A 52349-nucleotide genomic window follows, 5' to 3' on the forward strand; every position below is an offset into this window, starting at 1 on the left:
GATCTTCTTTTGGAGTTTGTACTTGTTTAACCTGCATTTGAGGTTGTAAAGTTACAGGCATCTGAGCTGCTGTAAGAGGAGTTGGCCATCGTGGTTTAGACTCTGATGGCTTTGCTAATTCTGGACCTTTTTCTTCTCATTTTAACGTTTCAGGATATATCACCTCCTGTAATTGATTATCGCCAACATTTTGCATTGACCGAGCCATTACCGGCTCTGCTACACGTTTACAATGTGAACTTTCCGTTCCTTTCCGGGATTCTATCCCTGCCTCTTTTTCACAATCTACTGCACAGCTTTCAGGGACATCAGAAACTGAAACACTACCTTCTTCTGTTTGAAACGGTTCTAAAGCTATTTTAATAATGACCCAATCATTCCGTACTGTAAGTGGGATGATTTCACCTTCCCTACTTGCTTGTTGTAATTCTTTGCCAATTTTTTTCCCATCTTTTAGATTTAAAGTTCCCTGTTCTGGAAATGATGGGCAAATTTGTTCTATTGTTTGGAATAGCATAATTAGATTTTTGGTAGAGACTTTAACTCCCCCCCCTCTTTTTTTTTTTTTTTTTTTTGAGACGGAGTCTCGCTCTGTCGCCCAGGCTGGGGTGCAGTGGCCGGATCTCAGCTCACTGCAAGCTCCACCTCCCAGGTTCCCGCCATTCTCCTGCCTCAGCCTCCCGAGTAGCTGGGACTACAGGCGCCCGCCACCTCGCCTGGCTAGTTTTTTGTATTTTTAGTAGAGACGGGGTTTCAATGTGTTAGCCAGGATGGTCTCAATCTCCTGACCTTGTGATCCGCCCGTCTCGGCCTCCCAAAGTGCTGGGATTACAGGCTTGAGCCACCGCGCCCGGCCAACTCCCCCTCTTTTTAAGAGAATTTTAATAAAGCTGCGATAAGAAGCATATTTACTTTTAGTTTGCCCCATTGTTACCCTAGATTCTTCCGAGCACACAAGCTTACCGCAAGGCTGACTGCAGACATACTCGGGAGTCTCTTGTCGACTTGTCCTCAATGACCAAGCTCGAGCGTACCTTCACCTTAGAGAAAAGCACCCACGTTGGGCACCAGATGAAGGGGTGGCCTGCCCCTCCAGTCCTGTGGGTGTTTCTTGTTAGGTGGAACGAGAGACTTGAGACCAGAAATGAGACACAGAGACAAAGTATAGAGAAAGAAAAAGTGAGCCCAGGGGACCGGCGCTCAGCATACAGAAGACCCACGCCGGCACCAGTCTCTGAGTTCCCTCAGTATTTATTGACATTATCTTTACCATCTTAGAAAAAGGGAAGTGGGAGGATAATAGGATCATCGTAGGGAGAAGGTCAGCAGCAAGACATGTGAATAAAGATCTCTCTGACATGAATAAGTTTAAGGAAAAGTGCTGTGCCTTGATATGCATATGCAAACATCGCTATAAACCTTTTTAGTGCATAAGGAGCAGCATTGCCGCTAGCATATCCCACCTTCAGCCGTAAGGCGGTTTTCTCCTTTCTCAGTAAACAGAACATACAGTTGGGTTTTACACCAAGATGTTCCATTGCCCAGGGACGGACAGGAGACAGGTGCTTTTCTCTATCTCAACTGCCAAGAGGCCTTCTTTCCTCTTATACTAGTCCTCCTCAGCACAGACCCTTCACGGGGTCAGGCTGGGGGACCATCAGGTCTTTCCCTTCCCACGAGGCCGTATTTCAGACTGTCACACGGGGAGAAACCTTGGACAATACCTAGCTTTCCTAGGCAGAGGTCCCTGTGACCTTTGGCAGTGTGTGTGTCCCTGGGTACTTGAGATTAAGAGAATGGTGATGACTTTTCACAAGCATACTGCCTTCAGGCACTTGTTTAACAAAGCACACCCTGCACAGCCCAAAATCCATTAAACCTTGAGTCACCACAGCACATGTCTCTTGCAAGGACAAGGTTGGGGGTGGGGTCACAGATTAACAGCATCTCAAATACAGAACAAAATCAAACCTCTTATGTCTACTTCTTTCTATATAGACACAGTAAGTCTGATCTCTCTTTTCCCCACAGCATCCACTTCTGGTCTCGTGAATTGTGGAAGGCAGTTTTAGATAAAGGAGTCATGAATAACATGAATAGCAGTTGGCTATGTTTTTCCAGTTCTCTGCTGATGTCGGAAAGACCCAGAAATAAAAAGGAGGAAAAGCCATCTTTTTATTTATTAAAAAAGGGATCTAAGGAGGCCCTATGTGACAAGGTACTACCTTAGACATTTGAAGATGGCTTACTGTTTAGTGCATACACCGTAAACAACTATCTCATTTTAAATGAGAACTTTCTCATAAATATTTTACAAATGAGGTGAAATTAGCATAAAGCCATTTAAAGAGATTATCAGTCCAATATGAACCAGTTAAGTCTTTGGACTATCCCTTTCCTCCTTGACTACTGCTTTGAGGTACATAAATCATTCATCTTACATGTCAGAGGAAATTAGTTTTGGATAGTTATACTTTCTCCTGTACCTCATGGGGGAGTGAGAGAGCAACAATAGAGAACACAATGAAAAAAATGGAATACTGGGTAAACACCAATAATATTTCCATTAGCCTCCTAAAGGTGTTCATGCTGTACTTCCTATGCATTGCATTGGGCTTTTGTAAACAGCAATATAAAATCTACTCTGATATTAGGAAATCAGATCGTCTCTGAAGTTGACCTGATATTGGACAAATTCTACTCCCAGCAGCACTTTGCCTGACATGTATATGTATACACCAGTTAACAGGCCACAGTCAAACTGATGAAAGAGCACCAGAGTTAGGACATCTGGGTTCTGGCTCTGGCCTTTATAATTCTGGTCACCTCCCTGGGCCTCAGTGCCTTTGTCATTAATAACACTGGTATTCTCTAAAGTCCCTTCTAGAACTCAAGAATTCTGCATTTCATAACCCGTTGATCAAGGTCACCAGAGCTACTTCTGTGCCCACCATATTCCTCCAGACACTTCCTGCAAAGCAACTGAAGTGAAGAAGCACCTAAGAACAGACACATAAAGGGCAAGGTGGGATAATCTTGTCCATCTGAAGAAGTTCCCAGAAGACGTCAATTGCAAATGGAGGTGGGACCTGAGAAAACAAATGATTACATCAGACCCTATATTGGCAAAGGAGGAGAACATCTTAAATTTATATATCCACATACATATAAATTTTAATGTTAATCTCTTAATTTAGATTTTAATCTCAAGATCAAGGGTATTCCCAACTTGTACATAGTAACCTTGATAGCTGAAGAATATGAAGGGAGAGCTAAATTATGAGAGAACTTAAAACTACTCTGGCGATTTTTATCACATGAAATATTGATCAGGCAAATGTTTAGTTATTACCAGCTATTACCAAACGACCATATACTTGATGAAGGTACTCTTCTATGTGTGGGGCTATCAGGCATGGTTGCTTTTCTCAATAAGCCTATATACAGTCCGGTAAAGGACGGAAGGAAGATGTGGTACATGAAAATCAACCTATGCTAGTGGTATGAGATGTGCTATACAGGTGGAACTGCTTGAGCTGGATAAGATAGCCACAGAAGGCCTTGTGTAGAAGATTGGATACATGGCTTCATTTTGAAGTATCAGCAGACTGAGCAGAAGACTTTTTAGATAGAAAGTCAAGAAAATAATGACAGAACTGAGCCACAGCAGCATCCTGGAAAGGACATTCTGAGGAGTGAGCAAACATTCAGTGGAAATGAAAAAACAGGATAGGAAGTTGAGAGACTGCCTTGGAGGAAAATACATATAGGCTGCCAGGAAAGGAACCTTGGAGGAAAATACGTATAGGTTGTAGGGAAAGGAACCTGAACTTGATGTCCAGTTTGAATCTTGGTTTTATTCCTCCTCTGTATGACCTTACAAGCAAATTACTTAACCTCTGGGAGCCTCTGGTTTCTCTCCCATAAAATGGAAATAGATCTTGCTCGTAGAGATTTTTATAAGACTAAGATGAAATCGTGTTTTTGCAAAACAACCTGTTGTATAAGTCTCAGGTATTATTTTTCATTTTTATTTCTATTTCCCCCTCCTGCCCAGGACAATTCTTGCTTTCTTTTATTTTTAAAGATAATTTTGTAGACTAATTTCTTATACTGGTGTTCCTCCAATCTTCACAAGTCAAAGCTGAACTGTTTAGGGAGGCTTGTAACTACCTTAGACCTGCTATCAGTCTCTTGGATTCTAATGTCCCATGTAAGTTTCTCTTGCATGAAAATACCTGGGGATTTGTGACTCACTAAAGCTAGTGCTGTGTTAGGCTCTGTTAACAGGATGGACATTCCAGACCCCGGATAATAATTATCTCATTGTATGTAGAGTCATTAAGACCAAATCTAAAGTCTTGGGTTCCATTTTCCTCATTCATGTGAGGCTCTGGAAACCATGCCATGTGAGGAACAACTGACAGAACTCAAGGGTGTTTAGACAAGAGATCAGCTGGAATGTAGAAAGTTAAAAAGCTTTGAAGCTTTTCCTGTAGGCACAGGGGTCTCTTCTGAGTTTTTGAGTGGGAAAATGACATGACAGAGTAAATCTTTATGAAATTTGGCTCCATGATTGGTCAGTAGGATGAGTCTGTTAGTAAGAGGCAGAGAAACCAATGAAAACGTTACCTTATTAATACAAAGTGGCCCCAACCCATGTCCATCAATACTGAGAAATATAGGGAAAAATGAATGATCAGAATAAGAAGTTACCACAGGAATATTCAAGACAAACTCAAATTAGTGTTTAATAGGTAAGGAAAGACATTGGATTGGCTGACAGGGGAATATTTCAAGATGGCAGAATGGAAACATGGCAAAAGAAGAGGTTGCATTAAGCAAATTGTATATGGGCAGAAAGGAGAGGGATGCCAGCCATCTTATAACTGTACAGCTTAATCCAAAATGGATTTTTGGAAAGGTGAGGTAGTAGGTAAAACAGCTTAAATTTACTACTAAGAGTAAGAACACTGCATCGTGATCCCCACGATCCATGTGTCCCCACATTGATGACAGAGGCTACCTTCAGATCTTTTCAGCCCCTTGCTTCTGCCGATATGGTTATATAGGGCGTACACTTTCCCTTCTCAATGTCTCATTCCTTCTTCGCTCTCTGCATCTTGGGGCAAAACCTTGGAGTCAAGAACAAACAATAAAAATGATAAGTGAGTTTCCCTTGAATTGTGCCCTATATTAATATTTACTTTAGCAAGGCTTCAGACTGACTTAGAACTGGAGCAGTGGTTCTTACATCAGGGGTGATTTACAACCTACCTCTTCACCTCTTTGTCAAGGGGACATTTGGCAATGCTTGGGGATATTTTTGGTTGTCACAACGGGCAAGGAGTGCTACTGGCATGTAGTGATTAGAGGCTAAGGAAGCTGCTAAACATCCTACAGTGCACAGAACAGCACTCCAAAACAAACAATTATCTTGCCCCAAATGCCAATAATGTTGAGGATGAGAACCCCTGAATTAAAGGGGTAACACTGGATAGTTGGTATTAGAAACATCCTTGAGCCCACCAGACCTCTTTATCCTACCCTTGGGATAAGTTGTTAACAGCACATACTCTCTAAGGAATTCACTGAGCTTTGGGTTTTTTTGGTGCTAAAGCCTGGGAAAATCAGCAGATGTTGATCTTCCAATTTTATTTGATCAGCGTACATGATTTCTACTCAAAGAAGAATTGGTACCCCTTCATAGTGATTATGGCCTTATTTCAGACCATAGAACTAGCAGTTCCTCTTCATTTAATCATAGAGATTGAGGGCAGCATATGTCTAACACCCAAAGTGTAAATTCTTAGGGTAAAATATCTTAGAAATCTCTTCTTTCATCAGCCACTCCTGATCTTTCATCCAAAAATGTATTCTAAAGAACTGAGAAAACTGACATTTTTCCAGACACCTATGTGTGTGGCACTCTACTAGGCACTGGAATTACAAAGACAAGAAGTCCTAGCACTTTGGGAAGCCAAGGCGGGCGGATAACGAGGTCAGGAGATCAAGACCATCCTGTCCAACATGGTGAAACCCCATCTCTACTAAAAATACAAAAAAAAAAAAAAAAAAAAAAAAACTAGCCGGGTGTGGCAGCATGTACCTGTAATCCCAGCTAGTCAGGAGGCTGAGGAAGGAGAATTGCTTGAACCTGGGAGGTGGAGGCTGCAGTGAGCAGAGATCGGGCCACTACACTCCTGCCTGGGTGACAGAGTGAGACTCCATCTCAAAAAAAAAAAAGAAGAAGAAGAACTGAAAATGTGTTTGTTTGTTTTTTGAGATGGAGTCTCACTCTGTCGCCCAGGCCAGAGTGCAATGGCGTGATCTTGGCTCACTGCGGTCTCCGCCTCCTGGGTTCTTAGGTTCAAGCGATTCTTCTGCTTCAGCCTCCTAAGTAGCTGGGGCTACAAGTGCACACCACCATGCCTGGCTAATTTTTGAATTTTTAGTAGAGACGGGGGTTTCACCATGTTGGCCAGGCTGGTCTCGAACTGCTGACCTTAAGTGATCCACCTACCTTGGCCTCCCTAAGTTCTGGGGTTACAGGCGTGAGCCACCTTGCCCGGCCCAAGAACTGAGAATTGGTGGGATCACCTGTAGCCATGTAGTTTCTCAACTGTATCAGTGCATCTTGCCCTCCTCCAAGAAAATGATTCTTGGCCCTAAAATTTGTCAATTTGCCTTTTCTCTAACTCCAAATCAAAATTAGAATATCAGCAGGATGGTGGCCATGGAAGTTGGAATTCACTAAGGAGTGTTTAACAACTCACCTGCCAAATTCACTAGCCCTTAAAAAAATTAGAATATCATTTAGCATCAGAAACATTTTCAAATTTGTTAGCAAACCCCAGTCTCCAAAAATATATGAAGTTAGGGAAAAGATAGATGGACTAAACTAGAATGTGTCTTGAGGGCAGCGACTTCTTGTCTCTGTAATTCCAATGCCTAGTAGAGTGCCACACGTGTAGGAGGTGTCCGGAAAATGTCCAGTGAATGAACAGAACTTGCTGAGACAAGTAAGGAGATGCTAATGTTTCCATAGACTTTCTGTAAATATGAAAGAGAATAGGCTAAAACCTCAGAGAGCTGCTGAACCATGCTAATAAAGTTTGATCTTCCAGAATTGACATCAGGATGATAGTATGATAGTACTTACAGTAGGTCAGGCAGCATATCACAAAAATTCCATTTACTGAGATTAGGGTAATGGCCCAGGGTGGGAGCAGGTTATCAGGAAAATGCTCTTGCTTGGCTGTGGAGGGAAAAGAATAATGTCAGCTGTAATGTGTTTCCTACTGCCCCATATTCATTCTGTGCCTTTTCTATTGATGCAACTGTGGAGTATTCTTTGTCTGGTCAGCTCTCCAGTATGCAGCTGCTAGCATTTTTCTTGCATAATTCTTCAATCAGGCACATACTTGTGGGCAACTAATATTCAGATGTCATGTACTAAAAGTGAAAAAGGCACTTTGAATGTCTGCATTTACTGAGTTAAGTTGACATAAGGAAGATTCTAAGGAAATCTTTTACAAGCCATCTTGTAATATCTCACTTTTATAGCTGATTATAACTATGTATTACTACTAACTGGTTGATGTTGTGTTCTAGGTATACTTTATTTTTCCTTCTCTAGCTCTGTCATGCCTTCTCCCTTTCTCCTACCATATTGTCTCTCAACACATACACATCACACACATCCTTACCTCACAGTAGCTGCCCTAAAGCTGCAGGAGCCACTTTGCATTCACTTTCGGATACAGGTTTTTCATCCTCTAGCCTAGAGCTACTGGAAATACAGAACAAGTCCGGCAAAGAACTAAGTGTGGATATGGCTTGATATTAGGTGGGACCATCCTAGAAGAGAGCTCTGAAGGTTATCAGCTGTAGTTTCAGTCCCACAGAGCACAAGAAGTACACAGGAAGGATGAGGGTGGGGAGGAGAAAGGTGTTGGTGGATATGGTGCTGCTGGTCCATGCCTCCAGATCAGGAGCAGCAGCTACACTGTTTATTCTTCAGCTGCTTTGAAGAATAGTTAGCGACATCTGGAAAAAGGGCAGGGACACAAATTGTAGCAGCTCATCTTCTGGTTTCTCTGAAATGGCTTACAAATAAATGAATATTTACTAACTTATTGTTTTTCCTTTTTTTTTTTTTTTCATGCTGAAGTTTTATTTAAAATGTAAAAGAAATGTTCCCCAAAAATGCTGGTGAATAAAGCAAAATGATACGATACAGTGCTCTCTCCCTATGAGTTAGCCAGCCTATCCAAGTACAGGGTAATATATAGTACTCAATGCTGGTAGAATTTCACAGTAGTTTAGTGTTAAAGATTATCTGTGCCTAGATTACAAAGAGATTATCAGCGTGTGATGCTTAGTTCTGGGTTTACACCTTACTGGGCATGAGCAAGAGCCCCTGCTGCTTGGCCATAGCCAAATCCCTTGGGCCCGGAGTTCTTCGCATAGCATCCTTTACAATAGATTTCACCTTTTTCAGTCGGAGTTGTTGATTCAAGACTCTTCCCATACTTTGCACATCAGAAACAGTTTTTGTGCCAGGGCTTTCCAGCTCCAATTATCTTCTCGGCAGCATATACCGAGTCCCCACATCTGGAACAGTTCTCAGCACCTCCATATTTCTGAGCAAATTTAGAAGTGTTTGGATTTGTTGTAGGCCTGTGAGGCTGAACACTCTCTGGCTTGATGCCCAGCCTCTCGCCATGTTAAGCATGCCAGTGCCCTGGCCATAACCATAGCCTTTTGGCCCATATTTCTTTCCATAGCAGGATTTGCAGTAGATCTCTTCATCGTGAATTGCCACTGTTGTGCTCTCTAAATTTTTCCTGCAAACCATTGAGTCAGAGGCAGGAGCATGCACCAGATGCGGAGCTAGCAAGGCTGGGCTGGAGACAGGGTCCAGGGAGTCCGAGATCCCTGTTTTTACTTTTCTGATTACCAAACCTAGTGGTACGTTTTATTTATTTATTTATTTATTTATTTATTTATTTATTTATTTATTTATTTGAGATGGAGTTTCACTCTGTTCCCCAGGCCAGGCGTGCAGTAACGCGACCTCAGCTCACTGCAGTCTCTGCCTCCCAAGTTCAAGCAATTCTTCTGCCTCAGCCTCCCAAGTAGCTAGGATTACAGGGGCATGCCACCATACCCAGCTAATTTTTGTATTTTCAGTAGAGTCAGGGTTTCCCCATGTTGGCCAGGCTGCTTTCAAACTCCTGACCTCAGGTGATCCTTCCGTCTCGGCCTCCCAAAGTGCTGGGATTACAGGCGTGAGCCACTGCGCCCGGCCTAGTTTTATTATTTCTCTTATTGGACTTCTCATCAGCATTTGGCCAGTTGAAATCTTCTCCTTCTTGGACTTCTGTGACACCACATCCTTCTGTTTCTGTTTGTTGCACTCAGTTTTCTCTGAAGGCTTTGCTTCGAAGACTTTTCTTCCTGTTCTTGTCCTCTAATTATTGTTGTTCCCATGGTTCTGTTTGTGGTCCGATTTTGCCCTTACTGGCCCCAGTCTTCCTGGTTTATATCCTCCACACTCGAGATTTGAAATGCCATTTGAGGCTGGGCGCAGTGGCTCACAACTGTAATTCCGGCACTTTGGTAGGCCAAGGTGGGCAGATCACCTGAGGTCAGGAGTTCGAGACTAGCTTGGCCAACATAGTGAAACCCTGTCCCTACTAAAAATACAAAAACTTATCGGGGCATGGAGGTGCATGCCTACAATCCCAGGTACTCGGGAGGCTGAAGCAAGAGAATTGCTTGAGGCCGGGCGTGGTGGCTCACGCCTGTAATGCCAGCACTTTGGGAGGCCGAGGCAGGCGGATCACGAGGTCAGGAGATCGAGACCATCCTGGCTAACATGGTGAAACCCCGTCTCTACTAAAAATACAAAAAATTAGCTGGGTGTGATGGCAGACGCCTGTAGTCCCAGCCACTCGGGAGGCTGAGGCAGGAGAATGGTGTGAACCTGGGAAGTGGAGTTTGCAGTGAGCTGAGATTGTGCCACTGCACTCCAGCCTGGGCCACAGAGCAAAACTCCGTCTCAGAAAAAAGAAAAAAGAGAGAGAATTGCTGGAACCAGGGAGGCAGAGGTTGCAATGAGTTGAGATCAAACCACTGCACTCCAGTCTGGGTGACAGAGTAAGACTCCATCTCAGAAACAGACAAAGAAAAGAAAATGTCATCTGATTTTTAAATTTATATATTGGATGGATGCCAGCATCTCCACTTGATTAAAACTGAATTTACTACATGCTTTCCAGATCACATCTACCACCTGTATTCTCCCATTTCAGTGAATAACAATACCATTTAGTTACCCAAATAAGAGTGTGGTATTTTCTTTGTGCTCACTTCCCAGTAGGCTCCCATGTATTTTCTCTTCTATATTCAGAATATCTCTGGAACTTACTGCTTTTTCCCAAATCTCTTGCAGCAACTGCCTTAGCTGAGTTTTTTCTCATCTCCCACTTAGTAGCCTGCAAACCGGTCTCTTTGCCTCAGGTTTCCTAGGCTCTAATAATTCCTGCACATTGCTGTCACAGTAATCATTCTAAAACACCTGTTTAATCATAGTGTATCCACCACTTAAAGATAGGAGATACAAAGATAGGTTTTTCTTTTTTCTTTAAAATACCAGATTGCATGGAGACATCAAGTGATTACCAGAGTTGACCTCTACAGATTAGAATGACACAAAAAATAGCAAGCCATTGCTGTTATCTTGGGAGTCTAGAAGTTTCACAGGCTTCAGCTCATTCCTGGCTTCCACTCCACACCCATCCACAAGCCTCATTCAACCTAGAGAGAGTATGTGTGTGAGGGAAAGAGGGAGGCCTCGGTAGCAGCAAGCCAGGTCTGTCATGACACCTGTTAGAAACCTGGTAACAACCCACAGGGGCAGACCCAGAATCCAAGGTGCACAGCTGTGTGAGGGCATCTGCACATGTAGCTTATTAGATACCATGAGTATGACTCTCCCAGATTTATCTCCTTCCAGTTTATCAAGGGAAAACAAATTTGGTGGGACTACACTAAAAAGAATCATATGCCCAATCTGCTTAATTAATACATTTGGGCTTTTTTTTTTTTTTTTTTTCCAGATCAGTTTTTTACTGATATGGTTTGGCTGTGTCTCCACCCAAATCTCATCTTGAATTATAACTCCCACAGTTTCCACATGTCATGGGAGGAACCCAGTGGGAGGTGACTGAATTATGGGGGCAAGTCTTTCCTGCCCTGTCCTTGTGATAGTTAATGAGTCTCACGAGATCTGATAGTTTTAAAAACAGGAGTTTCCTTATAACAAGCTCTCTTTTTAGCTGCTGCCATCCGTGTAAGACATGACTTGCTCCTCCTTGCCTGCTGCCATGATTGTGAGGCCTCCCCAGCCATGTGAAACTGTGAGTCTAATTAAACCTCTTTATTTTGTAAGTTGCCCAGTGTTGGGTATGTCTTTATCAGCAGCATGAAAACGGACTAATACATTTTCACGTCAAAACTTTACTCACATTGACCTGTAACATTTCTATGAACTATACATCTAATGTATATTTGTTAGTGCAGTCAGCTCTTGACCTCCCATAAATGCATTATTTGCTTTTGAATCTTATTCTAAAGAATCCACACACAGTCCAATTAATGAGATTTAAGACATTTATACACCAAAGCTCTCCAACCACAAAATCTTTAAGTTAGCAAATTATAGCACATGGGCCAAACCTGTCCTGCCACCTGTTCTTAAAAATGAAATTATGTGGCTGGGCGTGGTGGCTCACGCCTGTAATCACAGCACTTTGAGAGGCTGAGGCAGATGGATCACCTGAGGTCAGGAGTTTGAGACCAACCAAGTCAGGAGTTCGAGACCAGCCTGGCCAACATGGTGAAACCCCATCTCCACTAAGATAATACATAAATTAGCCAATTGTGGTGGTAGGCACCTGTAATCCCAGCTACTTGGGAGGCTGAGGCAGAAGAATCGTTTGAACCTAGGAGGCAGAGGTTGCAGTGAGCCGAGATCATACCATTGCACTCCAGCCTGGGCAACGAGAGTGAAATTCTGTCTCCAAAAAAAAAAAAAAAAGCAAAGAACGAAATTTTTTTGAAACATTTATGTCTTGTCTGTGGCTGCTTTCATGCCACAACCAGCAGAATTGAGTTGTTACAACAGAGACTGTGACTGCAAAGCTTAAAATATTTACTATCTGGCTCTATTCAGAAAAAATTTGCCAACCCCTGTCCTAGAATGTCACATATATCCATATTCCAATATAAATAATGTCCAAATCAAAATGCAGTTAAAGCTAGTATTACTGATTTAATAATCAGGACTCTACTGTTTTCTACCTTCAATCAGAATAATGTAAAATTTGTTAAATAATGCTATAACAAGAAGGTAAAAATAGAGACTTAATAAACTATCTTTATGATTGAAGCCTCATTTTAATAAAATTTTTACAACACATAAAAGATGACTGAGACTGGTAAGTTTGGAGTATCAATAGTCATGTCAAAGTTTGGTTTATAGTTGAACTAATTTTCCCATGAAATTTTATCTCATTGAGGAAAATAAAGAATCTGCTATAGCTGGGCGCGGTGGCTCACGCCTGTAATCCAAGCACTTTGGGGGGCTGAGGTGGGTGGATCACCTAAGGTCGGGAGTTTGAGACCAGCCTGACCAACATGGTGAAGCCCCATCTCTAAAAATTAGCCATGTGTGGTGGCCGGCACCTATAGTCCCAGCTACACAGGAGGCTGAGGCAGGAGAATTGCTTGAACCTGGGAGGCAGAGGTCGCAGTGAGCCAAGATCATGCCACTGCACTCCAGCCTGGGCGACAGAGCAAGACTCCGTGCCCCCCCAAAAAAAGAATCTGCTGTAACACTGAAAGATCTAGAGTAAATCATATACTAGCCTGAATTACTAGACCATCTAAAATAAATTATCTACTTCACAACTATAAGTAAAGACATACTATATAATATATATTGTGCCATATACTTACGTGCAACTGTATATCAAACTCAGTGTTTTGTTTCTTACTATAGTCACAAAACCTATCCTTGGGAGTGGGGCTAGGGGTAGGAAGAGAGACCTGTGGTCTTCTGTATGATCAGCCATACAATTTAAACAACTATTAATATTTTGAGCATCTGAGTTCACCTTGTAAGCCATCTTAAGCCATTATAGGCCTAAGATGCATATATTCATGTAAACCCAACATTTTCATTTTATATTTTCAAGTGATTTCACCTCTTGGGGAAAGAGAATTCTCTTGAGTTTACTACCAGTAGGGTAAAATATTTGCTCCAAAATGACTTCTTTTCAGGCATTGTCTTCAAGGAGTTTGTCACTCACCTTCCCAGACTTGGTTCAGAAGGAACCAATAGTTCTTAAAAAGCACATTCACCCACAAAAAAAAAAATTGTTTGGCACCATGGAACCATGTGGGTGGCATGCCCTAAAAGAAAGTACCAAATCCCTAAGGGCAATTCCAAAGGGCACATTTTAATACTTTCAATAACAATATTGTTACAATAACTTTTTAAGATGATGGATAGTGGTTATTAGTATATATAAATTTTAGAATATTTATTACAAGAAAATAAGGCCAGGCACAGTGGCTCATGCCTATAATCCCAGCACTTTGGGAGGCTGAGGTGGGTGGGTCACGAGGTCAGGAGTTCAAGACCAGCCTGGCCAACATGGTGAAACCCATCTCTACCAAAGATAGAAAAAATTAGCCAAGGGTGGTGGCTGGCGCCTGTAATCCCAGCTATTGGGGAGGTTGAGGCAGGAGAATTGCTTGAACCCGGAAGGCGGAGGTTGCAGTGAGCCGAGATTATGCCACTGCACTCCCGCCTGGGCAACAGGGTGAGATGGTCTCAAAAAAATAAAATAAAAAGAAAATTAGTAACATTATCACACCTTGCACAGTGACTTTATTTTTTAAATTTATTTTTTAAATTATTTTATTTATTTATTTTAGAGACAGGGTCTCGCTCTGTTGCCCAGGCTGGAGTTCAGTGGCATGATCATAGATCACTGCAACTTTGAACACCTGGGCTCAAGTAAGCCACCCACCTTACCCTCTCGAGTACCTGGGACTACACGTATGTGCCACCAAGCCTGACTAATTTTTTAAATGTTTCATAGAGTCAGGGTCTCATCATGCTTCCCAGGCTGGTTTTGAACTCCTGGGCTCAAGTGATCCTCCCACTTCAGCCTCCCAAAGTGCTGGGATTACAGGCGTGAGCCACTGTGCCCGGCCCTCACAGTGACTTTAATAAGTCATAATAGCACATGGTCATTTGTGTATCTAAAAATACTATAAAATACTATCAAAGTAAATATGACAATTCTAAAATGTATCTGGCTGAGTTACAGTAATGTGCCACATAACAATGTTTTCAATGACCTACCGCATATATGATGGTAGTCCCATAAAATTATAATACTGTATTTTTACTGTACCTTTCCTGTGTTTACATATGCTTAGATACACAAATACTTATTGTATTACAACTGCCTATGTATTCAGTATAGTAACATGCTGTACAGGTGTGTAGCCTCAAGCACTAGGCTGTACCATGTAGCCTAGGTGTGCAGTAGGCTATACCATCTAGGTTTATGTAAGTCCACTCTGATGTTCAGACAGTGGCAGAATTGCCTAATGATGTGTTTCTCAAAATGTATCCACATCATTAAATGACACATGACTATATTGTCTTTTTAGATTGGATATAGTAGAAACTCCCCAGAACAATGTCACTTACGTGTATTCCAGTTGAAGGTCTGATTCACTCTTAAATGTCCATACTTGATGAGACACATGAAACTGTGATTGGTTGTCATATTGAAATCCAGTTTGCTGCTAACAGTATAGAGCTCAGTTTCAGGATCTTGGGAAACTGTTGTGTTGATGGCATTTAATTCTTCTCCATTTTCCAACCAGGAGAGGTGAGGCTCTGGAAAACCTCCAGAGGTTGAGCAAATTATCCTTCTAATGTTAGAAGGTGGAATTTCAAAGTCAGATATACTAGGTGTAGGGAAGTCAGCTAAAGAAAGAACAAGAATATATAATTACATATAGTTACAAATCTATGTGTGTAGAGGTTTATTTTTAAGTAATTTTCTAGCTTTAATAAGAGTTGATAAAGGCCAGGTGCGGTGCCTCATGCCTGTAATCCCAGCACTTTGGGAGGCCAAGGCAGGTGGATCACCTGAGGTCAGGAGTTTGAGACCAGCCTGGCCAATATGGCAAAACCCCATCTCTACTAAAAATACAAAAATTAACCAGTCATGGTGGCAGGCACCTATAATCCCAGCTACTCGGGAGGCTGAGGCAGGCGAATTGCTTGAACTTGGAGGGTGGAAGTTGCAGTGAGCCGAGATCGTACCACTTCACTCCAGCCTGCACAAAAGAGCAAGACTTCATCTCAAAAACAACAAAACAAAACAAGAATGATAAAATGAGATATAACTTGCAACTTCTCATTAATCATTAATAGTTATGTATAATCCAAAGACTAACTCTGATTTGAATTGGTTATATCAATTATTTACCACTTTTGATGGAGATAGGAGGGCACTTACTAGAGAAAGGAGAAGTAGGTTCGTGTGAATAAATGTTGCCAGAGTACTTGCAATTGTAAGAGATGAACAGAAGAATAATAGACAACATTTACTGAGCTCTTGTTTGTTAGGTCTGGACCTTATCTCATTTTGTCTTCACGGAATCCCTAGAGAGGTAAGTTGTAAATCTAAAAAGGTCAAAGATCAGTAATTTCATATGATTTAACCTAATATAATTTCCATTTTATAAGTAATCAAACAGGTTTAGAGAAATTATAACCAACCAGTAGTGGCAAAATTCAAATGTGTCTGACCCCAGAGCCTGTCTTTTCTTGACCTTGCTTTTCTTTCGTTCCTTTCCTTTTCTTGTCTTCTCTTTGTTTCTTCCTGGTGCTTGAGGTACACAAGTGACTTTCTTCTATGTTATCTATTTATTTACTGAACTAAAGCGAACACCTGAAAACCCACCATTCAACTTGGGACCCAAAACACTGACAGTAACTGAGGTAAATCTGCTACTATGATGTCACCTATCCTGTCCCTCTCTTTCCCTTACCTAAGGTAATCGCTATCGTAAATTTATGGTTAGTATTTCCTTGCTTTTTAAAAGGTCGTCTTTTACATGAGGGGCCTATCCCTTTGCTCTTAAGAATGGTTTCTCATGTCCTCCTTTCTGGTCTTATCCTTTGAACATTGACTCTTAAGTCTGATACAGGTAAGGCTCCATGAAGTTGTGTTTCCTCTTCTCTCTGACTACCTAAACTCAACACATAAATAGAGAAGGCTTTGCCTAACATAGAACTTTCGTTTGGAAAGGGTCTAGATGGGGAGAGAGAAAACATAAATCTGGTCAAGGAGAGGAGATCTTGGAGAAAGGAAAATGCTGCCTAATTTGCAAGCCTGTGACCTGGCTTTTGAGGGGACATTGTGTGCGTGTGAGTGGGGGGCGGGCACTGAACTATTGTCATGAGCTTTTGCTTCTACTGAGTCTCACTAACACCCCGCACCCACAAAAAAGACACCCAGGACCAATATTTTTTAAATTGCATATCTATTTCTGGAGGGGGTTTCCCCTCTCTTTATTCTATCCTGAGACCATGGGCAAGCTCTTTAATTTAGGTGAAAAGAAAAACTGTGAACCATATCAGTAATATTTTCATTTGAAAATATCATTGAAATTTATTTGAATAAATTTATTTGAATTCATTTGAATTTTTTTATTATTTTGATAGTAGACATGCTGTTTATTTATTTAATATGTATACGGAAGCCTGAAAAATAGAAAGCTGTATAGATTGAGTTTAGTTGTTAATTGGTTTGGGAGTCTTCCATGTATAATTTATGACTTCTCTGTGTTCTGTGTATTTGTCTGAATTAATTACTGGGATGAAGCTATGCTAGCTTTCAAACAGGAGATACCTTTCAGAAATTTGTATATTGTGCAGTTGCCAGACCAATTAAATACCTGGTTGAAATTAAAAAAAAAAAAAGGTAGTCTTTTACTCAGAAAAACCTATATCCAAACTACAACATTGAGCCTATAACCTCATCCACCACACTTTACTGATTTTCTTAATATTTTGATATGCCTTAAAGGGACAGGAAGGCCTTCCTAGCATTCCTCCAAGACACTTGAGGCACTCTTTCATTTATATATTTGATCCCCATAAGATACTGAAGTACAAAGTACAGGAAAATAAATGCAGAGAACATAGGAGGAAGATCCCCTAGCGACTTCCTCACTTATTCTTACACGGAAAGAGTTTAACTTCTTAGCATGAGTGTGGGGATTCAATCTCCCCATAGAGTTATCTTTCTTTTCAGAATTCTGAGCCCCACAGAGATGTCAAGTAGCATGTGATCGTCAAGAGCAGGTTTTAAAACCAGTTCTGCCTTGTGACCCTGGGTCAATAACTTACCCACCTTTAGTCTTCGTTTGCTCATCTATAAGATAGGGATACTAATACCCAGGGTTGTAAAAATTAAATGACATCATTCATAGAAATCACTTAGCACAGAGCCTGACACACAGGAAACTAAATAGTCTCGCTCTGTTGCTCAGGCTGGAGTGCAGTGGAATTATCTTGGCTCACTGCAACCTCCGCCTCCCCGGTTCAAGCAATCTTCTGCCTCAGCCTTCAGAGTAGCTGGGACTACAGGCACACACCACCACGCCCAGTTAATTTTTTGTATTTTTAGTAGAGATGGGGTTTCACTGTGTTAGCCAGGATGGTCTCCATCTCCTGACCTCATGATCCACTAACCTCAGCCTCCCAAAGTGCTGGGACTACAGACGTGAGCCACCACATCCAGCCAATGATAGCTATATTTAAGTGGGTCTTGAATTTATCCTCTCTTAGGTAAGCCCCCTCATTTAAATCAGGTTGCCAGGCAAACACTTCCAGGAATGCCTTGTGACACCTAGAATAAGATGATAAAGGGAAGCCATGACAAATGATTATAATTGCCAGGAAAGGGGGAAAGTTGGATTTGGTTGGAGGTGAAGTTACCTTTTTTTTTTTTAATGAACCCTATCCTTAAATGAAGTTTGATATGTTCCTGAGCCATTTTTAGTTGGCATTGTTATTTCCCACTTACTAATTTATCCTATAAGATCGACTTATGACACAGGCAGCTGACATCTAGAATATTCTCTGTTTCTTATAACATCAATATGTTTTGTGTTATAATTAGGAATAACAAATCCAAATAACTCATATCCTAAATTATTAATATGATTCATGTTAATTTTTGTCTCTGCTTTTCTGGGAAATAAACTACAGGAATGCCACCTATACCAGGAATTGTATTAAAAATATTTTCAAGGCCGGGCGCGCTGGCTCACGCCTGTAATCCCAGCACTTTGGGAGGTCAAGGCGGGATGATCACTTGAGGTCAGGAGTTCGAGACCACCCTGGACAACATGGTGAAACCTTGTCTCTACTAAAAATCAAAAATTAGCCAGGCGTGGGGGCACACGCCTGTAGTCCCAGCTACTTGGGAGGCTGAGACAGGAGAATCGCTTGAACCCAGGAGGCAGAGGCTGCAGTGACCCGAGATCACTGGCACTCCAACCTGGGTGACAGAGTAAGAGACTCTATCTCAAAAAAAAAAAAAAAAAAAAAAAAAAATTTCAAAATCTGTCTTGGCTTAGAACAGCCTAAACTCCATCTCCCACCATTTTTCTAAGGTGATCTGTTTAGGGTAACCACTCCTAAGGCCTTGTGAGATTGTGAACAATCAAAGACGTTGTAAGACTGTAACCTTTGTATCTCATTTTAATTAGTTAACCCAAGTTTCACCACTCTTAATAGGGAAGGGTAAGAATATCTTATGAGTAAAGGAATAGGTGCACACATTTTAGAAGGAAAAATCCATTAACTTAGTTAAACTGTTAACTAATGTAGCTAGTTCTCATACATGCCAGTTAATGGAGGTTTTCATATAGCTATGCTGATATTATATTACCATTTTGCAATCTTAGACAAATATAGGGTAACCAACTTGTCCTATTTGCCTAAGGACCAGTTTTAGCACCAAAAATCTTGTGCCCCAAATAAACCCTTTGGTTCTGAGCAAAGAGGATAACTGGTCACTCTATCCAAATGAGAGCTTAATTCCTTGCTTCTCAAATTGTGGTCCTCCACAGCAGCACAGGCATCACCTGAGAGCTTGTTAGAGGCGCAGAATCTCAGATCCAAACCCTAGACCTACTGAACTTAAATCTGCATTTTTAACAAGACCCTCAAGTGACTCATAGGCATATAAATCTTTGAGAAGCACTGCTTTGACTCAGTTGGAAAATTCAGAATGCTTCTCGTAAAATTAAGCAAGTAACCTTTTTGTCTTCCCTTTACTGGATTTTGTCCACCCCCACACCCTCGGTTCTGAGTACCCCAGAAATGTCACATTGTCCCCTTGTGGTAATCTGCTAATAGGGCCTGCCCCCTTGAAATGTTTCAACAGGGATCTTTTAGGAGGAAAATGGAGAAACTAGCAGGAATGGCTATGATGATGAGAATTTCAGGAGTCAATGCAGGTAAAAATTGTGGAAGAGGTAGGCTTCTTAGTACCCCTCAAATCACATCACCATATAATAATTTATTCTATCCAAGAGCAGAGAAAACACCGAGTGAAGTTTAAGATAGTTCCATGTAACTTTGCCTTACTCCCCAAAACTTTAGGTGTGATCTGGATGTCACAAGTAAAGATTCATAGCTAATGATCAAAACGAAGAACAGTAAGGAATTCACTAAGGATCTGCTGAAGTTATCTATTATCAAGATTAATCATTATGTTTTATTAAGTAAGAAGTTTGGTTTTCACTACAGGCTCAAGTGCCCAGGGAAAAAAAGAAATATGTTCAAATTCCAACTGTGAGAAAGTGGCTCAGGGCTACAATTTCTCAAGAAGGGCTCTGGCTCCTTCAGTATCCTCTGTTATACTGTGATTAAAGTGAAACCCCCTTTGCAAAATGATGACTGAGACAGTGAAAGAGATCTAACTTAACTGCCTCCATCTTGCTTCTAACCTCCAAGCTGTCCTTGTTCATTCCTGGGCGTAGGCTGCACTAACTTTGGGAGAAACTTAGTTTATAGTTTGTAGTTTAAACAAAGATGGTAACAGCCCTTTCCCAAAGCAGACCTCCTTCTTGCCTGGGGAGTAGATTGCCTTTGTAGGACTAACATTAGCCACAAGATTAGAAATTATGGTTTAGGAGTCATAAAGCCGGAGGCTACGAGATTCTGACGCTCCCTAAACTGCTCCTAAGATCAGTGCTTGAGCTATTTTGCAGCCCCTGCACTTGATGGATCAGCTGGCACCACCCAGATCAATAAACTGGCTCATCTGATCTTGTGGCCCCCACCTAGTGCAAGAAGACAGCTTCAACTCCCTATGATTTCATCCCTGACCAATCAGCACTCCCAGATCACTGGCTTCCCCTGACCTACCAAGTTATCCTTAAAAACTCTGCTCCCCAGATGCTCGGAGAGACTGATTTGAGTAATAATCAAACTCCGCTCTCCCGCACAGCCAGTTGTGCATGAATTACTCTTTCTCTGTTGCAATTCCCCTGGCTTGATGAATCGGCTCTGTCTAGGCAGCAGGCAAGGTAAACCGCTTGGGCGGTTACAAAAGCAAGGGTCCTTTCTTTCCAAGACCAGAAGTGCTTACCTTCCACAGTAGGTAGATAAACAGGGCTATGAGTCATATATTAGTTTTTTTCCTTGTGGCAGGAATTAATTATGCATTCAATTCTCTAACTTTTTTTTTTTTAAGACAGAATCTCTACCACTAGGGAAATGTTCACCCTCCTCTGTATGCTTTTTTTTTTTTTTTTTTTGAGACAGAGTCTTTGCTCTGTCACCAAGGCTGGAGTGCAGTGGCACCATCTCTGTTCACTGCAACCTCCGCCTCCCAGGTTCAAGTGATTCTCCTGCCTCAGCCTCCTAAGTAGCCACCACGCCCCTGGCTAATTTTTGTATTTTTAGTAGAGATGGGATTTCACCATGTTGGGCAGGCTGGTCTCGAACTCCTGAGCTCAAGCCATTCACCCGCCTTGGCCTCCTAAAGCGCTGGGATGACAGGCTTGAGCCACCACGCCCGACCCAATTCTCTAACATCTAACTTTTCAGGACTGACTGCTAGATTAGAGTTTCAAATATGCAATAAGTAAATGATCACTTTGAAAATATTAGAATATAATAGTAAAATAGCCATAGTAATAGACATTCACATACTACCTGAAAAAGATTTTATGCCTCCATTGTTCTTTTACCTCTTCTTTTCTTTCTTTCTTTTTTTTTTTTGAGATGGAGTCTTGCTCTGTCACCCAGGCTGGAGTGCAGTGGTGTGATCTCGGCTCATTGCAACCTCCGCCTCCCAGGTTCAAGCAATTCTCTGCCTCAGCCTCCAGAGTAGCTGGGATTACAGGCATGTGCCACTACGTCTGGCTAATTTTTGCATTTTTAGTAGAGACGGAGTTTCGCCATGTTGGCCAGGCTGATCTTGAACTCATGACCTCAAATGATCTGCCCGCCTTAGCCTCCCAAAGTGCTGAGATTACAGGCATAAGCCAACCATACCCAGCCCCGTTACCTTTTCAGCATACTTGCACAAGCAGATATTGCTGGGTCAAGTGCAGTTAGTAGCAAGGCTATATCAAATCCAAGATGCCCCTTGGTGATTGAGAGGCTGTTTAGGTCATTACAGTGCCCCAGGATGATTGTCATGAACTTGGATTGTCAAAGAACAAGAAATGCACATTAACAGATATTTCCAGGACGTCTTTAGAAACCAGATAGGGTTTATTGTACAACTAGAGACTTAACCCCAAGACATGAAGTGAGTTACATCCCTCTTTGGTAAAATTTTCACCTTAATCAATAGCCATGTGTCTTTAAGGGCATTAAGAATCTGCCAGCCTAAAGTAAAATCAGAAAATCCCACCAACCTTTGACGGATAACATCACTTCAGCCAGGTGTTCCCGCTTGAAAGCATCTTTTTCATACTTCAGAACAACACACTCGTATGTGCCCTCGTCAGATGGGCGCAGAGCCAGAATCACAATGGAGAGGTTATTAGTGATATCAAAGATGGTCCGGTTCTTGTACTCGGGCCATATATTCATGTCCCCAGACATCATAGTCAGCACCATTTTCTTCTCCTTTTGCCAGTAGATGCGAGTTTGTGCCAGCTCTTCAACAGAAACATTGTGACCACAGGACAGCGTTGCCACTTCTTTCACTTCCTTGGTCACGTGGATAACACCTATGGAGAGGCAAACAGAACAGGATTGTATATTTATTAAATATAGATTCCTGCACGGTCAGGAATCCAAAGTTAGCAGTAACAGAACTTAGGGTGTTGTGTCTGGTGACTAAGCATCAATCCAGTTTGACTTTTTCAGTCCTCAATGCTTTTTTTCTCTTCATTTTTTAAAAATTGTGGTAAAAAACACATAACAGGCCGGGCATGGTGGCTCACGCCTGTAATCCCAGTACTTTGGGAGGCCGAGGCAGGCAGATCACTTGAGGTCAGGAGTTTGAGACCAGCCGGGCCAACATGGTGAAACTCTGTCTCTACTAAAAATTCAAAAAATTAGCCGGGTGTGGTGGAGGGCACCTGTAATCCCAGCTACGTGGGAGGTTGAGGACAGGAGAATCACTTGAACCCAGGAGGTGGAGGTTGCAGTAAGCTGAGATTGCACTCCAGCCTGGGCAATAAGAGTGAAACTCCATCTCAAAACAAACAAACACATAACATAAAATTTATCATCTTATTGATTTTTAAGTGTACAGTTCAGTAGTGTTAAGTATATTCACGTTGTGAAACAGATCTCTAGAAATTTTCATTTTGCAAATCTGAAACTCTACGTCCATTAAAGAACTCCCTTTTCCCTCTCTCCCCTCAGCCTCTGGCAATTGCCATTCTGTTTGTTTGTATGAATTTGGCTACTTTAAATATCTCATAGAAATAGAATCATACAGTAACAGCCTGTTTATGATCGGCTTATTTCACTTAGCATGATGCACTCAAGGTTCATTCAAGTTGTAGCATATGATAGGATTTCCTTCCTTTGGAATGGTAATGATGTGATCATGAGGATAATGAATAATATTACGCACACACACACCCCGCACATTTTGTTTGCCTATTCATCTGTTGATGCACATTTTGTTTGCCTGTTCATCTGTCGATTGTCATTTTGCTTGCTTCTCAACTCCTGGCTGCTGTGCTGCTGTGAACATGGGTGTGCAAATGTCTCCTCAAGACCCTGCTTTCAATTCTTATGGATATATGGAATTTTGGGGTCATATGGTAGTTCTATTTTTAATTTTTTGAGGAACCTCAAAAAGTAGCAGTTCCACCTTCAATGCTTTTTAAAGGTTTTGGAAGTCACTATTTAGAAAAACTAAATGTGATTGCACAAGAAACAAATTTGGTTTCGAAAACAGTGAAGACAAATCACTAAAATCGGACTCGTGGACCAATCATTATAACATAAACTATCCCTTTCCTTTTTCTTGAGAATTTTCCAATGACATGCAAGATTTAGGAGCGTATGAGCCTTCTCTCACAGCAGGCATGTTTAGTCCTATTACTTCTTATTTGGTTTATCTAATAATACCACCCCCAAGAGAAGTCAGTCCTGACTAAGGTTCTGGGCACAGTGGTGGTGGAGGAGGGCAAGGTGCTGCTGCCCACCTCTGTCTAGATAGCCTATATTGAATTACTCTTCATAATATTTTCTTTTTTTGCTTCCTCTGTGGTGGCTCTATGGAGGGGACAGGTGCTATGTCATTTAATCCCCCAACAACCCCATGAGATATGTATTATTTTCCCCATTTTGCAGCTGAGGCAACTGAGAGATTGTGAGGTTCAGGAAGTCTAGGACGGGGCAGGTCAGCCTGAGATTCCAAGGGCCTATGATTCTGCAGCCATGACGAAGAATAAGGGAGTGAGATGAGGTCAACTAAGAAGAAAAAAGAGGGCCATACTTTAAATAGGTAGGAAACATAATCGATCTTCATTATTCATGGATTCCCACTTACAGAAGGCCTCCTTCTTGGCTTTGTTGCCTGGTCACTTGATTAGGTAATTTTCAGCTACTACTGCCTTGAGAAATAAGAATTTCACTATAAAGACCTAGTCTCTGATGCTTACTGCCCTTTCCCTTGCGTTTCTCCTACAGCCCCTCTCCCCACAATCACATGATACAACAACACACACACACACACACACACACACAGATATGCACGTGTACTTGCATTCATTTAAACTACAGAACTGCATTTAACCATGGAAAAAATCTAAGGATAAATTTTATCCAGATTAAGTGAGCTAAAGACAATTCATTTCATGTGACTTCACTGGCTTGGCACAGGAATAAAACCTTCATCTCTCACCTTAATACACATCCTGATTCCTCCTCTTTGCACTTGAGTGACTTAGGATTTGAAGCTCTCAGGACTGCCTACTTCCCTATTTACCTTAAAGGTAATCATGACTAAGTGCCCCCTGCTAGCATCCTTGCCTAGAGGCTCCTGGTTGTTGGTGTAGAAAGAACATGGGCTTTTTGTGTTTAATAAAATCCACAGTAGCTGTGTGACCTCAAGCAATTTACTTTACTTCTCTGAACCCCAGTCTTCACATTGGTTATTATGAGGATTAAATGAGATAATTTACGGCAAGCATATACTGTATTTCAGTGCCTAGATGCACACCAAATATGAATCCCATTCTCCTTTCTCCAAGGGGTGGGGAATTTACTAACTTCTAAGGCTTTTGATTTCATCTTTGGACAGTTTGAGGAAGTTTTGCTTTGCTTTATGTTGAAGTCTGTTTCCCTCTATTTTCTACAGGCATTACAAAACACATCTCATTCTTCTTACATGACAAGACTTGCAGATATCTGAGTATAGTGATGTCCTCTCTCAGATAGTTCTGCATGTTCCCATCTGCCCCCATTCCTTATTGATGTATTGAAAGTGAGTGCCCTCACTTTCCTCACTACACAGTTTGATTTGTGTGTATATTTTTTTTGAGAGAGCAAAGTCCACTAAATCTAACATTCCAGACATCTACTGTGTGATTGGCTCAGAGTAGAACTGGGTTGTCACCTCCTTTACCTAAATCTATGTTTGCAGCCTAAAGTTGAATTCAATATATTAGCAGCCACCTTACACCTTTGATATACCTATTGATATACTGACAAGCAAATTGCCGTATTTTTCCACCTGCCCATACCACTGAGTGCTGCTCCTACATCCAGTTCAACACCCAGCCAAATGGGTAAAGCTCTTCCAGTGATGTTACCTTTCAAGAGTAATCCAGAATCTTCCCCTTCCCCTGCATCTGCATATGACACCTCTTTCTTTCTTTCTCTCTCTCTTTCTTTCTTTCTTTCCTTCCTTCCTTCTTTCTTTTTCCTTCCTTGCTTCCTTCTTTCTCCTTCCTCCCTCCCTCCCTCCCTCCCTCCTCCCTCCCTCCCTCCCTCCCTTCCTTCCTTCCTTCCTTCCTTCCTTCCTTCCTTCCTTCCTTCCTTCCTTCCTTCCTCTCTCTCTCTCTCTCTTTCTTTCTCTCTTTCTTTCTTTTTTGAGACGGAGTCTTGCTCTTTTGCCCAGACTGGAGTGAAGTGGTGCAATCTCGGCTCACTGCAACCTCCACCCCCAGGCTCAAGCAGTTCTCCTGCCTCAGCCTCCCAAGTAGCTGGGATTACAGGCCCCCACCATCACACCCAGCTAATTTTTGTATTTTTAGTAGAGACAATGTTTCACCATGTTTGCCAGGCTGGTCTCAAATTCCTGATCTCAGGTGATCTGCCCATCTCAGCCTCCCAACATGCTGGGATTACAAGTTTGAGCCACCACGCCCAGCATGACGAGACATCTTGAGCATTCAGAAATATGGAAAGGCACTTGCTTGTTTTATGTATATAGCCAAATGCCTATGGGCCAGGAGTTGGGGACAGAGACAGGGATCCCTAGTGAGGGAGAAAGTCCACTGGTCCCCTGAGAAGGCCTGGATATAAGTGCCAACCATGGGTTAAACAATGTACTCAGCCCCAGGGGATATGAAAGTCATAGTAAGGACTGTGAGGTCTGGAAGGGATTTCCATGATCATTCATTCTCGTGGCCTTATCTTACAAATGAGGAAACTGAGCTGAGGAAAAGAAACTGCCCCAGTTTTACACATTTTTTTCTTTCTGGCCCAGGCTTTTAGAGCCATTCTTCTTTATTGATTTCTTCAGTTTTAGGCCCCAGTTCCAGTAAGTAAGCCAACACTGTCCCCCACCCCCCACTCCAACCCAGCCCTACCACTGAGCCCTTTGGTTTAAGAAATAGAGTCTCAGGCCGGGCATCGTGGCTCAAGCCTGTAATCCCAGCACTTTGGGAGGCTGAGGTGGGTGGATCACGAGGTCAGGAGTTTGAGACCAGCCTGGTCAACATGGTGAAACCCCATTTCTATTAAAAATACAAAAAAATTAGCCAGGTGTGTTGGCACACACCTGTAATCCCAGCTACTTAGGAGGCTGAGGCAGGAGAATCACTTGAACCCAGGAGGCGTAGGTTGCAGGGAACCAATATCATACCACTGCGCTCCAGCTTGGGTGACAGAGTGAGACTCCGTCTCAAAATAAATAAACAAATAAATAAAAAAGAAACAGGGTCCCTTTCTTTCCAGGCCTGATTGATCCCATGGTTTCAGACTGAAATGACTCCCATGCTTATACCTTTGGACTATTTCTACCGTCTTCAGGTACCCTAAATAGATCCTATATCCTGCCTTTATCTCTTTGGCTATCTGCAGTCCACGCTATACAGTTACCCTCCAACCTGTATTTGCTAGAAGTGTTGTTTAAAACATTCTGTTCCTTTCTCCATCCGTATAACCAAGAAATATCAGCACATCAGTATCTAAACTAGTCTCTGTGTCAATAGCACCAAAATTCCTTAGCAGGCTATATTTTCTGATTTTTGGTTTAGAAGGCATGGTCATTCTTCCTAGGCTGTTGTAGGACCTAAAAGCAGCATCCCTCTAAGGCCCCAGTGCCCCCTGCCCAGTGCTGTCATGCTGTGCCTTCTGGGCCCTGTATTCCCTGAAGCCATACAGACCCCCTTAGGGAGACCCATGTCTAGGGACTTCATTTCCAAGCCCTCTCTCTTCTTAGACAGCAGGATCATGGGGCACTAGCACCTTTCCATCTCACCAGCCACTCTCAGGCCTCTGTGAGACTGGGTACGGCCCCACCACAGCACTGAACAAGAGAGTGTTGTGATGGTGGGCATTTGCATAGCAAAGTGAGGTAATGCAGAATAGTCCAAGCACCCCTTCAGCAATTGTGTGGAATGTTGCCGGTCCCTGTTTTAGGGAATACAACTGAAAGAAGGGAAGAAATAAAAAGATATACTTGAGGGGAGCATATTTCAAAGTGAAGCTATATTAGCTAAAGATCAAATGACAACCCAGACACTCCTAGTATTGCAAGGAGAGCAAAATGAGATGTAGAAGGAACATGGGCTATCCATCTCCATTGATTGGATTCTAGTTCCAGCTCAGCCACTTGCTGTTTCATCTGTTTCCTCATCTCTAAATAGGTATGACACCTACCCCTTGGGATCATTGGAAAATTCAATTCAATTAAATGATATAAATAAAAAGTCCCAAGGACATAGCAGGTCTTCTGTAAGAGTTTCAATATTTCTTTCTCCCTCCTCCCACTGCTAACTCTTACCTTTCATTTCACTCAAGGGTTATGTCAGATATAGGACTCTGGTCTTGCTATGGGCCAGACAGCAACTCACTTCTCTGGGCCCCCCAATAATACGGTCTTTCCCCACCGAGCTATTTGTTCCCACCCAAAAAGAATCCAATATTTCTCACTGATTTTGGTATGTGGTGATGTTAGCAAAAGAGATAGCGTAACTGAAAGAGAAACCATGTAATTTTGATGATGGCTTCTAAGGAGTTTTTGTCCAGCCTTCTGATGATAAGTGTGAAGAAGAATAGAACTAAAAAGAGGAACCCAAAATCTTCCAATTTGGAAATTCACACAGGAACCCAGTTTTCAGGGTTCCACCACACAGAGACAGAAAACAGTCATTATAAATTTGCCCAACAAATTTATATCAATTTTGTCTGTTTTAGGGACTCCATCACACACAGACAAAAAGCAGTTGAAACTGACATGCGTCTAACGGTTTTGTCTGCTTCAGTGACTCTGACGGGAAGAGTCAGGGACCGGAAATCTCAATATTACTGTCTCAAACTTGGTTGAACTGAGCTTGCTTAGCCATTTTTGAATGGGCATTGTGACACCTATCCAACCCAGTGGGTGTGAGGATTCAAAATGAAATACTGCGCATAAAAGTTCTCCCTAGGGCTGGGCGTGGTGGCTCAAGCCTGTAATCCCAGCACTTTGGGAGGCCGAAATGGGTGGATCACGAGGTCAGGAGATCGAGACCATCCTGGCTAACACAGTGAAACCCCATCTCTACTAAAAAAATACAAAAAACTAGCCGGGCGAGGTGGCGGGCGCCTGTAGTCCCAGCTACTCGGGAGGCTGAGGCAGGAGAATGGCATAAACCCGGGAGGTGGAGCTTGCAGTGAGTTAAGATCTGGCCACTGCACTCCAGCCTGGGCGACAGAGCGAGACTCTGTCTCAAAAAAAAAAAAAAAAAAAAAAGTCCTCCACAGTACCTGGGACATTAGAGGGAGCCAATGTCTTCCCCAGAGATCCACACAGTTCAGGTCCCACTTTACTCACATCTGCTCTCGTGGCCCCTTGTCAAAGAGGCCTTCCCTGACTCTCCTTGAACAGCACCATCCTCCCTTCCCAGCTCCATCCTGCTACTCTTTATTCTCTTTGCCTGATTTGTTTCTCTTCAGGCTTGCCTCCAACTGATACATATTTTTACAACTGTGATGTATATTTACATGTATATGTGATACATAATTACGTATGGAGCTATGGAGCAGAGGCTACCTCCTTTGTTCACTGCCATATCTGCAGTGTCTAGAACAGGACCTGGTCCATAGTAGGTGCTCAGTAAATACTTGCTGAATGCATGTTAGGCATGAGGAAATGAGGTCTGGCTCCATCCACTGTGTATTAGAATCATAACCTTGAGCAAGCTGGGTAACCTCTTTGGGCTTCAAGTTCCATCTCTGTAAAACAGTCATAATACTATTGCTATGATTTGAATGTGTCCCCTAAAGTTTTGGTGTTGGAAATTTAATTCCGAGTGTAACAGTGTTGAGAAGTGGGACTGCTAAAAGGTGATTAGGTCATGGAGACTCTGCCATCATGGATGGATTCATGCCATTTTCTTGGGAGTGGGTTCACTACAGCAAGAGTGGCTTCCTTATAAGGGATGGTTTTGGCCTCCTCCCCACTCTGTGTCTCGTGCATGCTCTCCTGCCTTTTTATCCTCTGCCATGGGATGATGCAGCAAGAAGGTCCTCATCAGATGTGAGCCCTTTGACCTTGGACTTCCCAGCCTCCAGAACAGTAAGAAATAAATCTCTGTTCTTTCTAAATTACCCAATGTCAGGTATTCTGTTATAGTAGCACAAAACAGACCAAGATAACTATCTTCCTTGGTTCACATAATTATCACAGCGATCACAGGATACCGGATGTAACGTGCTTTCTTAACTGTAGAAGGCTCTACAGATTTTTAATGGGGCTGCCCTTTCTCATGCACAACAGCCTGCTTTGCTGAACCACACCCCCACAGGACCAGCATCACCATGGTAACTGGCTGATTCTTGAACTAAGTTCAGTGCCCATAGCTGGCATGGGGAGCCCATCCGGCACCTCTACCCAGCAGCAGTCAGAAAGGGGCAGAGGCTGTGAGAGGAGGCGGAGAGAAGGCAGAGATGGACGGCAACGCCGCTCGCCTTCTGGTGGATGTGTGGAAACTGCTCGCCTGTATGGCACACTGGGGACACTCAACAGTGCTGGCCTCAGCCTCTGCCTCTCCTGACCCCTTGGCCACCCTCCTGCTCTGACCACTTCAACTCTGGGCTGCTAGCCACCCAGGAGAGGAAGCTATTTGCCAACAAGTGTAGACCACTAGTTTTAGACAAATAATAGACCTCTCGGCCCTGTGTGGTGGCTCACGCCTGCAATCCCAGCACTTTGGGAGGCCGAGGCAGGCGGATCAGGAGATCAGAGATCATCCTGGCTAACACAGTGAAACCCCGTCACTACTAAAAATACAAAAAAATTTAGCGGGTGTGGTGGCGGGCTAATTTTTGTGTGGAGGACTTTCACAAGCTGTAATCCAAGCTACTCGGGAGGCTGAGGCAGGAGAATGGCGTGAAGCCGGGAGGCGGAGCTTGCAGTGAGCCGAGATCGCGCCACTGCACCCCAGCCTGGGCGACACAGCGAGACTCCGTCTCAGAAAAAAAAAAAAAAAAAAAAAAAGGACCTCTCAGGGACTCAATCTAGGTCAGATACCCGTAATCCTAGCACTTTGGGAGCCAATCAAGGCGGGTGGATTGCTTGAGCCCAGGAGTTCAAGACCAGCCTGGGCAACATAGCAAAAACCCCATCGCTACAAAAAGAAAAAATAGATCTCAGTCTACAACAGAATATTATTTCAGAATATTATTTGGCCATAAAAGCGAATGGAGTACTAAGACATATGCAACATGGATGAACCTAAAAGACATAATGCTCAGTGAAAGAAGATGGACATGAAATGCCACATGTTGTAAGAAATGTCCAGAGTATTCTTTCTTACCTAAATTCTGGAAAAAAAGAAGAGAAAAGAAATGTCCAGAACAGGCAAATTCATAGAGACAGAGAGTAAATTAGTGCTTGCGAGGAGATGGGGTACAGGCGAATGAGGAGTAGCTGCAAATAGGCGCAGGTTTGTTTCTGGGACGATGGGAATGTTCTGGAATTCGATAGTGATGGTGGGTTCACAACATTGCGAATATACTAAAACCCACTGAATTGTACACTTTGTATGTTTGTTTGTTTGTTTATTTATTTATTGAGGCAGAGTCTCGCTGTGTTGCCCAGGCTGGAGTGCAGTGGCGTGATCTTGGCTCACAGCAACCCCCACCTCCCGGGTTCAAAAGATCCTCCTGCTTCAGCCTCCCGAGTAGCTTGGATTAAAGGCACGGGCCACCTTGTATGGTTGATTTTTGCATTTTTAGTAGAGACAGGGTTTACCATGTTGGCCAGGCAGGTGTCAAACTCCTGACTTAAGGTGATCTACCCACCTCGGCCTCCCAAAATGCTGGGATTACAGGAGTGAGCCACCGTGCCTGGCTGAATTGTATACTTTAAAACATTGAATTTTATGTCAGTGCAAATAAAACATGAAGGGAAAAAAAGAATCCATACTAGGAAGACCTGAGTCTTCCCCACCCTCTCCATACAGCCTGGAGGCCTGGAGGATGCAGTGGCCAGTCTGCAGTGCCCCTCCCAGGGAGTTCAACCTCAGCAGTCGTTAGAGAGGCTGCCCTGGCAGGGATCTGGGAGCTGCATCGCCACTGCTGGTGGAGAAGGGAGAGAAGCAGTTGGCACAACATCTTAAAACTCACCAAATGACAGGACATACATGATCTCCCTGGAAACACAAGTGTGCTTTTTAAATAAACATTTTCCCTGACTATAAAATAAGCATTCTTAGAAAGAATGGAAGATATAGAAAAGAGTGAAAGTCACCTATTGTCTCACCACCTGGAGATTTTACTGTTCCTGGTTTGTGCACACCTTTCCAACAGGAGTGACCGTCTTGGACCCGTCTAAATGTTTGATTAGGTGAACTAGCACCGACAGCGCTGGTGTCAGCCCTGGGCTAGGTGCTAGCCACACAAAGGAGACAGGAAGAGCTGCCTCTGGCAGCCGTAGGCTTGACACTTGTGTCTCCTGGTGTTCACACTGTTCCTGACTTTTCCCTCTGTTTAGACCCCGCTCATATACTCTGTACCATCTTTTTCTCTTTCTACACAGTATTTATATCCTTAAAATGCTCAGGGACTTGAACAACTGTTGTCAGGGTGATGATGGGAACAATCACTGCTCATGGGACCCCCAGGCCAGCAGCATAACGGTATGTGTTGCGGGGAGAGGAGGATGTGTTCTGTGAATGGTGGCTCTTTGGGGCATTCTCTTTTCTCCTAGCTCTGAGTTCTCAGACTATAAACTTATAGGCAATGCTTTTGCTGCATCTCTTGCCTCCTCCTGCAGGAGGCCTTTCCCGTCTCCTTAGACCTGACCCTCTCTTAAAGGACTCCAGCTCTGAAAGAAAAGCTGCCCACATTGGTCCCTCTGAGGGCTGCTCTGTTAGAGCCTCTGCCTTACTGTCACTTACTTACTTACTGCCACTTACTTACTGACAAAGTACTTACTGTACTTTGCTGGAGTACAAAGTCAGGCGTTTCTGCCCCCATAGACAGTGCCTGCCGACCTAGAGTGGGAGAGGAGCCTGGCTGGTTCCACCCTGTGCATGAAAGAGGGATCCCTTCCCCTGGGCATCAGTGACTGGGCAGGAGGAGAGGGGGAACACCTTTGTAGCTTCCTGACCCAGGGCAGGAATGGAAGGCCTAGTGTGGCAAATCTCTGCCCTGAATAAAGCCCTCTATAATCCTACTCCACTTTATTCACTCAATCTCGCCTCCCACAGACCATGCACAACTCACACCTACACTCCCGTTGGGCAGTCCTCACTAATTTTACATGGTACACACTCTCCATCAACTTCCCTCTGACTCAATTCTTTTCATCAAAGACATCATCAGTTACTGTAAGTACTGACATCACCTCCTAATAGGTTGTGCACAGTCATGGGGGCTGCCCTGCAAGCCCTTCTTCAGTAACACTTTTTCCTTTTTAAAGTTATTTACACCTTTACTACTGAAACTCAAAGTGTATGGTGGAGCAGCATCAGCATCACCTAGGTGCTTCTTAGAAATGCAGACTCTCAGGCCCCATCCCAGACCCACCTAAGTGGAAACAGCATTTAAAAAACTATATAGACTTTATTTTTTAGAGCTGTTTTAGATTCATCGAAAAATTGAGTGTAAAGTACAGAGGATTTCCATATACTCCCTCCCCACATATTCACAGCTTCCACCACGGTCTACATCCTGCGCCAGAGCAGTCCACTTGTTACAATCAATGAACCTACATTAACACATCATTACCACCCCAATCCAGAGTACACGATAGGGATCACTCCTGGTATTGCATATTCTATGGATTTGGACAAATTTATAATGACTTGTATCTATCATTACAGTATTATGCAAAATAGATTCACTTCTCTAAAAAATTCCCTGTGCTAGAGACTGCAATTTAGCAAAACCCCCAGGTTACTGGTATATGTCAAATGTGAACAGAGCTGGGGTAGACTGCACCACTACCCTGGGTAAAGCCCTTCCAGCATCCTGAATAACATGCAGATTCATGACTATAGCCCACAACTGCTGCAGGGTCTGGTTTTGCTCACTGGGCCTGTCCCTCCTCTGCTCCTCCCATAGCTCACTGCCACTCCTCACTGACAGGGGAAGACAGCACTTTCTGAGGCAGTGCCTATGCCCTGCCTTCAAAGCACTTGGCTTTGTTTGTTGGCCAACAAACAAACACATTCATTTGAGTGGCTATTGGATTACTTTCCCTCTTCCCAATGATAGTAAATTTCACAAATGCCCGAGCCATGTCCCCAGGACCAAGAAAAGTCTCTTGCTTCTCGATGATGTTTGTTGAATTAATAAATGATTAAACAAAAGAATAAACACCTGTGCCAGCCTCATCCTTACCTTTGTGCCTTTGTCCAGGCTGTTGCCCTGACCAGAATTCTCTCTCCATCATCCATCTGCCTCTGTAAAGCCTGCCCTCCTTGCTGCAGCCCAGTCTGGTACCCCCTTTCCCAGATCTTGGACTCCTACAATCAGGGCAAAGCATTTCATTGCTCTTTGCTTGTTTTACATGGGCTAGCTTTGCATTCCCCCAACTAACATATGCAGACCTCTTTGAGTGCAGGAATCCTAGCCTCAACTTTGTGGCCCACCTGGGACACAGTAGGTGGTTCATTGACTTAGTCACAGCAGCAGTAAAATCAGGAGAACAAGGTACTTTCCTAAACATCTTTCTTTAGCTCAAAGATCTCTTTCCATTTAACTCTGACTCTAATTTTCCTGGTACAGTTTCTAAAGTTTGGGTTTTAATTTTTATTTTATGTCTTCTTTTACTTTTTTATCGTTCTTCCTCTTTCTATTCTCTCTCTCTCCCCACCTCCCTTATTTCTGGGAAGCCTGTACAAATTTCCTTCTAAATATTTTAAACTCCTCTGTACTCCCCAGAAGACTAGTTTGGGAATGCTTCCCCAGCTCCCCAGAAGGAAATTGTAACTGTTGGAAATGTAATGTAACTGTCAAATATATACAAAATCTGAGGTGTAAATTGTGAAATGTAAGCCATGGTTCTCTTGGTTCTAAAAACAATGCAAAATAGCTCTGGAGAGAAAATTTTAAATGACCACCATTGCAGTCAAGTCATCTGTGTGCCCCTAACTCCTCTTCCCTTCCCTCTACGTCTCTCTCACACCTGATATTCTAGGCAGTACTTTACGTGAGAAGTTTTTAAGACAAAGACCCTTAATAGTCGGGTCTTTGCAGACTGGCAAATCATGCTGGAGCCCAAATTCCTTGATTTTTGGGAAACCAGGAGGTATGCTGCTCACTAGAAAACAGATCTTTTGTTTTCTGACTTAAGAAAAAAAATCAGAACCATCCTGCCAGCAGGGACAAGCTTCACCCTTCTTGACAGTCCTAAAAGTTCAGCACTCTTAAGATCACCTGGGCAGGAACAAAAGCCTCTAGAAGTCAAATTATTACTTTCAGGACATATATGTAATACCTCTGTGGCAGATTAAAAACAACTAAAAATATAATTTTATGTTAAATCTGATACCACTTAAAGTCAGATGCCAATGTTGAAAAAAGATCTCAGCATCCAAAACAGAACAAGTAAGATTAGTGTATTAAGAGGAACTTAAGAAGGTTAAGAAGATTAACATCATTAAGAGGAATTGTCCTCAACTACTCTCCCGCCTTCAAATTGGAAAGAAGATCACCACTGTTCAACTTTAGAAGCAGGACACTTTCACTGAGCTGTATCATGAAAATATAGTCTGGGAATGGACTCTGAGGCTGGTATTAGCACATCACAAAATGTACATGAGCATCTAATACTCATCTAATGGAAGAGAACATTATGAATCCGCTCTATGGTTTTGTTAAAATAACACTGTCCCTTCCATGCTTCCTTGTACGTCTGGGTTCTTGAGTTAACTTGGTTGCTAACTTGCTGTGTGATGATAGGAATGTCCTTTAACCTCTTTGAACCAGTCTTCTCATCTTTAAAATGTTCTGAAAATGCCCTGAAGGTTCCTTCCAGCTGATAGGATAATAGAAGGGAGCAGCTCAGAGAACCCCACCTCCTTTCTCTTAACCCTGTAGCAGTTGACTCCGTTAAGTTCCTGAAAGTTGCTTACCTGAACAGAAATGAGAAAGACCAGCCAGCACCAAGAGCTGAAATAACTTGAGGTATGGACACTTGGATGGTGATATTCCCTGCCTCCATGTGTGTCCCATGGCTTCAGATGCTTAGGGTCAAAAGTGAAAGCCAACAATTTGGAGCCAAGTAAGACCAGGGCACTTCCCAGGCACAAAACAGGCAGGGTGGTGACAATCCAATTGCCGGCCTAGAGGATTCTCCAGTGATGTTTACAAAACACACAGAGATTGGAGGGTGTCCTGGGTCTCCAAAGGTTGTGGATTTAGTTTCACAACCTGAAAAAGGAACAAATAAAAGTCATCCAGGAAGGAAGGTGTGCCTACTGTGAGTTGTAAAACTCCAGAGTTGCCTGCTAAAATTAGAGAGTTTAACCTAAGCAACCTCTAAAGCAGGGTGTGACCCTGAGGGAAAGCAAGTTGAAATTCTGTGAGGGGACCAGTTCCAAGAACCAACCTAGCCCTTCCATGAAAAGGCTTTCTACTTAATAGGCTGGATTAAGATTTGGTTAGAAACACAGAGAGCTCTAAGGACCCTCCATATCTGCTAGCCAACCTCCAAAAGTTCAAATTCTCTTCTGAACATACCAAGAAACACAGAGCAGACAGTAAGGGTGTATTTTGTCCAAGGCAGGACCTAAGTTATGAAATAACTTCTTTCTTGACATATTAACATAAGAAAACAAGTGTCTCAATTATTTAAACCTGCTGCTCAAATAACATATCATAAAGGGGTATGAGATCTCAATAACCGGAAAAGTCTATCCGTAAAAAGGGAGGGAAAAAAGACAGTGCACATATTACTTATTAAAATTATGTACTCCAGGTCCAGGCGTGGTGGCTCATGCCTGTAATCCCAGCACTTTGGGAGGCTGAGGTGGGCGGATCACTTGAGGTCAGTAGTTCCAGACCAGCCTGGCCAATGTGGCAAAACCTCATTTCTACCAAAAATACAAAAATTAGCCAGGTGCGGTGGTGGGTGCCTGTAATCCCAGCCACTTGGGAGACTGAGGCACGAGAATTGCTTGAACCCAGGAGGTGGAGGCTACAGTGAGCCAAGATTGCACCACTGCACTCCAGCCTCGGTGACAGAGAAAAAAAAAAAAATCATGTGCTCTCATGTGAGACGGCTAGGGTTTAATTTTTCCAGTAAATATGTCAAAATTGAGAAATGAAAATGAACACTGTGCTCCACTGTCACCCCTTCAGGCTGCTGCTAGGACACAGCCCCGTGCTGCTCGGAGAATACTTGAGTGTCCTCTTTGGAGACCACGCTGAAGCTAGAGTTCCAGTCATGCCATGTTGTTTTGTTATCCATCATACATTTTAGGCAGGATTAGCTAAAAGAGACTTATTCACCAGAATTTGTTTTTCTTAAGATAGAATCTTGCTCTGTCGCACAGGCTGGAGTGCAGTGGCCTGACCATAGCTAACCACAGTCTCAACCTCCCGAGCTCAAGCGATTTTCCCACTTTCACTAGAATTTTACTGGCTTGAGAAATTCAAATACAGCCCACAAAAATAATATTTGCTAGCATCTAGGACATTTTAAAATAAAGGGCCACAATTCTGACTATGATGCTCCAAATGTGTTGGGAAGCCACAGCCTCCTGTGGGAATGAGACCCTGAAGTTTCCTTTGAGGGCAAGCATGGATCCAGGAGGTGGTAGTGGAGGTGTGTTTGTTTAAAAAGCAGTGAGGTTGCTGGTAACTAGTTCTACCAAGCTATCCCACAGTAAGATAATAGTAAATGTACTTACTTGCTGAAGAAAAATTCCACTTTTTCTTTAACTCCTTTGATTTCAGATGAGACTCCACTTCTGAGATGTTCTCTTCTCACAGTCTATAAAGCAATGACAAGTCGCTCCGTTTTCTTCGGGTGGGTCATCTATCAGAGAGGTGGCATTTCCCCTTCTAGCTTTCGGTTGCTTGACAGAAGATTTGAATTGACTCAGAAGTACTTTGTTAGTGCCAGCAGTTTTATTGGACAGCAGAGGAAGCTCCCTCTGCTGCTGTCTTCTCCCAGGGGCTTTTGCAGAGGCTGTGGCTGGGGCAAATCACACAGCAGCCTCCCTCACCACCGTGCACGGACTAACAAACACAAAACACTAAGAGCACCAGGCGGCCTAGGGGAAGAGAAGAATGGTGCCCAAGAAGAGGGAGGGGCATCCCGCTAGCCTTGCTGTGTGATGGAAGGCGAACTTCCTGGGCTGGCTGTTGCTGTGCTGGTCTCAAGTTTTGTTTTAGCACCCAGAGTTACTCCTGAGTCCCTGCAGGAATAAGCTGTCGACCTCATATGTAGGGAACACTTCTGGGAGAGTGCTCAGCTCACAAGACCACCCTCAACTGTACTCCCACCTCTGCATCCCACCATCTTCAGAGAGTGGGCTCTTGCCAGCGACGCTGGACAGTGAATTCTGGTCACCCTAGCCACAACTGAGTGCATCTCAGGTGGAGTGAGGAAGACTTTAGTCATGCCCATCACTCCCATTTCCAATTAGCTTGCCACCCACCACGTGTGCCCCTTTGCAGGATTCTGGAGCCCCTGTGAATGAGCAGCTGACCCATGCTGGACCAGTGTACTTGTTTGCACAGGTGGAACCTGACAGCACCTTGCATGGGTCTGCAGGATCCACAGTTTGATTCCATTCTGTCCTCACCCAGGGCTGCTCTGCTGTCTTGGCATTCTTTGAAAGTTCACTCAAGCATGTGCAATCCAGAAATACAGGGAAGTCGATGCCCATGGAGCTGCTCTTGACCAAAGAGGGTTGGAAGCTGGTGGATAACTGCTTCCTCCTTTGCCTCCCAGGTGAACAGTTCTGACAGACATTGCGTGAGGCTCCCCAGAAAGTCCCTGTGGGATCAAGTACCAGTGGCCCCTAACAGTGGTCACCTCTGTGAGGCTTCCTTGTACTGGCTGTGCCTCCTTCCCAGGCCTGCATTGCTGGTCCCATGTTTCCAAATAAATTACTTCACTCAAGCCTTTATCTCCAGCTTGGCTTTCTGGAGAATGCAGGCTAAGACAGCAGGGATATTCAGTGTGGTGGACACAATAGCTTTTCTTCTAAATTAAACATGTAGAATGAAGAGTACATTTAGAGAGAAATAAGAAAATGATAGTAGACATGGTATATGAACATGACAAACATTGTGAATATGGTATAGAAGTGTCTGAATATTGACTTAAGGCCATTAGAAAACAAACTTTCCTAGCAAAAATCGCAATTTGAGCTGCTAGCCATCCTATATTTTTCAGTGTTACTGAAGACACTGAGATCCCTTTAAATAAAAAGATGACTAGGAAGGATGAAAGCATGAGGCTTCTGGGTGTCCATTAGGTTGGGAGAGTGAAAATCATCCTAAAGAAAGAGAGAGGAAGAATACAGGCATTTTCCACTTCTAAATAGGTCCACTTCTAAAGCATCACTACTACTGGCACCCCACAATGCATGCACTTCCCTGCCACAAGATGCATTCACTTGGGCTGAGGCAAGCTCTTCAAACTGAAGTACTCGTATCCCTGAGAACAGTTGGGGATTTTCACAGGGTATGTGGGCACTGATAGTTTTTAAGAGAATCAATTTCTAGGTTTTCAGTCTTGTTACATATTCTTTCCTAAAACTTAACTTGCAGTGAGAAGGATCCTGGCCTTCACCTCATGTAAAAAGAAAGGCTTACCTCTCACCCAACCTGAATCTTACTGTGGTGCAACATTCTAGAAAATAAAAAAACCTTCAGAGTGTCAAATAAAGGGACCGTTTGAAATACTGGTGCTTTAATCAATTTGGCTTCCTTAAATCAAGACAATATAAGCCCAAGATCGGGCCTATGTGTCCTTCCTATCTTGTCTATATTACTATTAAGTAGAAACATGGCATTAGAAATACATGTATTGCCGGGCATGGTGGCTGATGCCTGTAATCCCAGCACTTTGGGAAGCCGAGGCAGGTGGATCCCCTGAGGTCAGGAGTTCAAGACCAGCCTGGACAACATGGCAAAACCCCATCTCTACTAAAACTACAAAAATTAGCCAGGTGTGGTGGCAGGAGCCTGTAATCCCAGCTACTCAGGAGGCTGAAGCAAGAGAATCACTTGAACCTAAGAGGCAGAAGATGCAGTGAGCCAAGATTGTGCCATTGCACTTCAACCTGGGTGACAGAGTGAGACTCTGTCAAAAAGAAAAACAAAAAAACAAACAAACAACAACAACAACAAAAATCAGACACAAAAAAAACAAAAAAAAACAACAAAAGAAATAGATGTATTGTAGTGGGGTGGCAGGAATGACAGCAGCTTTTATTTAATAAACTTGCGTCTTCTGCTTCCTACCTATCATCAAAGACGCCAGCTGGGCACAGTGGCTCACGCCTGTAATCCCAGCACTTTGGGAGGCTGAGGTGGGTGGATCACAAGGTCAGGAGTTCAAGACCAACCTGGCCAATATGGTGAAACCCTGTCTCTACCAAAAATACAAAAATTAGCCAGGCATGGTGGCGGGCACCTGTAGTCCCAGCTACTTGGGAGGCTGAGGCAGGAGAATCACTTGAACCTGGGAGTCGGGGGTTGCAGTGAGCTGAGATAGCACCACTACAATCCAGCCTGGGTTTTTTGAGACTCTGTCTCAAAAAAAATGAAGACACCATTCTTCCCATACCAGCCAGAAAGAGAGGAAAGTGTGTGGGTGAGAAATACTGACTGCAGCAGCGGCGGCTTCCTTCATCTCAGCAACAAGTTTTTGGCAGGGCTTAGTGGATACCACCCCATTCACCTTAGATTTGGAATACTCAAGCTTTGGAAATCATGCAGGCAGAACTTGCTATGAAAGGACTCCACTGCACTGTCACCTTCTGCATTGGCAGAAGGGGCCTAGTGAACACCCTTCTTCACCTGTGTGAAGGTCTCAGATGCATATTTCGTTCTGGTCTCAGATGCATATTTTGAATAATTGCAAGGAATATGGACGTGACAATTTCCGCCTTACCTCTGGTAGATCAACATTAAATTTTCTTTCTTTTTTTTTTTTTTGAGATGGAGTCTCGCTCTGTCGCCCAGGCTGGAGTGCAGTGGCCGGATCTCAGCTCACTGCAAGCTCCGCCTCCTGGGTTTATGCCATTCTCCTGCCTCAGCCTCCCGAGTAGCTGGGACTACAGACACCCGCCACCTCGCCCGGCTAGTTTTTTGTATTTTTTTAGTAGAGATGGGGTTTCACTGTGTTAGCCAGGATGGTCTCGATCTCCTGACCTCGTGATCCACCAGTTTCGGCATCCCAAAGTGCTGGGATTACAGGCTTGAGCCACCACGCCCGGCCTTTAAATTTTCAAGTAAAGGGAACATAGATTAGAGGTAAGTTCATGCTTTCTATTTTCTTGAACATTTATTCAGATCAAATAAATGTTTTCACTGATTTTTGCCACTTCTACTTGATACATTATTACAATGCACTGGAAGTGATATTTTTTCCAGGTATTTGAAGTAATAGAAAGTTATAGATGTCAACTTAAAATGAGCAAAGAAATACAGAGTTTTAGAAATTTTTTTCTTTTCTTTTCTTTTCTTTTCTTTTCTTTTTTAGATGGAGTCTTGCTCTGCTGCCCAGGCTGGAGTGCAGTGGTGCGATCTTGACTCACTGCAACCTCTGCCTTCTGGGTTCAAGCAATTCTTCTGCCTCAGCCTCCCGAGTGACTGGGATTACAGGTGTGTGCCACCACGCCAGGCTAATTTTTGTATTTTTAGTAGAGATAGTGTTTCACCATTTTGGCCAGGCTGGTCTCAAACTCCTGACTTCGTCATCAGTCCGCCTCAGCCTCCCAAAGTGCTGGGATTACATGCGTGAGCCACTGCGCCCAGCCAAGTTTTAGAAATTTCATGAGGGACTATATGAATAAACATTTTAACGATCACAGACACCCTCAAATTTTAAGAATCCCAGTGAAATCCTAACCTGCCTTGGTGAAACACCCATTAAACAACTTTGCCATTAGCATCTTGATGTGACTTAATCAAAGAAGCTGGAAGAGAGGAACACCAGGCAGGTACTTTACAGGGTTTCCCCAATCCTGATTGTAAAATTCAGAAGGCTTCTCTTCCAAGATTATGTACTAATGGGATGTGTTTAATTCCTCTTCCTCCTTTAATGGGTCTAGGAACATGACCTGTGAACCACAGATTTCTAAGGTAAATTTCTGGACACTGGAGGTGGTGATGGATGAAGAAGGGCAAAGGAAGCCGACCCCAAACACCTATATTACTGGAAAACAAAACAAAACCAAGTAAAAGATCTAAAAGGAGGCCGGGTGCAATGGCTCATGTCTGTAATCCCAGCACTTTGGGAGGCCGAGGCGGGTGGATCACTTGAGGCCAGGAGTTCGAGGCCAGCTGGCCAATAAGGTGAAACCCCATCTCTACAAAAATAAATAAATAAATAAATAAAATTAGCTGGACATGGTGGTTCACGCCTGTAATCCCAGCTACTCGGAAGGCTGATACATGAGACTTGCTTGAACTTGGGAGGTGGAGGTTGCAGTGAGCTAAGGTTGCGCCATTGCACTCCAGCCTGGGTGACAGAGCAAGAGTCTGTTTCAAAAATGAAACAAAACAAAACACAAAAACAAAAACACTTTAAATGAGTTTGTTCTGAGGAGCAGGCCCAGGGTTGGAGAAGAATAGAGTAGGCAATTACTGCTCCTCAGTGTAAATTTGTCACCGCCACTTATTTTTTTAATCCATCCTTGGCTTTACTGTAATAAAAGTGAAATAATTTATTTAAAAAAATTTTTTTTTAATTTTTATTATACTTTAAGTTCTAGGGTACATGTGCATAACGTGCAGGTTTGTTACATATGTATACTTGTGCCATGTTGGTGTGCTGCACCCATCAACTTGTCAGCACCCATCAATTCATCATTTATATCATGTATAACTCCCCAATGCAATCCCTCCCCCCTCCCCCCTCCCCATGATAGGCCCCAGTGTGTGATGTTCCCCTTCCCAAGTCCAAGTGATCTCATTGTTCAGTTCCCACCTATGAGTGAGAACATGCGGTGTTTGGTTTTCTCTTCTTGTGATAGGTTACTAAGAATGATGGTTTCCAGCTGCATCCATGTCCCTACAAAGGACGCAAACTCATCCTTTTTTATGGCTGCATAGTATTCCATGGTGTATATGTGCCACATTTTCTTAATCCAGTCTGTCACAGATGGACATTTGGGTTGATTCCAAGTCTTTGCTATTGTGAATAGTGCTGCAATAAACATACGTGTGCATGTGTCTTTGTAGTAGAATAATTTATAATCCTTTGGGTATATACCCAGTAGTGGGATGGCTGGGTCATATGGTACATCTAGTTCTAGATCCTTGAGGAATTGCCATACTGTTTTCCATAATGGTTGAACTAGTTTACAATCCCACCAACAGTGTAAAAGTGTTCCTATTTCTCCACATCCTCTCCAACACCTGTTGTTTCCTGATTTTTTAATGATTGCCGTTCTAACTGGTGTGAGATGGTATCTCATTGTGGTTTTGATTTGCATCTCTCTGATGGCGAGTGATGATGAGCATTTTCTCATGTGTCTGTTGGCTGTATGAATGTCTTCTTTTGAGAAATGTCTGTTCATATCCTTTGCCCACTTTTTGATGGGGTTGTTTGTTTTTTTTCTTGTATATTTGTTTGAGTTCTTTGTAGATTCTGGATATTAGCCCTTTGTCAGATGAGTAGACTGCAAAAATTTTCTCCCATTCTGTAGGTTGCCTGTTCACTCTGATGGTAGTTTCTTTTGCTGTGCAGAAGCTCTTTAGTTTAATTAGATCTCATTTGTCAATTTTGGCTTTTGCTGCCATTGCTTTTGGTGTTTTAGACATGAAGTCCTTGCCCATGCCTATGTCCTGAATGGTACTACCTAGATTTTCTTTTAGGGTTTTTATGGTATTAGGTCTAACATTTACGTCTCTAATCCATCTTGAATTAATCTTCGTATAAGGAGTAAGGAAAGGATCCAGTTTCAGCTTTCTACTTATGGCTAGCCAATTTTCCCAGCACCATTTATTAAATAGGGAATCCTTTCCCCATTTCTTGTTTTTGTCAGTCTGTCAAAGATCAGATGGTTGTAGATGTGTGGTATTATTTCTGAGGCCTCTGTTCTGTTTCATTGGTCTATATCTCTGTTTTGGTACCAGTACCATGCTGTTTGGTTACTGTAGCCATGTAGTATAGTTTGAAGGCAGGTAGTGTGATGCCTCCAGCTTTGTTCTTTTGACTTAGGATTGTCTTGGCAATGCGGGCTCTTTTTTGGTTCCATATGAACTTTAAAGCAGTTTTTTCCAATTCTGTGAAGAAACTCATTGGTAGCTTGATGGGGATGGCATTGAATCTATAAATAACCTTGGGCAGTATGGCCATTTTCACAATATTGGTTCTTCCTATCCATGAGCATGGTATGTTCTTCCATTCGTTTGTGTCCTTTTTGATTTCACTGAGCAGTGGTTTGTAGTTCTCCTTGAAGAGGTCCTTTACATCCCTTGTAAGTTGGATTCCTAGGTATTTGATTCTCTTTGAAGCAATTGTGAATGGAAGTTCATTCCTGATTTGGCCCTCTGCTTGTCTGTTACTGGTGTATAAGAATGCTTGTGATTTTTGCACATTAATTTTGTATCCTGAGACTTTGCTGAAGTTGCTTATCAGCTTAAGGAGATTTTTGGCTGAGACGATGGGGTTTTCTAAATATACAATCATGTCATCTGCAAACAGGGACAATTTGACTTCTTCTTTTCCTAACTGAATACCCTTGATTTCTTTCTCTTGCCTGATTGCCCTAGCCAGAACTTCCAACGCTATGTTGAATAGGAGTGGTGAGAGAGGGCATCCCTATCTTGTGCCAGTTTTCAAAGGGAATTTTTCCAGTTTTTGCCCATTCAGTGTGATATTAGCTGTGGGTTTGTCATAAATAGCTCTTATTATTTTGAGGTACGTTCCATCAATACCGAATTTATTGAGCGTTTTTAGCATGAAGGGCTGTTGAATTTTGTCAAAAGTCTTTTCTGCATCTCTTGAGATAATCATGTGGTTCTTGTCTTTGGTTCTGTTTATATGCTGGATTACGTTTATTGATTTGCGAATGTTGAACCAGCCTTGCATCCCAGGGATGAAGCCCACTTGATCATGGTGGATAAGCTTTTTGATGTGCTGCTGAATCCGGTTTGCCAGTATTTTATTGAGGATTTTTGCATCGATGTTCTTCAGGGATATTGGTCTAAAATTCTCTTTTTTTGTTGTGTCTCTGCCAGGCTTTGGTATCAGGATGATGTTGGCCTCATAAAATGAGTTAGGGAGGATTCCCTCTTTTTCAATTGATTGGAATAGTTTCAGAAGGAATGGCACCAGCTCCTCCTTGTACCTCTGGTAGAATTCAGCTGTGAATCCATCTGATCCTGGACTTTTTTTGGTGGGTAGGCTATTAATTATTGCCTCAATTTCAGAGCCTGCTATTGGTCTATTCAGGGATTCAACTTCTTCCTGGTTTAGTCTTGGGAGAGTGTAAGTGTCCAGGAAATTATCCATTTCTTCTAGATTTTCTAGTTGATTTGTGTAGAGGTGTTTATAGTGTTCTCTGATGGTAGTTTGTATTTCTGTGGGGTCGGTGGTGATATCCCCTTTATCAGTTTTTATTGCATCTATTTGATTCCTCTCTCTTTTCTTCTTTATTAGTCTTGCTAGCGGTCTGTCAATTTTGTTGATCTTTTCAAAAAACCAACTCCTGGATTCATTGATTTTTTGGAGGGTTTTTTGTGTCTCTATCTCCTTCAGTTCTGCTCTGATCTTAGTTATTTCTTGCCTTCTGCTAGCTTTTGAATGTGTTTGCTCTTGCCTCTCTAGTTCTTTTAATTGTGATGTTAGAGTGTCAATTTTAGATCTTTCCTGCTTTCTCTTGTGGGCATTTAGTGCTATAAATTTCCCCCTACACACTGCTTTAAATGTGTCCCAGAGATTCTGGTATGTTGTATCTTTGTTCTCATTGGTTTCAAAGAACATCTTTATTTCTGCTTTCATTTCGTTATGTACCCAGTAGTCATTCAGGAGCAGGTTGTTCAGTTTCCATGTAGTTGAGCGGTTTTGATTGAGTTTCTTAGTCCTGAGTTCTAGTTTGATTGCACTGTGGTCTGAGAGACAATTTGTTATAATTTCTATTCTTTTACATTTGCTGAGGAGTGCTTTACTTCCAATTATGTGGTCAATTTTAGAATAAGTGCGATGTGGTGCTGAGAAGAATGTATATTCTGTTGATTTGGTGTGGAGAGTTCTATAGATGTATATTAGGTCCACTTGGTGCAGAGATGAGTTCAATTCCTGGATATCCTTGTTAACTTTCTGTCTCGTTGATCTGTCTAATGTTGACAGTGGAGTGTTGAAGTCTCCCATTATTATTGTATGGGAGTCTAAGTCTCTTTGTAAGTCTCTAAGGACTTGCTTTATGAATCTGGGTGCTCCTGTATTGGGTGCATATATATTTAGGATAGTTAGCTCTTCCTGTTGAATTGATCCCTTTACCATTATGTAATGGCCTTCTTTGTCTCTTTTGATCTTTGATGGTTTAAAGTCTGTTTTATCAGAGACTAGGATTGCAACCCCTGCTTTTTTTTGTTCTCCGTTTGCTTGGTAGATCTTCCTCCATCCCTTTATTTTGAGCCTATGTATGTCTCTGCATGTGAGATGGGTCTCCTGAATACAGCAGACTGATGGGTCTTGACTCTTTATCCAGTTTGCCAGTCTGTGTCTTTTAATTGGAGCATTTAGTCCATTTACATTTAAGGTTAATATTGTTATGTGTGAACTTGATCCTGCCATTATGATATTAACTGGTTATTTTGCTCGTTAGTTGATGCAATTTCTTCCTAGCCTCGATGGTCTTTACATTTTGGCATGTTTTTGCAATGGCTGGTACCGGTTGTTCCTTTCCATGTTTAGTGCTTCCTTCAGGGTCTCTTGTAAGGCAGGCCTGGTGGTGACAAAATCTCTAAGCATTTGCTTATCTGTAAAGGATTTTATTTCTCCTTCACTGATGAAACTTAGTTTGGCTGGATATGAAATTCTGGGTTTAAAATTCTTTTCTTTAAGAACTTTGACTATTGGCCCCCGCTCTCTTCTGGCTTGTAGAGTTTCTGCCGAGAGATCTGCTGTTAGTCTGATGGGCTTCCCTTTGTGGGTAACCCGACCTTTCTCTCTGGCTGCCCTTAAGATTTTTTCCTTCAATTCAACTTTGGTGAATCTGGCAATTATGTGTCTTGGAGTTGCTCTTCTGGAGGAGTATCTTTGTGGCGTTCTCTGTATTTCCTGAATTTGAATGTTGGCCTGCCCTACTAGGTTGGGGAAGTTCTCCTGGATGATATCCTGAAGAGTGTTTTCCAAGTTGGTTCCATTTTCCCCCTCATTTTCAGGCACCCCAATCAGACGTAGATTTGGTCTTTTTACATAATCCCATACTTCTTGCAGGCTTTGTTCATTTCTTTTTCTTCTTTTTTCTTTTGGTTTCTCTTCTCACTTCATTTCATTCATTTGATCCTCAATCGCTGATACTCTTTCTTCCAGTTGATCGAGTCAGTTACTGAAGCTTGTGCATTTGTGACGTATTTCTCGTGTCATGGTTTTCATCTCTGTCATTTCGTTTATGACTTTCTCTGCATTAATTAGTCTAGCTGTCAATTCTTCCACTCTTTTTTCAAGATTTTTAGTTTCTTTGTGCTGGGTACGTAATTCCTCCTTTAGCTCTGAGAAGTTTGATAGACTGAAGCCTTCTTCTCTCATCTCATCAAAGTCGTTCTCTGACCAGCTTTGATCCATTGCTGGCGATGGGCTGCGCTCCTTTGCAGGGGGAGATGTGCTCTTATTTTTTGAATTTCCAGCTTTTCTGCCCTGCTTTTCCCCCATCTTTGTGGTTTTATCTGTCTCTGGTCTTTGATGATGGTAACGTACTGATGGGGTTTTGGTATAGGTGTCCTTCCTGTTTGATAGTTTTCCTTCTGACAGTCAGGACCCTCAGCTATAGGTCTGTTGGAGATTGCTTGAGGTCCACTCCAGACCCTGTTTGCCTGGGTATCAGCAGCAGAGGTTGCAGAAGATAGAATATTGCTGAACAGCGAGTGTACCTGTCTGATTCTTACTTTGGAAGCTTCCTCTCAGGGGTGTACTCCACCCTGTGAGGTGTGGGGTGTCAGACTGCCCCTAGTGGGGGATGTCTCCCAGTTAGGCTACTCAGGGGTCAGGGACCCACTTGAGCAGGCAGTCTGTCCGTTCTCAGTTCTCAACCTCCGTGTTGGGAGATCCACTGCTCTCTTCAAAGCTGTCAGACAGAGTTGTTCGCGTCTGCACAGGCCTCTGCTGCTTCCCCTGTTGTTTTTTAGCTGTGCCCTGTCCCCAGAGGTGGAGTCAACAGAGACAGGCAGGTTTCCTTGAGCTGCTGTGAGCTCCACCCAGTTCGAGCTTCCCAGCGGCTTTGTTGACCTACTTAAGCCTCAGCAATGGCGGGCGCCCCTCCCCCAGCCTCGCTGCTGCCTTGCGGTTAGATCGCCGCAGACTGCTGTGTTAGCAATGAGGGAGGCTCTGTGGGCGTGGGACCCTCCCAGCCAGGTGTGGGATATATTCTCCTGGTGTGCCTGTTTGCTTAAAGCGCAGTATTGGGGTGGGAGTTACCCGATTTTCCAGGTGTTGTGTGTCTCAGTTCCCCTGGCTAGGAAAAGGGATTCCCTTCCCCCTTGTGCTTCCCAGGTGAGGCGATGCCTCGCCCTGCTTCAGCTCTCGCTGGTCAGGCTGCAGCAGCTGACCAGCACCGATTGTCCGGCACTCCCTAGTGAGATGACCCCAGTACCTCAGTTGAAAATGCAGAAATCACCGGACTTCTGTGTCGCTCGCGCTGGGAGTTGGAGACTGGAGCTGTTCCTATTCGGCCATCTTGCTCCGCGCCCCCACAAGCATTTATTTTAAAAATTTTTATGTGAAAAATTAAAAGGATAAATTTATGAAAGTATATTTTTGTAATTCTAGGGTGAGCAAGACACAAAACTTGGAAGCCATGAAAGAAGAAAAGATACACAGATTTGAGTTCATAAAAATTAAAAATATGTGTACAATGAAAGATACCATAAATGAAATGAAAACACAATCACAGACTGTAGAGGACCCGGCAGGAAGAGATGAGGAGAGGGAGATGCAGCTTTGTGACTCTGGAAGCACACGTGGTGCAGAGGCTGTTGCGACACTGTAGGGGAAACCTGGCCCTTTGCTTTACCCCTGAGCAGGATGATCTCTGTGGACACGAAGATTCCATCTTTCCACTCTTGACCTCGGAGCCACTTCACCTCCCCATGCTGATAAAGCTGGCCTGAGCTCAAACTTCCTACCCTTTCTTCCAGCGTCCACAGGGAAGGCTGGGCTGGCTCCAGGCAGTGGCCTCAGAATTACTGTAAGTGCTGCCATTTGCAGGTTGCCTACTCAGGGCCCACGGTGCTAGCCTGACTGCTGGGAATACCCGTTTCCCACAGTGCCATGCAAACAAAACCCATTATTGCACTGACAAAAATTTTCAGGGGAGTTTTTCATGTTCTAACATGACCCTCCCGTGGAGTTTAGAAGTTCATTTTTAGATGTGGCTGCAGTCTCGGCAGTGAAGGATAACAAGAAGCCTTCTGACCATTTCAATACAATTCACACTGTTTTCTGTCACAGAATATGGTGGCAGTGACCGTCAGCTTCTCTATGGAGGGTTGAAATGCTCCTGGCTTCTTTCCCTACTTTAACCCAGCATGTCTATAAGGCTTGCACCCCGCATAGGGCGGCTGATCTAGGCTTTAAGGCTTCGGTGCTCCCCAGGAGCGCCACGGTCTGCTAAAGCTGGCAGCAAATGTCATCAAAGTGGAAGAGTTCACCACTTCATCTTAAAATGCTGTCACGTTCTTTCTGGTTCTTTGAGATGGAAATCACCAAAATGCTAAAATGAAGAGAAGTGGACTTTCAGAGCTAGCCCTCATTCAGAGTGAGGGCCCTCTTCTTACGGCCCACTGCCTACTCTCCCTCCTATACTTGGCATCTTACTCTTCCTGCCTGTGACTCTTGACACACTGTCCCCCAACTTCCTTGGCTGCCTTTCCCCATTCTCTCTGCCCATCTAAACATCTTTCTTCCTCAAAGGACCAGGCCAAATACCACTTCCCCAAGAAGCTTTCCTGACTCTTCTAAATCTCCATCTGCTCTTTCCCTTCTCTGAGGTCCTATGTCTGTGCCACTCATTTGGGGAGGCATCCAATCCCTCCCCACCCACCCACCCCCAAATTTATTGAGTGCCTACTATGTGCCTGGAAGGGTTCAAACACTGGAGAAGCAAAATGGCTTGACCAGGAGAGATAGGACAACGTGGACAGATTCTAAGAAAAAGAAACAGCAGAAAAAGAGCAGGGCAGCTAGCTGAATTTAGGTCTGCAGTGTGGCGAAAATGCCAACAAAATATTGCGAGATATGAGTGGCAACATGGCATACCATGGCCAGAAATTATCTTTTTGGATTCTTTCTACATGAACCCAGATCCTTATTGAAATATTACTTCCAACTTCAAACTAAATGTGGAGAGGATCCGGCAGAAAGTAGCAAACAATAATAAAAAGGATGCTAAACCAGACAGCTCAGAGAACAGAGGAATGGGGAGCCAAGATGTTTTAGACGGGCCAAGTGGTTTTGAGGCATTTGGTAATGATCCTCTGTGGCTTTGAGGTGTGTCTGTTTCTTTGTTTTGAGCTAGTCAGGGACATAAATGTCCTCTACGTCTGTAGGCGACCAAACTGGAGAAAATAATCTACATGTAAGCAGGATAAATTTTGACTGTGTTTAAGGAAAATTTTTTTGTGTTGAAGCTAGAAAAGGTGACTTTCAAAGAAGGTTGCAAATTTTTATTGCCTGATGCTTTAAAAAGAGAAGAGACAAATCCTCTTTTGGGAAAACAGAGGTTTCTCTGCTTGAGAGTAAGGAACTATGGTGGAATCCCGGGCGGTCCACGATTCTAGGATCTGAGGCGTTAAATGTCACTGCCACTGGCTGCCACTCCCCAGCCCTGCCACACTGTCCACCAGAACCACTAATGAAGTTATAAAAGTCTCCCTTTTCAGTTTTCTATTTCATTTTCCCTGTCCCCTGAGAAACAGGAACCAAGGACCAGGCAGTAGGAGAAGCCAGACATAATCTATGCTTTCAAAGTGGGCCACCATGATGTGAATGAATTAGAGCTGAAGGGTCATGGAGGCAGCCTGTTCCTCCTCCCTCCCTTCTCCCCGGCTCTGACCCCCACTTCTTCCTTTTTGTGTATTATTCTGAAAAATAAATCATACAGTTGCCATTTGTTTTACATTACGTTGGTCCACAACGTCAAAGGTCATGGTTTCCAGATTTCAGAAAAGGAGTTTGATTCTGTTCCTAAAATTAAAGAGAAATTGCAAGACTTGAATGGAAAGGGGAAGTTCCCCTTCACTAACTCTTTCTAGAAGGGTCAACATTTAAAACTTAACCTGTGGCTGGGTGTGGTGGCTCACGCCTGTAATCCCAGCACTTTGGGAGGCCAAAGAGGGTAGATCACTTGAGGTCAGAAGTTTGAAACTAGCCTGGCCAACATGGCAAAACCCCGTCTCTACTAAAAATTAAACAATTAGCTGGGCATGGTGGTGGGTGCCTGTAATCCCAGCTACTCTGGAGGCTGAAGCATGAGAATTGCTTGAACCTGGGAGGTGGAGGTTGCAGTGAGCTGAGATTGAACAATTGTATTCCAGCCTGGGCAACAGAGTGAGACTCTGACTCGAACAAAAAAACAAACAAATGAAAACCAAAAAAGTTAACCTCGTGTGGATATTTACGTATTATTTGAATACGAGAAGGAATTTGACCACTTGAGGGTCTGATTTATACAAGTACCACATGATGAAGAACAGGATTTTATGGAGTGAAGATCCTTAACAGCACTCTCAGACTGAATCTCTCCTGAGCCTGAATTGATTTCTCCAGTGGCCACTGGTAGAAGTTGAGTGACTCCTCCAATGGCCCCAGACACAACTAAGAAATGTGCCTAAACTAGCTGCCATTTGAAACCTTTTGGTGTCCTTTTTTAGATGCACCACCCTAAACTTCAGGAGTTCTCTCCAGAGAGTAATTTTAGGAATGAATGCCAGAGACCAAGGAATGAGGGACTGTTGCCTCATCAGAGGGAGAAGGAGCTAGCTGGAAAAACAAGAGGAACAAAATGTCCCCTGACTAGATTCTTCGTTACCCTTTGTCTCAAGGACTCTTCTAGAAACAGAAATGAGAGTAGATTCATGTATGTTTGCCCAGGTTGACCTCAGTGGAGGAATTGTGGGGCAGAGGCCGCATGAAAGAAAGATAACTTCAGTAAGGCTCTCCAAACTTTTGGTTTCAGGAGCAGTCACTTTTTACTTCCTAGAAGCTGTATTTTCACCTACTGAGAGTCTAGCAGGCAGTGAAGTCCCCTTAGTATGGGACTGTGGGCAGGAGGATTGATGTTTCATTGCAAACCCTGGAAGCGGAACTTGGGACTCAGCTGGCCAGCTGAGCTTCTCTTCCTGTGGGAAATCCCAGCAAAACCAGGAGAAAGGGAGCAACAGAGGTCATCTGCTAGGAAATGTACCAAAGAAGATTTGAAAAGTACTGGTGGATCTCCAGAGCAAAGGCTGG

The 52349-nt window shown here is 43.1% G+C and overlaps 1 protein-coding gene and 1 pseudogene across 1 annotated transcript; both read right to left on the reverse strand.

The window, feature by feature from the left end:
• Positions 1-1916: 1916 nt before the first annotated feature.
• CD80 (CD80 molecule) lies at positions 1917-37774 on the reverse strand. The gene is made up of 7 exons (XM_010357457.2): positions 37399-37774; positions 35620-35917; positions 22051-22368; positions 14798-15079; positions 7163-7258; positions 5027-5135; positions 1917-3089 (listed from the first exon to the last, which is right to left on the reverse strand). Exons 2-6 carry the CDS (start codon positions 35717-35719, stop codon positions 5065-5067), a joined length of 867 nt encoding a protein of 288 aa, XP_010355759.1. The 5' UTR covers positions 35720-35917; positions 37399-37774; the 3' UTR covers positions 1917-3089; positions 5027-5064.
• Positions 7275-8974, reverse strand: LOC115900496 (annotated as a pseudogene).
• Positions 37775-52349: the final 14575 nt, after the last annotated feature.

The sequence above is a fragment of the Rhinopithecus roxellana genome, chromosome 1, assembly GCF_007565055.1.
Source record: "Rhinopithecus roxellana isolate Shanxi Qingling chromosome 1, ASM756505v1, whole genome shotgun sequence".
NCBI lineage: Eukaryota > Metazoa > Chordata > Mammalia > Primates > Cercopithecidae > Rhinopithecus > Rhinopithecus roxellana.

What these genes read in the sequence shown, in the direction of transcription:
- CD80 (XM_010357457.2), bottom strand. Translation starts at nt 35,719, where the DNA reads ATGGGACACACATGGAGGCAGGGAATATCACCATCCAAGTGTCCATAC. An exon ending in AGTGATGTTATCCGTCAAAG is followed by an intron (nt 15,080 to 22,050) that starts GTTGGTGGGATT and finishes TTCTTTCTTTAG; the next exon opens with CTGACTTCCCTACACCTAGT. An exon ending in GACCTTCAACTGGAATACAC is followed by an intron (nt 7,259 to 14,797) that starts GTAAGTGACATT and finishes TTCCCTCCACAG; the next exon opens with CCAAGCAAGAGCATTTTCCT.